Below are 63,649 nucleotides of genomic sequence, written 5' to 3' on the forward strand. Positions count from 1 at the left end.
GTGGTCACGTGACCTCGGGGGGGGGGGGGGGGGGGTCACGTGACCTCGGGGGTGTCACGTGACTTGCGAAGGTCACGTGACTCTGGAAAGGGGTCACGTGACCTCTGGGGTGACCTTGGGATGACCTTGGGGGTCGCGTGACCTTGGGGTGACCTTGGGGGTCATGTGACCTTGGGGTTACCTTGGTTACGCCGACGGCGACGCCAACGGCGACGCCGACGGCGACGGCGACGGCGACGCCGACGGCGATGGCGACGGCGACGGCGCTCAAGCCGGGAACGGGCCCCTAAGAGCTGCGCTCTAAAACGAGCAGCGTTCATCCCCTCAACTCGCAGCCAGAACAAACGGCCACGTGATCTGGAGCCGATTATAGGCCGCCACTGTTGATCATAGCCACGCGCTGGGGTTGGGAAAGCACAGGACACGCGCTGAGTTCCACACATTGTTATGGCTCGGCTGTTGTCGTCGTTGCAGCGATTGGACACGGGCCACTGCCCGAATGCATGTCGAGCTAGTAATTATCACGAGCCCAAATCGAGTGCCCAAGCAAAGCTCGGGTCCAAGCTATGAACCAGACTCAAATATCGTCATTGGGGTGTACTGCGATCCCCACGGTACGTCATCAAACTTTGCAAAAGAGAGATTGAATGAAAATCATCGCTTTTCTCCTTGAAATTACACCGCAACAAAGGAGTTTCTTGGCCAGTGGGGTGACGTGCGAGTATCCTTGAGCCCCACTCGTGCCAGTAAGCTCGTGTAAAGTGAAAAAAACAAAACAAAAAAACATTCCAAATGAATATCGTTGCACCGCTCCTTTAAAATAGAATAATAAATATCTGCGGAACAACTTTACAGGCCATGACGTAACAACAAAAGTGTGACGTCGTTATCAGAGAGAAATTTGTGTAAACATTTCTCACATCTTCGGCGGTCCACTCTCTTAGGGATATATATGATATATCAGAGAGCTAAATTCAGCTGGTGCAATTAAGTGACCATTTGAGGTTGTTAGTAAATGACCCAAGATAACAAAACTAGGACGACAATATTTTCCCATTACGAAGGGACGAAAGTGACCGCTGCGAGAGCTTGCTGAGAGAAATTAAGAGGCTATCTGCAGCGGCGAAGTATCTCTCTGTAACGTGCTTGCATTAACATTACGTCTTCGAACCATGACGTCTCTTTGAAGGCAAGTCTTTTCGCACTCATTTGGGTTATCTGCGTTTCGGTCAATAGACCTTGAAGTGACGCAGCACGTCCGGAAAGCGACGTACACACTAAAAGTTTTTACACCCTTAAGGGTGTACACCAGTTTGTCCCAGGGCTAACACCCTTAGGGTGTTCAGGCAAACACCCTTTATAATGGGTGCTTGCCAAACACCCCTGGTAGAGGGTGCTTGCCGTAAAATGGGCGCCCCCTGGGGTGGCCCAGTGGATGCTGGGCCACCCCAGCCAATCCAGTGCCGGGAGAGTATCATGCAACGTTTTGGTTATGTGGAGTTCAAGCTCACATGACACTCTGCCGATGCTGGATTGGCCGGTAGCGTCTGCCGCACTCGGACGAAAGCTGAAATGAAGCATAGGCCCTAGTAAAAATTTTATAGGCATGTGTCCAATACACATATCAGAAATTCTAAATTGTACGAAAATCATATAAAGTATTGGATATTCTTATCATGATTCTCAGCTTATCATGTTTACTAAACACATTTACTTTTTTTCACCTGGGGGGTATTGCCAAATCACATACAAGGCACATGATAAAGAAAGAACGAGTCACATTGAACGCAACTCACTTCATGAAGTAATACAAAAGAGCTACTTGCAAGCCACATCATAAGCCTGAGGGCAACTGGTAGTGCTTCCGGTGCCGCCCTTTCTCGAACTTCAAGTGAGCAAGCAGTGGCCCCAAGCATCGTACTGCACGGCTAAACCATAGTTATAAACATAATGGGCTTTTACAAATGAAGCATGTGGAGCTTTCCTGTTTGGAGATCAAGTGCCAAGTTTTGTCTCAGAGGATTGCAGGAAACACGCTTCACTCATCTCCTTAAGCATATCTATTTACTAATTGGAAGCATGGCGGTCTAGCCCTTGACTGAACCACAGCAGTATTTCAGTAAGTGAAGCTCATTATGACATCAATTAGAATGTGTAAAATTGAACATTTATTGTGCCCTAAAAGACAAACGAAAAAAAAAAATACAATGTATGCCATTCCTTGACATAAACAATGCTATCTGCCAACATGTAATGAAAAATATCACAGAAATCTCAAGTACAAAGAAAATTATAAAGTTTTGGAAAGTGACTAGGAATGAGGAACCCCCGTACAGATAAATTATACCTCACCTACAGGAGGTCGGCATAAGTTATACATTTAAAGACAGAAAAAGAAAACATGCCTCCATAAAACATTCTATCATTTGTTCTGTAAGCAAAATAAAAATTAACCTGATAATACTGTCGCGAAAAGTGCAATATCCACATAGAGGGTGTTTCACGAAAAGTGGACAAATTCGATATTGCGAAAACTATGGGTCGCAACAAAAAAAAGGCTTGTGTCATTCTGGTCCTGGACGAGGAGCCTAGTTAGGAAAATGATTAAAGTCCGGGATAATTAGATTGTTAATTATTTTTGAGTAACTAACTTTTTAATATTGTGTTTTAGGTTATGGTTTTAATTAGAAAATTGCTCAGCATCATTGAAAAACACTAGATCAACATATTGCACAACAACAGAAGGCGTGCACAGCATTTTACAGCTTTCTGAAAAACAGTACAAATTCGACGGGTTTTTAAGTTTCGTTTTGCAATTGGAGCACATCTCGGCCCCGATTGCACCGCGCCCCATGGAGAAATGGCGCAAGCAACCTCTGCTGCGATGTCCTTGCGCAACGCAGCAGAGGCTGGTTGCACCATTTCTCCACGGGGCATGGTGCCGTCGAGGTCGAGATGCGCTCCAATAGCAAACCGAAACTTAAAAACCTATCCCATTTGTGAGGTTTTTCAGAAAGTCGTAAGATGCTGCACGTGCCTTCTATTGTTGTGTAATATGTTGATCTAGTGTTTTTCAATGATGCTGAGCAATTTTCTAATTGAAACCATAACCTAAAACACAATACTAAAAAGTCAGTTACTCAAAAATAATTAACAATCTAATTATCCCGGACTTCAAAAGTTTTCCTAAATAGGCCTCGAGCCCAGGGCCAAAACGACACAAGCCTTCGAGCAGTTTTTGCAATATTGAATTTGTCCACCTTTCGTGAAACACCCTGTATAACCTCCTGAGACCCTGCGTCCACCAGTGTAAACATTGGGTTTTGAATTGTAAGAAGAAGAAAAAAAAAAAAAACTTCGTTGCACACAGAAAAGGACGCCTGTCCACCGTCATGGACGTAGTCTGTGCTGCCATCTGGAGGAGTGTTGAGCAAACAGCACTGAAAACTTGTTGCTTGCTGTTAAAAATGGCGACCTGCAGCACTCGCATGTTCTACGGGCGACGCCAAGGTATGTAATCAGTTTATGTGATTTACACAAACGGAGGCTGTGTTAATTTATATTTCTAGAGTTCTTGAAAGTTCACAGATGGTCACTAATGCTTAATATTTTCAACAGTATTAGCAAGGGTTATAGTAGTCCCTTGTCAAACTGTCTACGTGGGTGGACGCTGGGACCCAAAACTTATGACACGAATTTCGCGATGATCATGTTTTGCTCGCACCAATCTGAAACACTCGCGAAGTGAAAACAATTGGTTTGATTGATTGTGCTCGATTTTCAGGACTAACAAGTCAGGCTGATGCCATTTTAGAAAGTTTGTGCGGTGCCACAGGTTCCGCGCAAGAGAGTCAAGCCACTGCCGAACTCGCCAGTCCAGACGGCGCAGGCACTTCACGTGCCAAAGAAAGAAGACGTCAAGAATGCTACACAGTGCAGGAACCCTGGCTCCTCAAAGAAAACTCAGCACCATTGCACGTCCTGTGAAATCTACCTCTGCACTGAAACTGACTGGCACTGCTTCTTTGATTTTCGTACCAATAAATGAGCCTCATTTCTCTGCCGGTATCACTCCAGTTTTGCTATTCTTCCCAAAACCTATTTTGTAAAAATTAACTTATAAAATGTTGAATAAAATATGTGTTCATTTTCCTTACTTGAACTGTAAAGCCCCACTGTCCCGTGGGTGGACATCCATTTTTACAGAGCCTGCAAACTAACACCGTAAAAAAAAAAAAAAAAAAAAGAAAAAGCTCAAACTGAACCGTAACGAAGCAGTTAATGCGCGTGTGGTTGAAGCACAAATCATTGCTTCAACCATGCACGTGCCTGCAAACTTTGTTTAAAAATTTAATTACCACTGCCCTTGGAGTTGTGTGGCTCATGCCGAGAAAAAGCCTCTCCAGAGTGACGAGCATGTTGAAGGCCTTCCGTTCATATTGTATACTGAACAACCAATAGGCTGCCAACAACATACACAGCCCCTCCTCAGCATTTGGAACGGAGAACAACCTCTCACGATCAACAACCAGGTGAAAGAAGTCTGCATCCTCTAAGTCTTGCCCGCTGTACAGGACACACGGTGTCGGTGGGATGTTTTCATCCTGCGTTAGGTAAAAGGAAAAGGCACAACATATTTTAATGTAGAAGGCCAAAACATGTTTGCTCTTGTCAACTGCTATTATTCACTCCAGTTCAGGCCATGAGCATTGCTTATGTTTAAATAAGTAACCGGCATCTGCAACAATGTAAAATGAATGAGGAATTACAATTGGGGAAACATCACGACATGAAAATATTGCGATATAAGCTTAGAGATATATTTTAGTATCTCTATTTCAGTATGAAGATGCATTTGTGAAACCTATTTGCATTTCAATAGTGAGATACTTTTCCGATGCATTATGATACGCTGCTAGACTTATTTATTGTTGGAAATGAGTACAGGTCTGGAGATAAAAAAAATAAAAGTCACGCCAAAAATCTGACGCATCACTGGTTCGTTTTCACCATGAGAGTGATTTTTCGCTTTGCTATCACATCTCACTTTTACAGTGGCCTGGTTTCTTTATGCGGACAGCAGCCTTCCTGTGTACATTTGAGGTTATTGTTTGGATAAGAGGACACCAACAAATGCACAGATGAGAAACAATACGTGCAGAAGGAAGAGAAGACAAAAAGCAGGGATGTTTGCGCAGACGCGCTTTGTCAGGCAGTGTCATCGGTCGTCAGCGCTCATTGGGTGCAATAATGGGTTCTTATCGGTATCAGCGAACATAGCCAAGGGCAGACAAGTTTCAAGGAGAAAAAAGGGGGCAAACACCGACAGAAGGCAGGCAGCTCAGGTGCTACAATCTATGTCTGCCACGGACGCACCCTGCTTACCTCGCCACCCCGCATTTATGAACCGTACAGGGCTACCGACTGACCATAACGGTACATGCTATTATTTGTTCGTTGGCCAATGTTAATTTTTTTGCTTCCTCCTCTACACTAAAAAAACCCAAAGATGAAGGTTCCAGAAAACAGCAAACATAACAATGTCTCGTATGTAGTTGTATAAATTAATTTTCACGAGCTACATTTACATTTTATGTGCAGTCGCTGGCCATATCTCTCCCGTCCGAACACCAACCGGAGCAGTGAAAATCCAGCATGAGGCACGTTGAGCATGGCTGTGTTTTGGAAGCCAGACTATTAGGTTTTTGGCGTTTCAGCCATTGTACCCGAAACTTGGTTCGCCTCAAATTTTTACTTTATATCTCTGTAATTTAGGTGGCCATTATCTCTTGAGCGTTACAGAAGTATTTGGGGCCTGGTGGGCCTAATGTTTGGGACACCCCATTAACAAAAGGGGCCAGGTGAACAAGCTGCTATTGAACTGTTGGAAGCCAGTTAACACGCTACACTGTCTCTGTATTGAAAACCCGAGAAAGATCAGCATGCCTGCCGCCTTCCAGCCTTCATTGGTTTTTCAGGACTTGTATTCATGTGCATTTCACATGTTTGTTTCCTTTGACATCAACATGGTCACTAATATGTATTCAGAAGGCTCCAATTCTAGCCCCTGCGGGCACTATGAAAAAACATACCGTGAAAACAAAAAAAAAACGAACACTCTACCCACAAAAAACAACAAAAAAACCTCTTTAGTTAGCATTTATTTAACCCTGCTACATTGAAGGTAGGCTGGAACTTTGTTCTTGCTAGCATCAACTTTCGCAAAAATATAGTGAAATAACTTACATCTTCTTGCACGAACATTAGGGGCAGTGATGTTGACTCCTTGACGTTCAGTGCCAAAATGCGCAGAGTTGCAACAGTCAGGATGTCTGAAAAACACCAACAACATTTGTGTAAGATATCAAATACATTTTTGTACTCTTCGTTGCACGTGTCCTGGACGGTTTCAGAAAAAAAATGTATGCATTGTTCTGCTTATCTTCCAGTAGGATCAGTGACAATGAGGGAACTTCAGACAAATACTAAGATGTTCACTTGGCCAAGCCTGTCCCCACTAAAAGAAAAGAAGGCAACACACCAGAACGACCTAAATGGGTGCAACATAATATTATAGATAAGCCATTGGACATGTCACCAAATGGTATGAAACAATTCAAATCACCACGGGGAAATAACCTTGGGAGTATGATACAAACTCCCAAAGTTATTCCCCATACACTGGTGTGCAGCCCAAATGTCTGTCCTCTACGGCCCTCCACCACGCTGCCTGCACCTTGGCAGAGGGTTCTCCTCTGCCAAGGCGCTGCGCATGTACAGCTGCAGCAGAAAAAGATTAGCACGAGCGACCAACGACCAGAGCGGCAAAATTGCAGCACGTAGCACTATTGTTTCCGAGCGCGCTGATAGCGAGAGTGCCAGTCACGTTCCATCTTTCAATACAGGGGAGGCCAGCACAAAGCAGCCCACCCTAAAGGCCGCATTTTGAAAGCTATAGTTTCGCTTACTTCTCAGCCGAGCAATGCGCCAACGTGGTTGCACACATAAACTCGGTTATTTTTTTTACAGTGGAGCTGTTAGCGGCTAGTTTCCCCAGGGTCGTGTCAGTCCTCAAATAACCCGATGACACAGAACTCTGGACAGCTACCGCCATATATAGGAGACGGCAGCAACCATCATAGATGGCCGCAACCTTTCCACTCTGGCTTGCCGACTAGCGATCGTCCATTACTTCATTCCCACCATAGTGCAGCTCCGCTAGTCTTCCTTCCTCAACAAAAGAGAAAGACTGAAAGTTTTTTGTTTGTTTTTTTACTATCTTTTCCCATGCATGCATTGAATGGTGGTATTTTATCGCTTGGTCGAAAAGCCTCCCTTGCGCAGCGGTTTTCTTACTGTACTCACGCCGTGTCCTGAGCCTCCCCAGATCCATGTGCGGTGCTGCTTGCAGTGTAAGTAGGACATGCTCCTGGCAGTCGATCGCCTTCTTTGTGGCCAACAGAACGATCTTGTCAATCCCTTTTGCGACTTTGTCGGCCAGGTTCATCTTCGTGAGCCTCTCGAAATCTTTAGCGAACTTCACAAAAGAAAATATAAAAATTGAAAGTTCAGGAAATATGCCACGGCATTTCTTTAATAAAATTTACAAAGAAATTGGCACTTGTTCATTAATTTAAATAAGGGAAACAAGAAACAACGCCTAAATTCAGATTTTACTGGCACTACCATTTACCGAGTCTAGGCCAACTCACCGAAAGCCAACTCATCGACGGTAAACTCGTCAGCAGCCCATTTGTCGAATAGGCCGAATCGTCATAAGGCAAATCGTCGAAGAAAAATTAGTCGAAGACGCCAACTGGTCGCCGCTGTTTCAAAGCCATAATATATAATTTTGTCCTGAAATGTTAAAGCAAATCCTGCCCTATAGTAATGCGTAATATCGCCGTATCGTAATAAACATCCAGTGTGCTCTTTCTTGTCGAAGATAACAACTTGCAGCTTTCTCCACTTTCACGGTGCAGTGGGGGACAGTTACTACGTCGCGTGTGCATCACTGTGGCACGTGTGAGTTTGCTTGGCCTACCCGTCCACGCTGCTTCGCGGCAACAGTCCGCAGCGGCTCATTACAAAAAGTAATAAAGAAAACTAGCAAAAGGACAATCCCGAAATTTACATTTCTAAACTTGTCTCAAGGTACTGTCCTAAAACCTAAAAAGACCGCTGTCCCTAGTCCAAACACAAATAAAAATTTAGATCAAAAGATAACAAGGAACCATGAACTTTTACCTGGGACCGTCATTTAACTCATTCGAGGAATCGGCCTCGAATGGGTTAAATGACAGTCCCAGGTTGCCTTTCGACAAGTTGCCTTTTGATGAATTGTCCTACAACAAATTGGCCTATATTACGAATTGACTGTCGATGAGTCGGCTTTCAGCGAGTTGGCCGAATCCCCCATTTACCACAACTTGAAGGTGTGGGAAGGGCTTTAGGAACAAACATACGAACACACAATACGCAAGTTTCTTTTTTTAGTAACATTATTTTTTTTAACTTCCCTTTGCTCTGAAGTTCTTAATATGTCTATTGACTTGCCAAGCAAGTCTTGCAAGAGTGCAGAGAAATAATTGGTACTACAGACATCACGCTGATGAAATATCAAACCTTCTTCTTCGCATGCAATCTCTTACTCTTTTCTTTCGGACCCTCGAGTCCTTTTCATGCAGTATGGCATAGAGTTGATAGGATCTCCAAACCTGGCCTGTGAACCATAGCTTCCAACTAAGTCGTTGGTCGCTGCATTAGCTAGGATGTTGCTAACACTCAACAGGCTCCCTTGCTTGGCTGCTCTGCCTTGAAATCGCATTGCCTTGTCGCCTGTCTCCTCTTAATCCGGTTTTTCATTTCCATTACCTATTTTTATCTGTACCACTGTATTTTTTATTGCTTATAAATGTTTCTATTTTCTTCTGCACACGCCGCTTCGCGTGTCGTTCCGCGGGTGAGTACTACCATTGCTACTGATTCCTATCGTGCTGTTAGCTGTTCATTTTTGGTTCATTTGACCCAGGTGTAGTCGAGAGGAGCCGTTTATGAACACCCGCACCCATGTCATAGGGGTAGGCAGAGCTCTGAATCAACAATCACGACGCGAGAGCCGAGTGCGGTGCGAGTCAACAAAGCGAGTGCAGGTGGCTCAATCGCACTCGGCTCTCGCGTCGCTTAGTTGACTGGCACTGTAGCATGTGCCTTCAATACCGCTTACTTGAGTAAGATACAGCCCGCCGCTTTGCTGTCACGAATCATTTGTCTGAATGCCTGCGAAACCGTAACACTGTTCGGCATGTCCAACTTTGCAGCGCCTCACAACTGCACGCAGTTGTCTTCACCCAAACGCTTCGCAGGACGCTGTCTTTTGGGAAGCAGTGCCAGGAAACATGCCGTCCGCCGGCAGTACTGTTTGTACAGCCTGGCACACAGCAAACTGTACTATGAGGGCATGTTACTGCTGAAGGTGACCTAAAGAAATAAAATACCTTGAGCTGACATCTTGACTAGAGAAATAAAATTATCGAAGGAACTACGAGTTTCAAGATGACTGCCTGGGAGACAGCACACCTCTGCACTTGAAAAGGGGTGCTTTTAACTGACAACCGCTTAGCAAGTAGTTTAAGAAGGCATACTATAAGCGCACACAAGCCGCGATGTTGGGCCGCCCGGCGCTTGCGAAGGGCTCGCGCCGCTGAGCGCAGTTTGTCAGGCACCGCAGCGTTGGATATGACAAACGGTGCTACGGCTTTGCAGGCATTCGGACAAATGATTCGCGGCAACTTATCTCTGCACTTGAAAAAGGGCGTTGGCAAATGACAACCGCTTAAAAGAAAGATTATGAAGGCATGCCATAGGCACATTCAAGCCGCGACATTGAGCCGTCGGCATTTGCAAAGGGATCGCACCGCAGCGCGCAGTTGTCAAATGCCACAGCGTTGCATATGCCTCAGCTTTGCAAACATTCGGACAAATGGTTCGCAGCGACAAAGCAGCTTGCTGTATCTTGGTCAAGCAAGCGGCACCCGAAGGCATACGCTGCACTGCGAGTCAACGGAGCAGGCGCGGGCGGCTAAATCACAGCGCACTCTGCTCTCGCGTCGCAATTCTTGATTTAGAGTCTGCCTACCCCTATGACATCTGCGTGGGTGTTCATAAACGGCTCCTCACGACTGCACGCGGGTCAAGTGAACCAAAATGAACAGCTAACAGCACGACAGGAACCAGTAGCAACGATAACACTCACCCGGAGAACGACACGCGAAGCGGCCTGTTGTTCGTCAGCACTCCCGTCGAAAAAGGCATAATAAAGACAAAAACTATATATATGCAAAAAATACTGCGCACAGAAGAAAATAGAAACACTTAGAACCAATAAATATACACTTGAACATATAAAAATAGGTAATGAAATCAAAAAACAAGATTATGAGGAGACGAGCGACGAGGCAATGCGATCTCAAGGCAGAGTGGCCAGGCCAGGGACAGTCTCTCCCACAATTCCTCGCGCGCGGGCCAGGGCGCTTGGGGGATTTCGCAAAAGGGCTATTGAACGAGGAAATGCACAGAATGCGTCTGGTTCTCTGTGCAACTTTTTTTTTCCTCAATAATCTTATTAACAGCTTTTTAGAAGTCACAAAAAAAGGGTTTCATCTTTTTGCTATTTTTAATATTGACTGTGTGCCTTCAATGACCCACGACTTTGATTAAATTTGGTGGTTGTGTCTAAACCTTAGAAAACAGCCCGTGATCACAAAGAGAGAGAGCGCAACTCGAACCGGCCAGTTCTCGTGGCGGTCCTCGGGCGGAAAGAAACTGAATTTTGAGCCTCAAATTCTGTTCTGGGCAGTTGGGTTCTCATAAGCCATGTACAACTAAAAACATCGGCGAGCATAAACACCCTGTCAGTGTCCCTTCAATAAGAGTTTCTGTATTCAAACAAGAGTACAAAAAAAAAGTCAACAACACCTTCGTATTCAATAAAGCGGAAGAGTAGCAGCAATGACTCACTCGCTGAGAGTCCATCAGGTATGGGTACCTTGTCCTAACAGCATCAATGCCCATTTGTGCCATGTCAGAGAGCCTCTTCCTCGCAGTGAGAGTCATCCTTTCATGGATTCCTTTTTCATCAGGAGCTGCCTTTCGTCCTTCTCGTATAAGCCATTCCTCATGGGCGATCAGGCTGGCTTCGTCCTCTCCAGCCAAAGCCGAAGCAGTGATGTTCTTGAGAGGCATGATCGAAAGGGCGCGATTTAGACATGAATATTCATTAACAGAAGGACAACAACTGACTACCTTTTTAGTGCTTGATGCTCTTAGCATGCCAAAATTTCTGATAAGGTAAAATTGAATTCAATCATTTGACCTAACATTGCCCAAGGCATTACCCTACGGGAGCACAAACAGTAGAAAACACACAATATAAAAAAGGAAACAGTCCAGATAAAAATATATAACATATTTCCTTGCACCTTGCTCAATAAATGCACCCCCAACTTTGTATCACGAGGTGGGAACGTTCAAATTTTTTTATGCGCCACTTTGAGCGATAAACAGCTAGACGATCATGGGAAGGAACGACCTCCATCTCCAGGTGGCCAAGCCAAGCCGGGGTCGTGGGAAGAAATGAACCTTCCGCCATTTTGCAATAAGCTTTTTTCCGAATCGGGGCGGCCCCTGGTGAGGAGATGCCAAGAAATGAATTCCGGGTACTAGCGGGCCATTTAGTTCCGGCTTCAGATATTTGCCATGATTATTGTGTCATAATGGAACTCGCTACTTCATTTTCACAACTGAGACATCCCACAAGTGTAAAATACCATAAATGTCGCCAAGCAATTAAAAAAACACTGGCCACTATTTTATTGGTTTCGAGCATGCCAGGTTTTAAGCAAAAAAATTGCAGGTGCCTTGGTTGATGTTTTACGCGAGAGAAACTTCAGCATACTTGCGATTGCACATGTTTCGTCGCGCAAGCAGAGACAACGCCTGTTCGACTGAAACCATGTCACTCAGCTTCGCAGCCAACTGTTCCGAGCGTGCAACGCATGCAATGTTGCATGGCAGGATTTTTGAAAGTTGCCTATAGACCTTTCAAGCGGCAGTCTCGAACGAAGCGATTTACAGCAGGCATCCCTGGTTTTGAGAGGATAAGTCAGTGTTGCCAGACTGCGCTGAGCTGTGGAGTTTCTCGTCAGTGGGCTGTGGCAGCCTGCGTGGGCACACTTTCGGACGCTGGTGGAGGCTAAATTGCCGTGTTCTATTTTTCTTTTGTATTCTATGGCAAATAGAATTTCTCGGGGTTTTTAAGAATGCTCTGTACTATTTTTGAGAACAAAAACAAAGCAACGAAAGCTGTTTTGGTGAGTCCGTGAGCGACAGAACGAATGCAACTGGGATGTTTGTTTTATTTTATGTTGGTCTTTTTACGGCACCATACACTCCGCCTTGTCAATCTACAAAGATCTTAACCGTCAAAAATATTTGACCGCACAGGATATTCAAACTGCATAGATTTACTCGCCCACAAAATGAAATTCAACGAGTCTCATCAATCGAACAACATATATTGTACGTACCCCACAATGCCGCGTTATCCGAACAGGATTTGAGAAAGGTCTCAAATAACACAGCATATCCAATAAACAGTGTCGACGATAGTAACTTCACGACGATCAGACGGAATCCGGCGTGTTTTGGGCACATGTAGAAGAGAGCTGCTTTTTTGCACAGCTTCAAAGCAAACACTCCGGACCCGACCCTATCAGCTATTTTTCGCGAAGACTCGGAACACAAGTCGGGAAGGCTTTCTGGAGATTATCTCAACGGAAATAATCCTTCAAGAATGTCGAACTGCCTCCGTCACGACTCGCGAGTTGCTTGACGTTCACTCTCTTCGTTTGTTTCCTGCGAAGGCCGAGCAGGCTATGAGCCCTGGTATTCCCTGGTTCTCACAGTGCATGATAGCACACAAAGGGTAAGCATCCTAAACAGGCAAATAAAGTAAAAATTTCCAAGAAAAGTTGGCGAACTCTGAATGCACAATGCAGCTGGGGAGTCATGCTGACCGGGTTTCCACAGCTCAGGCAGGTGGCAGAAATTTATGGCTGGTAGGGGCCGCTTGGTTCGCAAAATGGCGGCGGCCAGAGAGCTTTTTCTGCAAATGTCTATAGCTTATGGTTGCCCCAACAGCACGATCGTGGGGTTTCCACGATGGTTTCATACATTAGCTAACATGCGGTTTGAAGATTAAGGTTTTCAAGTATGCTACTGAACATGGCCGTCGCACAACAGGTAGAAATTGTAGTGTTAACGAAGTCTTGAAGATTGCTCATGTGCAAAGCTCTTTGGCGATGTGCAAGGAGCTTTACGTGCCAGTGATCTCGAAAACCATAGTGCGACAAGGGTAGTACTCTTTCTGCTCATTAGAGTGCTGCATGTTCTCAGATCTTATGGACATTGCGAGACAAGGACCCAAGAAGAAGGACGATTGCAGGAGGCTCCACTGGTTCCAAATCACTGATTGACACTTAATGGAAGCTCGCCTGGGATCTTGAGAGCTTCCAGGTGAGCTCCAATCTCAGGTGAGCTTCCAGTGAGTGCCAACCATCGAATCGGAATGAATCGAGCTCCCTGCCATCATCATCTTTCCGAATCCTTCCCACTCGAAAGCATTTCATGCTTCCACCTACTCGCGGAGACGGGATAAACCATTGTAGTTTTCCCGATTCGCGTTATCTGATTGATGGAAGCGTTTCGTTGATTTCTAAGGCAGACACTGATGAGTAGAAAGAAAACCATGCGTAGATAACAATTTGATCATCCACTATGCAGACACGATATCCGCATCCGAACCACATCAGCAATTTTTGATCTTCCAAGTTTATCCCGGAAAGTTTAAACATTGCCCCTCACCAGCTTAATCTTTTTTTGCCGCTTCAGCTGTGTGGCTGCACCTCCATCATTTGGTCTTTTTGATCCAAATTTTGCACGGTTTTCAGCAACCCGGACGTCGTCTGAAAGGCGACGTCTTTCATTTTTGAACTTGTACCGCAGTGCTACTCTCCACGAGTCCTGTAAAATAAAGAAATACCACAGCTTGAACAACTATCTAAATTTAAATTTAGGTCCAGCCATAGCATTTTTGCTGCGATATCAGTTATTGGGAGCCTACCAAGGGAATCGTTCCTGCGCCAAGGAGTGAAATTATGGCGTCCAGCTATACTCTTTTCACCTTTGAGCTGGGGAGAGCTTTCTTTTTCACTAAAGCACCAAGGTAAAGGAACAAACGCGACTGACCCGTTTCCCACCCCAACCCAGACAACTATTTTTGGAGATGACCGAGGATTCTATGCGGATTATCTCTGGGAGGGGGGAGAAGAATGTTTGCAAAATCGCGTTGAGGGCAGTTCGACGTCCATCACTTCCTTCGTTTCCCATGAATGTCGAGCAGAAAAGCTTGAATGGCAGGCACTTACCAGTCTTATATATCACAATGGAAGATAACACAGAAAGGGTATGCAGCACTCATAAAAAAAATTAAGTGGGAACTTTCAAGAGGGGCGAGAAAACGTTGAATGCAAAACCGCCAAAACAGGTAGAGAACCGCACTGAGCGGGTGTTCACAGTCCAAGAGGGTGGCAGAAAATTTCTAGCTGATAGAGGGCCAGCTGCATCAGCATCAGCAACATGGCGGCGGCCTAGGAGCGTTTTTTGGAAAGATGTATAGAAGCACCAATGCTAAGAATTGATCGCAGCTATTATTATAAACGTGCAAAAGAAATGTGCTTACTGATCCAGTTCCTATAACATCTTGGAGCTGAGGGTACTTGTCAGTTAGTAGCTGAGTGACCTTGGAGTAAAAGTGCTGAGATGGGATCCTGCAGAAAAGTCGTGCCCATTCTTATGGCTCAACAATCTCTAATATTATAACCCACATTGTGAATCAATAGGTCCCGTATGCAGACTGAGCCTACGCGAGGAAGATGCAAGGTATTGTTCAGATGGTACACAGTGCATCAATGTTTTAAACATGCCAATGACCCCCAATCGATTATAACTAGTCGCACCAAATTTTCAGATATTTAAAAAAAAAAAAGGAATATCTACACATTTTCCGCTTAGCAAATTCTTGTAATATGAATTTCGACAAAGAGACATGTTGTCCTATTGAAGGAAAACGAGCAAGTTACTTAAAGCTTCCATTAATTTTACACACCAGCAACACATACACCTGTAAATACAGCGAGGGCATGGATTGCTTCTAGCAAATGACAAGAAGTGACCTAACTAACCAAACATTTCTCTAGCCTGAACTGACTAATTTCATTTTTGGCGCAGCGGTCTCGACCAAGAAGCCTAAAATTCAGCACAAAGATGCACTTGTGAAACAACGCAAATAAGCCATCAATCTACTATGTTTACCACTGCACAAAATTTGGCAAGATAAGGACCAGAAAGAAGCAACCTAGCTTTTTTTCCGAATTACTTTTTTTTTTTTTGTATACAAGGAGGGTTAGAGGGATTAAACCCACTTCAAATATATTGCAAAAATCAGTTTCACCTGCTTCGATACTGTGATTTAAGACATAGGTTTAGCTGGATACAGAAAGATACAGCAAGACAAAGGTTGACCGGTGCCCACAAAGAAGTCACCCATGAAAGGAACTGGAAATGATGAAGCTAGGAATAAGTCCGAATTTTGAGACCACCTTACTTACACTGTTATGTTCACCATTGCGCGAAAGAGGAGCTCCACAATCTTTCGGAATGATGAAGATGTCAGAGGTTTGCCAGAGATGATCGTATCATGGAGAGCTCCAAGCTTGGGGAAAATGAAGGTGTTCCCATCGTCGTCTGAACACGAAGGCCTAAAAATAGTGCAATTATTTTATAAGAAAATGATTATTAAAAAAAAAAGAAAAAAAATGTTGCTATGTAGAAGCATATAAAAAAAAACAAAAAAACAGAAATACAATAAATATGTTATAGGCGTCTCACATGCTTTTTCTCAACCTCATTTTAAAGCGATAGCTGTTATGGGCTCTTCACCCCCCGTTGAAATGATGGTGTAGAGAAACCGTCGTCGATATTGATGAATGCTCTAAAACATTTGTTACACTTTGCCGCTGCCAGGGATCGAACTATGGGCCTACTGTGTGTGAGCCAAGTGCTTTACCACCTGAGCTATCAGCTCTGTGTTCCCTGAATAAACTGCATGTGGTGAGGACACATGCGTGTATCAGTCTTGTGAAGCGCCCGTGTTCCTCCCAGGCACTTAGCCAGGGTCTTGTTTCGGAAGAGGGAGGGAGGGAGGGAGGGGGGGGGGGGGCAGAGGCCAAATGCTGTATGAGGGGGAGGAGGGAGAGGAGGCCCCAGCAAAATGGAAGATATTGGGGGGGGGGGGGGAGGGGGCCGGGCCCCATGGGCCCCCCTGGATACGTGCCTGGTTCCTCCATTGCCCAGGGAACGCAGCAGAACACAATGGTCCATGTACGTGAGATGCGTCAAAGAAGTAGATGAAACAAAACGGCACCGCGCAGGTAAAGCTACTAGCCGACATGTGATCCAAGCAAACAATAAATAAAAAGACGCGAACCAAAATGGCTAGATGTCACCACCCTAAGCAAAGCGCACATGTACGGTAGGCACCCGGTGAGACGCTAGTGCAGCTGGTATGAGCGTTTCCATTGATGCCACTTTGTCCGCCGTTCTATAGTGACAGCGGAATAGAAGCATTTCGAGGCTGCCTTGTATCACAACATAGCCTCTATAGTCGCAACCATTAAAACACACTTACAGCTCAAAGGGCTCGATGCCTACCAATGGTACATCTGGAGAGGAGTCATCTGGAGAAGTTTCATCTGGCAAGCTCTCTCTTTGGGCGGTTTCACAGTTTTCAGTGCGCACCGTCTCCAATGAAGCCTCCTCCTAAAACGAAAGGAAATCCCTGCAGTGTAAAGTTACTGGATTTGTGTTAAGGACCCCAGCAGGCTGTTTTAATGATATAACGGTTTGTACTTTACATGCTATAAGTAAGGTTTGGTGTATTTATTACTAATAAATGCCGCTAGATGCTCGCCGTTTCAGGAATTCAGTATAAATCGTAATGTACAAAATTTTCATATGCACACATGAAAGAATAAAAAACGCAGTGGACAAGAACAAACCAAGATATCTTTCCAGAGGTCCTATTTCGGCCCTGTCCACCTTCCGTTTCTTATCCTTTCGTGTGTGGATATGAACCTTCACCAATACGCTCGTGTTCAATAATACAGAAATTCGGCACCTTATTCTTGGTTCGTGGCTCATAATCTGAGCCCGAATTTGAAGCTTAAGCTCTTCGGTAGATGCAAACATGCACAGCATGCAATTTCACATAGTGTCAAACAGAGATGCTGTTGAGTGCTAAGAATAATATGCGGAGTACAGTGCAACACCGTCCAGTAGAGCATGCAAGCCATATCACTTTGAAAAAGACATGGCCCTGACTGGCCCCCTCCTTCTAATGCAACACTCAAACTGCTCTGGTATCCAGTACTAACACGAAACAAAGTTTATCTAACGAGGACCTCGATACATACATTAGCAAGCGATATAAGCAGGAAAGCATGAGTGACGACCAGGCTGTGGCCAGTCACTTGCTGCGGCTATGTGGTCTGCGCAGCCCGGTCACCGCTTGCATATTCCAGCTCACACCACCAGCAACTGTACTTGCATATACAATACGAGCACATAGCCCCAAATCCTCAGTTTTGCTGGGACCTCCTCTCCCTGCCCGCTCCCCCTCCCCCATCTATGCCATTTTGACATGGGCGGTCCCCCCCCTCGACAAAACCCTATGTGCCCGATACAATACTCTATATATAGGGTGGTCCAAGTCACCAGGATCGATCTAAAATGGACCATAAAAACAGGCGCCTGCACGTAGCAATCTAAACCTTTCGTCAAAGATCTATTTCACGGGTCAATTTTTTTTTGTAAAATTACAAAAAATAGGACCAAGAAAATTGCCAGGGTTAACGGCAGGCAACGACCCAGACGACCAAGCCCAGTAGCAGGGCGTGTTTGGCGATCGTATTCATAGATGGCATCGGGAGCAGCGTCCGACGGTGCAGCCGACCAGCTAAAGCTAGCAGACGACACGTTGGCAGCAAAAGCGCTGTCGTTATGCAGACACATTTTTTTTTTTACTTTAAGTTCTGCTTTTATTGCCCGCATTTATTTTTTAACCGAAGGTACATTTGAAAAAGATTATCTTCATTTTATAAAACCTTGGTCGCAAGCCGTCGCAGTAAGGAGGTAGCCCATCAATCTATACGAACGCCAAACACACCTTGCTACTAGACCCCTGTCGTCTGCGTCACTGTCCGCCGTAGACCCTGGCAAGTTTCTTGGCCTTATTTTTTACAGAAAGAGAGCTACGCTTTCTAATTTTACAAAAGGAAAGCGACATGTGAAATACACCTCTGACAAAAAGTCTAGATTGCTACGTGCAGGTGTCGATTTCTATGATCCATTTTATATCGATCCTGGTGACTTGGACCACCCTATACTTTGGTCTACGTGCTTGAGTGCAGGCGAACAATCACACTGAACTTCTCATCAGTTCCCTTATCTCTCAAGGTGCTTCTTTACAAAACGCTCGTGCGCTCTAAGCTGGAATATGCCTCTTGAATTGGGAACCCTGGCATTAACGTGTTGATATTGGCTTTTGAAGCAATTCAGAACAGATCTGTTTGTTTCATCCTTGCTAATTATCACTGCACTGCCAGTGTAACATCAATGAAAATAAGTTTGAACCTACCTAACCTTGCATTACGTGGAAATCTTAACAGTGTGTCTGTTCCACAAAATTTATTACTATAATCCTCTGCTATGTGACAAGTTACTGACACCTCTTTACATATCATAATTTCTTGACCATCCACAGATGGGCATTCCTCAATGTAACACTACAACTTTTTATAATTTATTTATACCTCAGACGACGGTCTTATGGAATCACCTTCCAGCATCTGTGGCATCCATATCCGATTCCATCGCTTCTAAACGATGCCTTAACAGTGTTAACTTTTAGCATTTCATTATTATGTATTTTTTTCATTCTTAAGATTGTCGTTTGTTTGCTTTTGATTGTTGTTTGTTTGCTTTTGATGTCTCCTTGTAACACACTCCCCTCTGCAATGTCCTCAGGCCCTGAGTAGGGTGACCATATTCCTCAAGGTAGAAAACGGGACATCCCAGCGGTAAAGGGGGGGGGGGGGGGGGTACTAAAGTTTGAGAAAAAATGTAATTAAATTCTACATGCGTGCTATTCCTACATGATTCTACATCCGTGCTATATCCAGTAACTAAAAAAAAAATATTTCTACCGTCCTCGCGAAAGAAAAAGTGTTTGTGGGCAAGAACAGTCCTAAATTTTACTCTCTGGGTAAATATTGTAAAGTACCTACGGTTAGTTTTGTAAAATATACTTGCAACGAATAGGCATAGTTGCAGTTTGCTTCTACTCGCTTGGTGCCAATTTTGAAACTATGTACTTCTGCGAAAACGGGACATGATTCTATATTGGGATAAAAAGACGGGACGGCAGAAATGGACCTGAAAAACGGGACTGTCCCGGCCAAAACGGGACGTCTGGTCACCCTAGCCCTGAGGGTCTGAAGATGAAGATGCTCAGGAGCATCTTCAACTTCCTTCATCAGTAAACAGAAGTCCGCCATTAGTGTAGCACATATGGCGTTTTCAGATGATGATGATAGTGATCAAAGTGGCCAGACTGAATTCCGGAAAGGGTCTATTGTAGTTTTAAAGGTGGCCATTAATAAAAGCCAACCCAATTGACACGGTTCCCGAAAAAGCAACAGGCTTTGAGATATTCATCTGTTAATTTTTCCTTTTTTTGCTTAACTCAAAACCACACGCTGAAAGGTGCACCTGATTATGATGCAAAAAAAAAAGTGACGCCCGTGTTTCATGCCCTTCGCCACTATCTCGACAGACAGCGTGTCTGCTGGAGGCGCCGGCGTCACACTTGCTGGATAGTGACGGACGTACAGAAGTGACAGGACGCTTTTCTACCAATCATAATCAGGCACCAAGCTCCACAAACATACAGTGAAGGCGGCATTAACATAGCTATCACCATTAAAAAATTTTTAAAGAATAAAAAATTTAAAAAACGCTCGTATAGACACAGCCTATCACAGTTGTGATTATATTCCTAGTAATAAACCGTTTCTTTTTTCTTTTTTTCATTAATCTGGCCCACCCTCTGGGACAGTTACAATGGGCAGGAGAGTGATTTTAGCCATGTCATGTATTTCGTCGTCCGCAGCAAGGTCAGTGTATTCTTCAAATACCAAATCCAGCATCTGTAAAATGTATGCGCATGGACTAGCTTCACATATATCTAACCCAAAAATATTTTTATATAGTTAGTAAATCAGCTCCAGAGGCACTTAGCTTCTTTTCAGTTCTCATATGTGCTGGCTCAAATCAGTCCTATTCAATGAAGAGTAAAGGCTATAGGCACGAGCTCGTGCACGTTGACCGGAAATGGCCATACGCACGACGTGGAGAGCTTACTGTAAATATTGTCAAATGCCCTACAAAAAAAAAGTAAAAAAAAAAGAGGTGTCTAGCGTTACGTCCAACGCTGTGGCTAGCGTTACGTCCAGACAGAGCACTGAAATGGATATGCCTAACCTTCTCCCCCACCCTCCTCTCTCGCCCCTGTGAACCTAGGGAAGGCGGCGATTTGGACGTACGGTGTGGCTAGCGTTCCAGACGGAACGATAGCTGCTACTAGAGTTCCGTCTGGAACGCGGAGCTAGAGCTCGTGCCATTTGGGTCACCCTTTTCCGACGGCGCGTGTATCATTGGGGGGCTCGTTAACACCCCCCCCCCCTCCCCTGCATTCACGCCGCTTCGCGGCGACAGTATGCGGCTGCTAATTACAAAACTAAGAGGGAGTTTTCGTAGACCATGTTTCGTTCACCGCTAAGCCCTCTGCAACGAAGAAGCCGCTACTGCGCCTGTGCGCCCATGCCCTTGACTGTAGAGTTCCGACATCATAGCAAGCTGCGTAGGGCATTGAGGGACGGCGAAAACGGTCTATGAAAACTCCCTATTAACCCACTTAGCCCTCCGTACACGCCGCCCAGCCAGCAACCCAAACCCGCTATGCCCTATTGCACCTCCGGCCATTTAGTTCAGCGAAGTTTCGTCGACAACATGCCTTCATGTCTTTCAGAGATAATTGTAAAAGAGAAATGTGAATACCGACAAAAAAAAATCGAGAAGAAAAAAAAAGAAGTAAACCCACACTGCGGTTCGAACCCGGGCCCGCTGCGTGTAAGGCAGACACCTTTCCACTACACTACACCACCACTTCAGAAAGGATAAAGCCTACGGACTCCGGAGTGCACTTCAAACGGAAATGGCTATACGCACTCCGCTAGTCTCATATAAAAGGAATAGTCACAACAACTCATTCTTTTAAGCGGTGGCATAGCGTAGTGGTTAAGGTGTCAGCTTCGTACGCTAGTGGACGTGGGTTCGATCCGCGGTGGTCCCACTTTCTTTTTGTTTCGTTTTCTCAAACATTTTGTTTTGTCGAAGCATTTGGCAATATTTACCTTTTTTTTTTTTTTTTTTTTTTTTTTTTTTTTCCCTTCCGGTGAACACTAAAAGATTCGTTGCCGACGAAACTTCGCAAAACTAAATGGTACGGGACTCCCTTTCCTGATGCGATCGGGGACAGCGGGGCTTGGGTTGCCGGCTGGACGCCGCGAAGCGGCGTGTACTGGTTACGTTTTGTAATTAGCAGCCTCACACTGTCGCCGCGAAGCGGGGGGAACGCAGGCGGGCTCCCCAGCGATACACGTGCCATTCGAAAAGGGTGACCCGAGCGGCATGAGCTCTCCGCAGAGTGCGTGTAGCCATTTCCGTCCGAAGCGCACTCCGGAGTGCGTATAGCTTTACTCCTTCAGAAACTAGCCTTCAACATTTGCTTTATACGAGACCCAACTTGGACGTTACTTTAGTGGCGACCATCGTTCCGCCTGGACGGAACTCTAGACACTTCCTTTTGGATTACAATGTCGCTTGCTCCCGTTGCTTTCATGCGGATTGCCTCGTCGCGCGAGTGACCGAGCGACAGCGAAGCGGGTTCACCGACGCTTGCCTCGTCACTCGCCAGATCGCTTTCATGCGGTCTATACTTTACTCTTCGCGCTAAAACGTCATTTCCTCATATAACATGTACCCTTTCCAAGATAGATTCGAAGATGACGGTGGTTTAGGCGGTTAAAATCTTATCACTTCGATATTTTTTTCTGGATTAGGTGGTTCACAGCTTCGCAGTTCGGTGTCTTCTCTATCCTTCGTTTACTTAGCTTACTGTGACCTGCTACAGTTCGAGCACGGGGAAAATGTCAACAGAAACGAGGCACTTGCCTGAAACCTGACAGAAGACAGTTTGATGGAGTTCCCAAGAACGGGGCACGTAGCCACCGCATGTTTCAAAGAGTTTACCGATCCATCCTCGAGCTTGAAAGACCTGGCAGCCTTTAGGTGAGGCACGGTGACCAGACACCGCACGGGCGGCATTGTCGAACGCTGCTAAAGCCACGCGAGCAGCTAGGCGCGAAAATACTGACATTCGTTTGGCTCGTCAACTCGGTAAACTCGCCAACCGTCATTCGTCACCACCGCAAGTAACGCGCCAAACAGAACAAAGGAACGATAAGTGGGTGAAGGCTGTGGGTGGATAGATGGCTGAACCGATGGTTAATGGTGTATATGTGGCAGCTTGCGCCACCTAGTGTAGCTTAAGCACACAATATATTCCGGAAAATACTTGAGGAACAAACCGCGCCAAAACTAAGAATTTAAACAAAAACACTTTACTATTCGTAAAGACAGGGGACGGGAGAACACCATCTTTCAATTTTCAACAAACAAATGATTTATTGCCGGACGCTTCTCCTTCGGAGTTCCACTACAGGAGAGGGAAAGTTAAAAGGAGGGGGAAGGGGAAGGGGGCGGACAAGACAAGGCCCCGGGAGAAAACTCGGGGAAAGTAAAGCGCAGAGACAGCGGGAAGGAGGGGGAGGAAGGAGGCATCCCGATTTCCCTCTCAGGAGTAGGGACCACTCGCCCGGCCCGCCAAGGACGGCAACTCCGGTCTAAGGAATATCACCTCTCTCTCCGACAGCGACAGCGAGGCCGAGGAAATGTTCTTCGGCGCCTCTTTTATGGGGTACGCCTCCACGATCTCGCGCCCGTAGCGGTTCTTGTTGGCCCCCAGAACACGCGCGGACGGGAACTCGGGGGCACATGGAGCGCAAACCTTGAGGTGATGGACCATGGGGTGTTGGGAGTCCCCCTCGTTTTTTTCTATTTCTCTCTCATGTTCGCGCAGGCGGTCGTTGAGGCAGCGGCCCGTCTGTACGATGTACTCTGCCCCGCACGAGAAGGGCACGGAATACACCCGTCCGACCGCGCAGGGAACGAAAGGGGCCGCGTGCCTCTTGGCGCGGCCTCAACTGCCACCTGCGCGAACATAGGAGAGAAATAGAAAAAAAAACGACGAGGACTCCCAACCAGGGGCGGATGCAGGAATTTCCTGAGGGGGGGGTCAGGTGTTGGTCAGCGCACCACATGTTTAGGACCCCCCCCCCCCCTCTCCCTCGTTTCACGCCCTAAATTTTACACATGCAGAATTCAAGAGGGGGGTCAGGACATCCGGACCCCCCCTCTAAATCCGCCCCTGCTCCCAAGGGGGCCATCAAGAACCGCTACGGGCGCGAGATCGTGGAGGCGTACGCCATAAAAGAGGCGCCGAAGAACATTTCCATTGACTTAAAACGAAAGAAACACACAAGAGGACGAAACAGACGACACAGCTTTCGACTTGCAGCTACAGATTTACTGGGGCGGCTAGCCGCTCAGAGCTCGACTTGGGGAGGCGATGGGGAAAGAGGGGAGGGCGATGAGGGGAGGTGTAAGAACACAGGGAGACCGTTGCGGGGGCGAACACAGCGGGCTGTCGAGGGAGGTGACATTCCTTAGACCGGAGTTGACGTCCTTGACGGGCCGGGCGAGTGGTCCCTGCTCCTGAGAGGGAAATTGGGATGCCTCCTTCCTTCCTCTCCTTCCCGCTGTCTCTGCGCTTTACTTTCCCGCAGTTTCCTCCCGGGGCCTTGTCTTGCCCCCTCTTTCCCTTCTCCCTCCTTTTAACTTTCCCTCTCCTGTAGTGGAGCTCCGAAGGAGAAGCGTCCGGCAATAAATCATTTGTTTGTTGAAAGTTGAAAGATATGTTGTCCCGTCCCCTGTCTTTACGTATATAACTCTTTCTGAAACCTATATCATTACCAACGCGCTCACTAACAAGTTTACTACTCGACAGCTCTCAAAATTGAGGATACGTAAACGGCGTAAACAGGCAACGTCCAGAAAGTAATGGCGGCACCTTGCACCGCATAGAGCGCCGAGCTCATGGTCGAGCTGCTTTGCCGGCTTTGCCACACTCCGCCATTGATCTCTATATTGCTCTCCGCCACCCCGCCAAAGTTGAGTGGAGTGTCGGAGAGCTCTTTTCAACAGAATGAAAAAACATTTCAAGGGCACAGCAATGCACAATTTTGAAGGGCTGTTCTCATGTTAGCCATCAAACGCATGTGAAATTATTAGGAACGAAACTATACATATGCATCTACGTATCCTTCCATTCATCTACCCAAAGCCGTATGCAGCCAACGCCACTGATCTCAATGGCCAACGCAGGCGCGTACGCGCGTACTTTCGGAACGGATACGTCTTTGGCTTTGCTTGGTTTCGTCCACAATTGTCATAGAGATCAGTGTCGTCCACGTACTATGAGAAGCGGCAACTCTTCAGATAGCGGCCATTTTACACCTCCGGCCCCCTCCAAAAAGAAAAAAAGTATATACAAGCTCGTTGAATACAGCATGGGAATGTACCTACATCGTTGGAAAGTACTAAGGGTAATCATTTTGCTTTCTGGAAAAAAATGTGTTTTACACCTGGCCGCTGGAAATTGGAATTAAAAAAAAAATGCTGCAAGCAAAAAACGCAACTAATTTCTACGTGTGTTTCTTAGTATATTATTTATGATGTTATGTTATGTATTAAGACCAATGAGAAATACACAAAGGTCTTTTTTTTACTTTCTTTTTAGTATCTACTGGTTGTTTGGTGATCTACTGATATGTATGGGGCCCATCTACTGACTTCGATTTTTTTTTCCATCTGGTAACGCTGGTCCAGCATTTGCTGGCACTGCTCGCAGCGCGTGGAGGGCTGTCACGGCTTCACTTTACGTTGGCTGCGCTCATGTGGAGTGGCCGCGTGGGCACCTGCTTCGGTTCCCCGTCCTGACCACGTTGTCCCCACTCACGTGGTGTGGCCGTGTGGACACTTGCTTCGGTTTCCCGTCCTGACTAACGAAACAGCCACTGCAGAGCATCACATCCGAGCGACGTCGTACGCATCCAAAGGTATATATGACCCAGGACGCGTTGATTTCGGTCTCTGCCTGCTCCTGTCAATTTGACGCACGCTGCGTTCCGCGTTATCTTCCACCCGCCACAAAATCTCGCCGTGGAAGAAGCGCCGGGGAGAGAGAAAGTCAGCTTTTTCCTCAGAGCAGAGCCACCGAAAATTGGCAGCCTTGGCGGAGCGGGCGAATGAACATGCTGGTGGGAAAGAAATCGGGATGCCGCCTTTCCTTCCGTTCTTTCCCGCTATTTCGGCAAGTTTCGTTTTCGCACCGTTCCCTTCACGCGGCTTTCTCTGGAGCCACTCTCTATAGCACTGATGTGATTGCTGCCCCAAACTGCGCCAAGGGGCTAACCCCGCTACGTCCTGCTACGGTAGCCTGCGCCAAAGGACGAATATTGGTCGCCTTTGAAAACCGAAACTAAACCGGGTACCGTAATTGAGCACACATGAGCTAGGTGGTTCAAGCAGCCGTCCGACACAGTACCCTGCATCAATCGTTCATCTGGTCTTGCATGGTTTTTCCTGCCGTCTCTAGTCTCGCGTCTTTTAAAAAAAATTTAATCATAGACATGGGCATGTGCGGACGCTACGACGCTAGCGTGCTGGTTACCAGCCATGCCGTCATGCTGTGAAACGAAACCATGTTTTTGCGCGGCGGGAGTGATTTTATGGGCTGAAGCACTCGCTCCTAAAAGCAACGGCCATGGCCAACCATATTTGGTCCCTGCCTTCCAGTCACTGTGGTCGCACGACATCGGGTGTTGCCGTCCCCACGTCACTGCAGTAATGGCACTTTCTGAACTGAAACGTAAGGACAATCCTGTTCTTGTTTAATGCGCTACTACAAACATACCTTAAGCTCAAAGACTGCAGTGTCGAAGTATTGATTACCTAGGTTAATCTCGGTAGGCTTTCTTTCGAGACGTACCCGGGTACGTGAAAAATGAGCCGCGAAAGGAAGTTGGTGAAGAGAAGTGAGCTAAAGCAAAGAACGCAATGTCCGCATGCTGAACCCGCACAGCGTGCTTATTTGTCTCGAGTTCAGTCGTTGCACAAACCGATCCAAGAACTTTTTGATCCTGGCTCGCGATGTCTTGCATCGATGCGCTCAGGTTTTTTTTTTTTTTTTTTTTTCCTCTTTCTTTTTTTTTTTTCTTTCTTTCTTTCTGTGTTTAGCTTGTACCTCGTTTGCCGCCTTGGCAAGAACGTGCCGCTGGACTTTTTTTTTTTTTTCTCGTATGTTGGACAGTTACATTTTGCATACAATTTTGGGAATTAGTTGAGGCGGAGCGGAGTGGCATGGTTTCGATCGAACAGCCATCTCCGCTCGCGCGACAATTTTGCATTACAAGGCAGTAGTTACGTGCTTCATCAGTCGGAGATTGCTTCCATTTATTGTATTACTAATAAACCTAATAATGTGATATCTACTACTAAGCTGGTCATTTTCAAATAAATTTAAACATGTGGTCCGATATATTTGTATCACGTCCGGGTCACCAAATGTAGAAAAAGACAGACGAAAAGCGGCTACGTCTGACAAATTCCAAAATCGAGCTGATGTGGCACTTTTATTCCACGCGATCTTCTTTTTTCAATGGCTATCGCCACAAACTGAAGCATTACAAAATGTGTCATGTCATTGGCATTTCAGTTACATGTTGAAAGACTCCCAGGTGGTCTATGTTAACAATAATTGGTTGATTGCGGCGAGCAATGTGTCCTTCGTTTGTCCACTACTTGAAATGAATATATATTTTTCTCTACGGATATCTGCTCCAAAAGCCAGATTTGCTGTTCCACAACTCTGTTTTGGCTGCTCCAGAGGGTGCTCCAAAACGGCTTAGGCCAATCACATCACTGCAGTAAAGCGAGGTTACCCCTGCTCTAACTCGACAATACTTTGTGTGTTGAAAGTTGAAAATATGTGTTTTCTTGTACCCTGTCATCGTGTTTAGTGGCCGTGCTCTATGTTTTACAAATATTTCCAAATAAAAGTTATGCTTTGTCGTTTAGAGTCATGTTCGCAAGCGATGACTCAGTACGGCAAAAAGAAGCGAGTAACTTTATATATGATACTGACTAATGGCATATGATATAATTTATCTTCTCTAAACTTACTTCCAACTTAGTTTATCTTGACGCAGAAATTAATTTATTGCAATTACATACTTCACGCCACATTGTAATGTTTAATGTCGGAAGAGATTGTGCTCTTTATGTTTCCTCGGTCCTTTGAAATGAAAACATGGACAGAAAAGACACAAAGGAAAAGGATGGACAAGGCACGACTTTGTCCTTTCTGTCTCTTCTCGATTTTTATTTCTTCGATACCTGCATGTCAGTGCAACTGAAGGAAGAGTAAAGGCACAGGCAAGAAGGTAAATTTAAAACGTTGGTAAACTTTAAACACAAGAGGACAGAAATGAGACACGGAAAAGGACCACACACCCACCGTCTCGAAGAGTTCACAGCTGTGTTAGAGACTGCGTGTATTTTTTTTTTTTTTTTTCGTTTGTGTGTGCATCTCCTTTTTCGGTGTTTCTCGGGTTTAGAAACGTTACATTGCACTTTTCCTCTTGTTGATTGCGTGTAGTGTGAGCATCAAACTTACGTAACGAAGGTCATATCAATGAAAAGAGGGCTTCTTTCTTTTCAGATGCCAGGTGTCCGATACTTCCGGTGCCCAAGGTGTGCGTCCCACATTTTTTCGTTGAGGGCACTATTCAGGCACTTTCACTCAGTTCATGGGTACGAAAGCAACTGGGTGTGCGGCCTAAGTGGCTGCATGCGGACATTTAAACTCTTCGCTTCCTATAAAAAACATGTGTACAGAAATCACCCTGGATCAGTCGAAAGAGAAAGAGCCGTGGGAGCGAATGAACTGGTGGATGCAGCACCGAGTGTTGGGGATGCCTTTCAAAGTGATGACGTTGGTGTACAGAGTAATCCGGACGCAGAAGAAAGGCAAGAGGAGCTGCGTACAGAGACTTCACAAGTGTGCGAATCCACCCAGGGTCCAAGCGGCTGTGTAAAGCAGCTGGCTCTCCTTCTTCTCAAGTGGAAAGAGGGAAGGCGACTTCCAGAATCAACCTTAGATGAAATCACAAATGATGTGATTTCTTTCGTAAAATCCATTTTGGAACATAAACAACTCCAGCTCAACAACGAGGTGGCCGCCAACGTGAGGGAGCTATTCTGTGTTGACGAACTGGACCGGCTACTGACGACAGCTGGCCGGAACGCGTTCTGGAGGACACATCTTCCACTTGTTGAGCCCCGTACAGTAGTGCTAGGAACCAACAGCAATGGAAAAGACGACACCATGGAGTATGTGCCGCTCTGTGATCTCCTCACGTGTATCCTTGAACATCCAACCTTATCGGGTGACTTTAATGCTTACACAAAGGTTCACAACCATATGTGTTCTGTGTTTGATGGCAGTGCATTTCGCGACCATGCCTACTTTGAAGGTGACCATCACAAAATCTGCCTGCAGTTATATACTGATGAATTTGAGGTGTGCAACCCTTTGGGCAGCAAAAGAGGAAAGCATAAGATGACCGCCGTGTATTTCTCAGTGCTGAATTTTCCTGCAAGGTTCCGCTCTGCGCTATCAGGAATGCACCTAGCACTTTTAGTGAATGACCACCATGTGGACTCCTATGGTCTGCCTAAGATTCTTGCACCTTTGCTTGAGGATGTGAGCAGATTAGAAACTGAAGGCATAGTTGCAAACGGAAAAGTGATGAGAGGGTCAGTCTTTGTTTTGACTGGGGATAATCTGTCCAGCCATAGAATGGGAGGCTTTAAACGTAGTTTCAACAAAGGTAGGATTTGCAGGTTCTGCATGGCCGTGCACTGTGAAATCAACTACAAGCACCTGGAGACCGATTTCGTGCTGCGCACACCGGAAGGTCACGAGCATCATATGAACATGTTGAAGGCTGGACTGCCAACTGCATCATTGTATGGGGTTACTGCAGCTTGTGCTCTTACATGCCAGGGGTTCAATGCCACACAGCATTTTCCGCCTGACGTTATGCACGACTTGCACGAGGGTGTTATACCATTTGCACTAAGACACATCATTTCTTCCTTAATATCACAAGGACTTTTTACTCTTGCACAGTTAAACAAGGAAATTAGTGAGTGGAATTATGACCCTTGTGATGCGCGAAATAAGCCAGAGCCTATTTCTAGTGAATTTCTTAAAGGAAAGGCAACCATGAAAGGATCAGCCACGCAGGTCTTTTGCCTATTTCGTCATCTAACCTTTTTCGTTGGCGAATGTGTTCCAACAGAACACGAAGTATGGCAACTTTACTTGCTTTTTCGCGAAATCATGGATATCATCATGAGCCGGAAAATCCCAGTCTCGCACATTGGCTACCTGCAAAGGAAGATTCATTTTTTTTGTCTCGACTTCAAGACATTGTTCCCATCTGTTAAAGTTCCTTGCAAAATGCACTACCTTATTCACTATCCGTCGTGCATGGAAAGGTTTGGACCATTAGTTGAACTTTGGGCGATGCGCTTCGAGGGAAAGCACCAATATTTCAAAGACATGGCTCGTAAAATCCGCAACTTTAAGAGTCTTTCGCACAGTCTAGCAGTGAGGCATCAGTTTTTGCAGTGTTTCTCTTTTGCAGCTGTTGGTGAGAAGAGCGTTCCCATCACAACAGGTTGTCGCCCCATACTTTGTGAACATCTTCCTGAATGCGTCAAGGAGTTTATCTCTCAGCATGATCTTGAAACTGTTGATTCATTCGTAGCGAACTCTGTGAGCATAGAAGGCAGGGTCTACAAAACAGGATGTGTTCTTGTCCAAAGTGTTCCTGACGATGCTCTGCCCGAATTTCTGCATATATGTCAAATTTTTTATGTTAACAAAGTGCTTTTATCTTTGGGGAATGTGCTTGAGACAGTCCGGTTCGACGAGCACTTTCACGTCTATGTTGTCCGTGCGACGCAAGAATTCAAAGTTGTAACATCACTTACAGACTGTACAACAGAACCATTATACATGCGGGAGCACAAAGGACAGACTGTTATAAGCGCACGTCACTCATTGCTATGAGATTTCATGGATCATTGAATGGTAGCCCACTCAGTTCTGGTGCTCTCTGCAGAAACTAGCTAAACAACGATGAGAGACAGTCGAAAAACAGGCAGTGAAAACAACTGTCACCTTTTCTCAGTTGACTCTTGCTGCGATAACTGGTTGGACAACACACACTGAGTAGAATTAGCTTTTTGATTGTTTAAAATGGTTGGACAAGACAGCTTATTTTTCTTGGTTTTTTTCTTTTGATAAATGTAAAAATAGAATGATGTCACTGTCGACAGTAAAGTCAAATGTCTCCTTTTTTCTCCTGGTTCTCCAGATTTTGTGTGATCTACACCAGGATACTGCATTAGCCCATATTTTAGGAAGTCTTATGTCTCGGACTGGTTTTTTATGGGTTCTGCTTCTTTATGTGTGTGAGTTCTTGTGCATGTCGTCATATTTTCAAATCAATATTTTTCATAGGTTGACATGGTAATGTGACAGGTTCTGGCAGCATGTCATGAATATTTGTCAAACATATTATATTTTGATTTCATGTTGTGTTGTCAGAAGTAAACTGGAGACTGATTTTCTTACTGCTACACTTCGATCAATAAATATTTGTAAAAAATGATAGCATTCAGAATTTCTCCCTGGTTTCCAATTTTTTGTGGATGGAGTAATTTTTAAGAAAATTGAATATGAACTCGTATAAACTTTTGTGAACACAAAAAATTGCACGCAGGAGAGGCACTTGATTATCAACTATTTGCATGAATTACAACTAACATTATAAAAAACGACTGCTAACAACCGATGTTTTTAAGCATAAATTTAACCTATACATTTATGGGGAGGTCCACATATAAGGTTTCAGAAATCCTTTCATATTATTATTTAGCACCCTCTTCTACACCCTTCTCACACCCTCCACTAAATGGAGGGTGTAACACGAAACAACACCCCTCTCGGTACAATAATGTGGGTGCAGTAGCTGATTTAAGGGTGCTAAAAGGGTGTAGTCAAGGGTGTAAATTGCCAAAACACCCCTTTTACACCCTTAAAGGTGTAAAAACTTTTAGTGTGTAGAAAATCCGTCACTGTAGCCTCCTTACCTAGGAGCTGTTGCACGGCTCTTTTCATTTACCCGTGGCTCCTGCGGTGTATTCTGTTGTTTCGGGAGCGATTGAATGCGTGTACGCTAGACAAATGTTTAAAAAAGAAAAACACTTTTCCCCTTCCGGTAAGCCTCGTTGCGCGATGTTGATAGACCGTGTCCGCCACTTTGTGCATTAGCTGGTATGCAGGCGCTTGGTTATTGGCGTCGGTTCCTGGAGTTGGTGAAATGCACGAGCATGACGAGTGACTCTGTCAACGACAGAACTCGGCAAGTATGAACAGGCACATATTTGGGGCCGGAAATTCCAACGCTTAATTTGTCTTTTCCCGTTCCGCTGCGTTCCTTTTGGCGGCCGATTGGTCGAATTCTCAATCCCTGGCTCGCCTGAAGTTGGAATAAAGGCCGGTTTGTATATATTCAATCGAGTATCATCCGTGCTCATTTTTGTTTCTGACCACTCTGGCTGGCGCAGTTGATCACGGCGCAAAATAACTTGAGCGAGATTTAAAACGCTGCCTCTCCGTATAAAAAGACGTAGGGCGAAAGTTTTTCAAAATTGCGCCTGAAAAATGTTGAGCCAGAAGTACGTAGCGTAAAACAGCCCTATAGGACTCCAACCCGATTGAGACGTCTCGATGTTGTCTTTAAGTATTTCTTTATACTTGATTTGTCGTTTTTATTAACACTGAGGTAGGACAATTGACTAAAATGCTGGTCCTAATACAGCTTTTATCTTGTTATAATGAGGAGTACAGACAAACATGCTTGCAGGCACTAAGAAGTTACGGATCTTGAGCTTATCACATATTACAGGAAAATATAAGTTCGGTGTCTAAATTTTCGGCTGTCCATTCTTTTTGTCTCGATTTCTACAGATGTCTCGGAATTTCAGTACCGAAAGTTCGTTTGAACTCGGTGGCACACTCAATTTTTTGTTTATTACTAAAGAAACTAATATAGCTGTATAAACTGGATATGATAAATGCCCTCAGAACTAACTCCTCTCGATGATTGCGCACTCCGATATAATCGAGAACGCTAGCTGATTCGTCGAATGTTTACAGAAACTCATTAGGAAGTTCTTTAATATGTTCGTGTGACTGGTGTTTCATACAGTCGTTTCGCTGCTGGCAACAACACCTGCAAGGTAACTTTTGACTATATTATAAGAAAAACTGGTATATATTAAGTACCTTCTTCACAGACGGTTTCGTAACACCGTACCGGAACAATGACAGCTTCCTAAAGTGGCCATCAGTATGGCTGTCCAGAAATGCCGTTGTGTCACTGCGATCTTTATTTCCAGGTGTCGTAATACCACAAAGGGAGTAAACGTTAAGTATACGAAACCTCCATTCACTTAATTTCTTCTCTAATGCACTTACATCAGAGGGTTACTCTATTTCGCCGTAGGCGTCCACGCTTGCAACACCATGATCGAGCATTACGCTCGGCTTCTTAACGTCTCGAGTGATTGCGCCTGTCCTTTGGACCACCAGCCTCATATATCCGTCGAAATGAGCCTCCAGCTGCGACGAAACTAATGAAGGCATGGAGGACCCCCTTCATTAGATACCGCTTTCAGGGACCCTGAAATGTGCATTTTAATATGTTTCAACTCTCATTGCCCTTTCAAACAAAGTAGTGGGCGGAACCGCCGAAACAAAATAAAATAAAATAATACAATATATTTGAGGCATATAGCGTATAATAAGGAAAAGTATTCCGAATTACTCTTTTGTTTTTCGTCTTTTCTAGTGACGCGACTGGAATGTACCAACGGAGAAGTAAGCACCTGCAGCTGCCCCAAGTCATTCCGGGGATCGTGAATTCAATTCATATATTCGACCAATACAAGTAAGTAAGAATATGCGAACAATTCCTAGATTAATGGAGCATGTAATGAATTCATCCGTGAAAATCACGGGCTCCACAACATCTAAATGTGCCACTGACCATTTATCATCTATGCTCATCGGCAGAATGCAAACGTTAGGGCTTGTTTTTCGCACGCCGGGGTTGCAGCATGCGCTCCATGCCTTCTGCTGTGCGTAGGCTGCACGCACTAGCTCGGGGCGCACGACACGCCGAAGCCTTGTCCAATTTAGAAAGCTCGCACTGGAGGCGCGACAACTAAAGCTCCTCCCTGCCATTCTCGCCATTGGCTACAGTTCCGTCTCTTGATGACATCGCAGTCAAGCTTTGCTGTGTGCCACTGCCATCGTTACTTGATTACCTCAGTTGTGGAACTCCCGCGGAAGAGGGTACCCCTCTCACTCATTTCAGTCCGCCTCCCATCGTTCGAAACGCCATCTAGATATTTGTTCATGAACTGTGTGTTTTATACAGTACGGCGGAACGCAATCTAGACGTTGCGCTTCGAAACGTACGCATTCCAAAGAATACATTGCAGTTACCATAGCATCCGTCCGGCGCGTCGAGCAGCGGGACTCGAGTCGTGGTGAGTGCGGTGTGCGTGTGTGCGTGTGTGTGGGAGGGGGGGGGGGGAGGGGGGCTGCACTGCTCGTGCATGTAGCGTCTATGAGTAGTTCCGTAACACAGCTAATCTAATAACGTTGGACGCTGCTTAGCGTGATGGAGCGCTTACATTCTCCAATATTATATATACATATATATATATGCACCAATGCCGCCCGACAACGACACTTATCCCAAACAGTGTGTATATATATATATATGCATATATAGTGAACGAAGAAGGGAGAAGGTGATTTAATGCAGTAAATTCAATAACCACCTCCTCCCCTCTTCGTTCACTCATTCCCATTATATATACGGTGCAGCCTGTCCCTATGGGGAGGAGTGGTTCCCTAGATAACTTCGAAGACGGGCCCTTTCCGACATTTGCAAGCTGAGATGACGTGCCACGTCACTGCCGCATGTCGGAAATAGCGAGGGCCTTAAATCAGGAACGGTCGTCGCCTACCAAGTTAAGCGAAATCAAAACTAAACAGTACACAGAGAGCTGGTCAGAAATTGAGTCCGCCGAAACCAGTCTCCGGGATGGTCGAATCGGTTAAGGCGTCACCCCGGACGGGCGAAGGTTGCGGGTTCGATGCCCGCTCCTGGCATTGAACCCGCTCCTATATATATATATATATATATGTGTGTGTGCGTGCGTGTGCGTGCGTGTGTGAGGAAGAGTAGTTTGAGAACAACGGAAGGGGAAAATGTAATAAGTCAAAGATCTGCACTTTCGGAGTTGCTACGCTAGGAGTTTATTGTATGTATTACGACAGTTTCGCCGAGAGGCTCGGCTTTGTCAAGAGATGGCTTCGCAAAACGTGGCTCTTGATTCTCGCAGATGATGATGATTCCGTTTCTCTAAAGCACACAAACAAAAGTAATGCATGTACACGTGACGAGACAAAGTGTGAGAGGATTTCTGGAGCACAACGAGCAAGGCCCCATACCAGCAAGCATTGGACCGCGTTCCACGGGACGGCGTCTGTTTCCAGATCACCTCTAATTGGATACATTTTGTTTCTTGTGCATTAATAAAACAGATAGTAAACGTTTCAAGGTGAAGTGGTGTAGTGGATAGCACACCTGACCGGTGGAGGACGAGAGTTTAAATCTAGGCTCCGCCGTTTATTTTCGCTTTCGGGGGTTTTGTAAAACATTTATTTATTCGATTAAGCACGATTCAATCGTGCGTAGACTTGCGGTTATATATATATATATATATTTCGCTAATTATTGGCATAATTAGCGAAATCGTTTTGTTTATATATAAATAAATATATATATATATATATAAACAAAACGTTTTCGCTAATTATGCCAGAAAGGTCCTCGGGACGAATGAAACTAGGTGGTCATGCTTGACACTTGAATAAGCGATTTTAGAATTGTTCTTCCGTGTCCATAACAGTGTGTTAGCTTATGTCAAATAACATTTAACAACATGTTCAGGAAGCCACACCAACGACAGGAACGGTTCATGCATCCACATGCAGTTTCGTCGTTCCCTGCATTACGAACTTGGGCAAGCGTATTTCGAGGTATTCTTCAATTACTGCAAGGAAGTCCTAGTTTGTGACCAAAAAAATTAACAGGTTCAAGACATACTTTCTACATAATACGCCATCATTGGCTACAAAATGGTATGGCATTTTCGTCCGGTGTGTTGCTCGGTATAATACAAAACGCCTATGTGGACTCCATGGTAAACGCTGACACCTTTACCGTTCGTTTAGTCCATCCGCTCCAAAATAAAACCTTAGCGGCTCCCACGTCCCACTTCAGCTGTCGCAGTGACGTGGCACGTCACTGCGACAGCTGAAGGTAGCGTAACTGTGTCTTACCTATCTGACATTGCGTAACTGTGTCTTACCTATCTGACATTGCGACAGAGTTTGAAATGAAACATGCTGCATTTGAATTGCTGAATTTAAATTTTAGTTCGGTGTACTCTTGGAGAAGTTAACAAGATTGATTGTTTTCCGTCGCGCTGATACATTTACAGTGTACTTTTTAAATATATCTAAAGGAATACCGAAGTGCATCTAGCTTAATATTGTGCAAGCATAAAGTAGGTACCGCGGCATGCCTAGTTAACAAAGTAAGGGCTACTGGTCCAGCGGCAGCCTGGTACCTACCCCTTTGGCAGCGAAAAAAGATAACTGATGGTTGAGATTTTGTTGGTCTAGCCTCGAAATACTGCAGGTAGGCTGCCTGGCTGCTTCCAAGTGTATACCAATCCAAATAAACCTTCGCTGCTCCACAGCTCCCATTAGTGTTGTTAGACAAGCCGAGTAATCTAGCTTTAAACAAAAAAAGTTTTCAGTCTGAACTGAGATATTTATTGTAATATTGCTCACTATGCGTATTCGAGTTTACAGTTTTAGGGACGATTAGAGTACCTTTAAAGTTGGTTAAAATACGTTTGACATCTTCCACTTCGATTTGTAGGAAAGCTTTAGCTGGCGGAAAAACCAAACGCACCGAAACGTTTGGACGCGTGCTTCCGTGACTTAAACTGTGAGTGAATTCTGCAGCATCAAGCAAGACAGTAAATCACGCACTGGCCGAGTGCAAAAAAAGAAAAAAAAAATATCAGGCCTCTCCCCCACATATTCAAATCCGAATCTGACGACCCGAGACCAATGTTGCCTGACGCAACCGAAGTTTCGGTTTCGGTATCTACTGATGTTTAAATTAGGATTACACAAATAATATTCCACATTTCACGAATCCGAAGACGTAGAGTTGTTTAGTAGTGCTTTGTAAATTTGAATCACATGTAAGCCTAAACTTTTCGGAATTAAGCGGAGTTGCCCTTTAAGACTGCATGCACGACCTGAAAGTCTGTACCATGTGTGGCGTCACATCATTGAAGAGCGCACACAAATTTGAATGCTGGTTTCGGCATCATCTTCATTTACGGTTTTCTCAATTGCTACTTTGAATTTCGAGAAAATAAATAGCATACCATGACGACTGAAGTCCGGGTAGTCAGAAAATGCAATTTGTCTAGGTAGCTCAAAAAACGGCCGGAGTACCCCTTTAGAGCGCGCGTTCGAAAGCACAATGGACAAAAAATGGCAGCGAATAGAAAGGGGATCTTGAAATGGTCTGCTTTTCAAGCACGATCGAAGCCGACGCTGACACCAATACAGCCAATCAGGCAGCAAAACATTGTATGCCCACGGAGCTCAGAGTATCTGTGTCGATGCTATCACCAAGTAAACGAATCACTCAGTGAAGGCCACCCTGATCATATGCTTTTTTTGCTGTGTCTGACTCGTTTAACCGGTGATGGAAAGCCCACAAAAGCAAGGAGCCTCGTGACGATGGACTTTTGGCGGTGCTGAATTTGCTCTATCGAATTGAATTTCGAAAGCCAGAATTCGAAAACCCTAAGCAAGATAGTTGTTTGGGTACTGTCAACATTAAATTTGAGGGTTTTACGTGCCAAACCAACGAATGTAAACTGGCACGCGCCAGCGATGGACTGATGATTAATTTCGAACACCTGGGGGTCTTTTGACGTGCGAATGCAATCTCGTTTGCATGTCCCTTTTCTTCGCAATAATCTTTCCGCAGATTGTTCACATGTCGGCCGGGATTTGAACTCGCCAGCGGGCAGTCTGTAGGCCCGCACCTTCTCTGGGAGTCGCACAAGCGGCTGCAGTGGGAACGTGCAAAATAATAGGAGGTCTTTTTCGGACAGACTTCATTAAAAACTGCATGAATAATGATAACCAGAAACTCGAAATAACTTAAAATGTACTTTGCGCCCTCAAGCACGGAGATTGAAAACAAACAAGCATCATGACAGGTTGTTGAATGGTTTTGCCTAGGTTAACAAAAAGAAGAAAAAAAAATGCCGACTTCAGTGAATTTATTTTTCTCTCCTTTACTGCCAGCATACCAATCTCAAGGCGTTGCCACGAAAACAAACTCCACCTGCGTTCCTTTCCTCTGTACGTAGAATCTAATTTTCCAGCACTTCCATACAAATACAGAAACGCCGTTAGCGTGGCTTCGTCTATACGAGAGGTTCAAACATGGAGTGTAACCTTCTTTGTCAGGTGTCGCTTTGCTTTTGCGTATTCGACGCATATTGTTTCAAGACAAAACACGTCCGGCGACTGGAAAGTTTATCGAATGAGCGGTCCTGTCTTCTTCGCTCATGTCGCTAAAAGCAAAGGGTCGCAAGAGACGGGCGTTCATTGTGGTGTTCCACTTCTTGTATGCCCAACATGAGGTAGTCCTTCAGGCATGGTTTGGTAAAAAGGTTTTATATATCAGCCGGGCATTTTAAGTAAATCCGAGACTAAACACGTCGACCGGAAACAAATGAGACGTCTAAAAACGTAACATTGTTTCTGGGTTGTACTGACAAGCCTTGCATGTAGAGAAAAAACAAGCGAAAAAAAAAAAAAACAACAGATCTGTTGAAATGTAGAGAACAGTCTGGGGTAACTTACTTTTAAAAAGTAAATAGTTACAGTTAAAAGAATTTTGCCAAAAGTGTATTTAAGTCACAATCACAGTTACTTAAAATTAAAAGTAACGCGTTACAGTTTAGAGTTATTGCGTCACAGAAACTTAGTTTTTTTGGAGACTTTTTTTAAAATTTAATTATGAAGACATTAATGCCAACACAGCATAACTACGACTTAAATTTATTTGAAACTCTCAAAACACTTTAATTTTACTGTTTGAAATATATATTATTACCATCGCACGACTTTATTGAATCGAAGCGTTTGCTGCTTCAATACAAGATGTACTAAACAATAAATTATTGAGTTAATGTTGTAACGCAGCGGCAACTGCTTCTCATTGGTACAGTATCATGACTTAACTTTTCCCTTTTCATGTTCTTCCCTTTGCTAAAGAGGCGTGGAACGTAATTAAGCTGTCTAATAGTTTTTACTGGTATTGGGCTGAAAACCAGGGGGAGGGGGTGGGGTGGCACCGCCTCTTGAACTTCCTGCGGACTTTCATACCTAGCGGTATTGTCCAGAAAGGAAGGTCGAAACTCACCCCGAGGTGCTTGCGAAAGTTGGAGGGAGAGGACCTCCTTGCTGCGTATACTTTTTTTGCGGTGTTCGCAGCGAGCAGTTTTATCGCCACTATATTCGACAGGGTCGAAGTGCAATTCATAGCCAGGCCACGGTAACACCTGTCGGTCGACAGATATGACAGCTTATCATTTGAACGGTAACGGTTAATTACCATCACCCTAGTTTCACTCTTTCTTGTGGCGTTCTCACTGCCTTCCTCTTGTTTTTAAGAACTCTCTTATTTACCTTTATCAGTTGACAGGAAAGAGAAATAGAGATAGACAGTCGGGTCCATTGCAATAATAGGGGGGGGGGAGCCGAAGGCAAAACTATTGTGAACTGAATCAAGTGGAACAGACCGTATTATCAAACACGCCATAAAAAGGAGTAAAAAAAAAAAAACAACGCAAAGTCGTCCCCGAATGCGTTACGCTTTTTTTTTTAATATATTCTGTGCAACGCAGAACAAAAGACGACCGTGAATCACGGGCTGACTGCCTCTGGGGAAGGGGAAGTCCACCGGAAGAAACATCGTTTGTGCTATAGTGATGCAAAACAATCGATAAATTGACTCTCGATAGTATAGATAATGTTTCCTAAACCATCGAGAGTGTCGCAGAAGTATTGATAGTTTTTCGATAGGCGACTATCGATGGTGCTATCGATAGTTTCTCGATGGTCGACTATCGATACTACTATCGATAGTTTTGCACCACTAGAGCGAACACAGTTGCCGCACTGCCGCCTCGCCTCCCTTTCTCCTCTCTCCGTCCAAACTCCCGCCCTCGTTATCACTGAAAGCTGAACCGAATTTGGATGGTAAGCGCTTGGGCTAGTTAGTGTTCTATTTGAAAAAAAAAATAGAAGCGAGAAAAAAAGAAAAGGTAGCGACGCAAACTACAAGTGTCGCAAAACCATCGATAGTGAACCGTCGACAGTGCTATTGTAGGCTTACGATAGTCGACTATCGATAGTTTTTCGATAGCCGATTAACGATAATTTTCAGATAGTCGACTATCGATAGCACTATCCATAGCTTTTCGATAGTCGACTATCGATAGTACTATCGGTTGTTTTTCGATAGTCGACTATCGATAGTACTATCGATAGTCATATTTCAGACGACTGTCGATATTATAGATAGTACTATCGATAGTTTTGCACCACTACTGTGCTACCCGTCAGAAAGTGTCTACTGGCGGAGACTCGCTTTCGGCGTCGTTAACCAGTTCACCGTTAGGTGTCTACGCGTCGCGTGTATCCGCGAGTTGGCTCTGTTACTTGGCTGAACAAGCTGAAGTGTTCGATGAGACTGCAAAGGGCGAAGACAGGGCGAAGACAGGGCGAGAGAGTTACGCACGAAAAGGTTTCAATAAACTTAATGCTAAATGCGCATTTAAGCGCGAAATAATAATAAAAAAAAAGTGGTGAAACATTTTTATTTTGTTGCGTTTAATATGGGGTCCAACCTCCACACATGGTCGAAACCGCTGTAGTGTTTACAAAATGGAGTCATTGGTTCGCGAAAAGTATCTGTAACTTTGCAGATACTTTGATTTACTTAAAAAAAATTTTCAAGTTACAGTTTCAGTTACTTAAACATATATCGAGTTACAGTTAAAAGTTACCAAAAAGTAACAAGTTACAGTATCACGATACAAGTATTGCGATGCTATCCAAGAGTGGTAGAAAATACTGAAAAATCACCCGGAAGTAATTTTTAAAACGGTGTCTTATATGAACGAAAAGGAATAAAATAAAACAAAATATCTCGCTTTACTTACAGCCTGAAACAGACTGTGCCCCCCCCCCCCCCCTTCCCACCTTTGTCGTAATGAATTTCGAGAGTTGACCCCCCCCCCCCCCCCCCCCTGTTCCTTTCTTTACTACTACTTTCCAACGTGCGCCTGTGTTTTGGTAAGGAACGGCCAACAATAGACTGATTTTCGGAGTATTTCTGCTGCATATATTCTAGACTATGTTTCCTCAGAGCGAAAAAGCACTTATTAATATCCCTGGTTATTTATTTTTATATAAACTTTTTTTTTTTGGGGGGGGGGGGGGGAATGTAAAACGTCAAGTTCAGATTCCCAGTTCATATGTTTATGATATTTGTTTCCTGTTTTTTTCCCCATCATGCTGTTCGCAGGACTCATTTCATAGATTGACGTAACTACTCCCCTTGTGCTCCTGAGGTAAAAGTGAACTATCGGGCTGTGCTCGAAAGCACGAGTAAAAGCGAACTCCCGAGTTGTGCTCGAAAATACTTCGACAACGTTTTTAATCTTGCAGTTTGAGAATGATTTAAAAGCGCCACCGTCGTAGCCAGTTCAATCAAAAATAAAAAAGCGCACATATTTGAACCGTTATTTGATATTTTAATGGCAGTCAAGCCAATTTTCCCGTATTCAAAATTACTGAAAAACGAGATGTAGGAAGTACACCAGAGGTAAGGGGAAACTTTGACTGAGCTGGTTCAAAACAGCCAGAAAATACATTTCAAACGGCACGTCACTGCTAAACCAATAATATTCTGAACACCAATCGCTTTCGCCAGGTTGTTATTTTCTAGCCCGTGATAGACAAAAAGATGATGTTTGTAAAAAGACGGGTGGAAGATCATTCTGGTCACATTAGTGACACTTTGAATCATGCGTACTAAGGAGACAACGAATTCCACAACTTAGCATTTGTTGAATAGTACTTATATTTTCAGTAATATCTATGTTTATGTATTTTCTAGAGCTGTTTTAGTTTTTCACAGTGTAAATTTTGATTATTTTGCACCGAGTGATTGTACCATTTTTTGTTCCTTCAATTTGTTTTCTTTATTTCGCTTTTTTGCCAGTTCTTAATGATAAACAAATATATGTTACGTGCTTCTGTGTGTTTATGTCTTCATTCATCTGTAATGTACTGACCTGCCATGCATTAACCGGTTCACAACGCGAAGTTTCTCATAAAAAAAAAAATATTTCGAAGAGATCTAAGCACTTGTTTTGAGTTGGGAATGCGAAAGCATGATCGTCGTTCTTCCGCTCCCATAGCTGGTCTGCGGAGTACTGTCGTGGACGGCCACGCTTCGCTACCGCCGAGGTTGCGACCATCGACGATATAGATGCCTCAGGCGTCGCCATGTCCCTCGGCGCCGAGAGGAGCAGAAGCGGCCGCAGCCCCGCAGCCCCCGACGCCCCTCCAGCAACGCCCGACACGAAAGTGCCGGACGAGCGCACGCTCTCTTAAAGCGGCCGCAGCACCCCCCCTCCCTCCTCCTCCGGTACCGTCTAAACACGAGAGCGGCGGCCGCCAATGGCTATCTAGGAGCCGTTCCGCTCAGTGAATGGGAAAATGGGCATTTATTTGGCGTTTTCTTTTTGCGTTTACAGACGCAGCTGGCTCCGCTCCTTGGGTTAGATAATGCATTCGCAATAAAAATAAAAGGATTAATACATCAGAACGCTGCATTACCAAATCGCTCCCTCGACATTCCAATCATTACGGTTCTAAGGGCTTAGATCCCGTATGATTTTTTTTTCGTAACCTCTTACAACTCAGGAACCTGGGGAGGGGGAGGGTATGAAACATTTCATCTCTCCGCGGCCGAGGAGGTTACGACATTTGTCGATAAAAAAGCCTTAAAAGAAATCACGACACGTGAATATAATAAAAAGTTCCCGCGCTGCGGCGAAATTTCGGAAGTGAGTAATTTGCATACAGATTGAACGCGTGTAGTAATGATCAAAGGTGAAGAAGCAAAACCAATTTACAAGTCCAACATTTTTGTGTTAACAAAGTTATTTCAGATTTGAATTGGGTCTGAAAGGCCGAGAGCCTCTACTGGCTACAGTCAAGACGTCACTGCTGACGTAATAGTGTCACGAATCAAAATAGGAGATGATTGTGAAACTGAAAATAAACGTTTAATAAGAGAAACCTGTGCCAACGGACTTAAAGAGAAATGTGCCACCCATCATGCGTCGGCAACGGAAGGGCGACTGCCTCGGAACAGCCCGCAAACACTACATTTCTTCATGCGGTAAGTCCACGAACGTTCCGAACCAGAACGCACGATGACAGCCGTTAATGAACTGGAACTTTCTGAAATACTTAATTATGAAATAAAGAACAGGGTCGAGCGTAGTTCGAACCCCATTCCTCGGCGAGGCAGACGCGTGTGTCTTACCAACTCTGACACGCACGACGCAGTACGAGGGCAGTACAGCTCGTTCTTGACTTGTTACAACAAATGAAACAATCAATTAATGCTGGCTAAAATTGCACCAGAAATATGAGAAAGAAAAAAGATACGTGCTAAATAATCGATATTTAGATTGCCCTCTGGGCATGCTGGTTAAAGAGCATCACCCGCAAGCTCACTGGAAAGCGAAGAAAATACATTCTTTATTCAATATTTACCACGCAGCGCCCGAGGGCGTTACAGCAGAGGGGTCTACGAGGATGACTAGAACATATCTTCATTCAAACAGCACTGCTGCTCTTCAGACGGCCCATTCAACTGTAAAATCGTTCTAACAAAAAAGGAGTTCGCAAACATCCTTGTCCTAGCGCGGTACACTTTCATTTTAAGACTAAGATCATTACGACTAGAGACATAATATGGTTATTTCAAGAAAGTCCGGCTATTTATTCCTGCTTTGTTTTTAGCTATTAAGAATAAAAATTTTAGTCGCAGTTTTTCCCGGCGCACGGAAAGTTGTTCCCAGTTTAACACTTTTTTTTTTTTTCATTTCCGTACAGCTTTCTTTCCTCCCGTATCGTCCGAGAACGAACCTAGCAGCCCTGTTTTGTACTTTCTCCAGCTTATCAATCAACGTTTCCTAGGCTGTGTCCCAGACCTAATACGCATGCTCTAAAATGGGTCTATTACATGTTAAATAAGCAGTTGTCGTTAGGTTAAGTTGTAAGCATATTAAGTTGCGTTGAATGAAATTCATTTCCCTGCCAGCTTTTAGAACTATTTCTTCTATGTGGTCGTTTCACGGGCAGTCAGATGGCAATATGACACCTAAATATTTGTACGTAATCTCCTTTATTATAGGGTTATTATTTATAAAATACCAAGGTTATTTTTTTCTTTCTTTGTAAAACAAAAATTCACACAATTTTTTTTTTAAATTCCTTTTCCACAAAGAGTACCAACTATGAATACGATCAAGGTCTACTTGCAGCTGGGCGGCATCATATAAACTTTTAATCTTTCTATACACTACACAATCATCGGCAAACAACCGAATCCGAGAGTAAATTCAAAATAAATATCATTATTATAAATTAAAAACAAAAGTGGACCCAGGAGGGCACACTGTGCAACTCCTGATGTTACAAGAACATAATCGGATTTTTCGCCGTTCTGTACTACACATTCACGACGCTGGAACATGTAATGTTCTATCCATCTAAGCACAGCCGAGTCTAGGTTTAACATTCTCAGTTTATTAAGAAGGAGTGAGCGTGAAACCGTGCCGAACGCCTTTCGAAAATCCAAGAATGCACAAACTATTTGCCCTCCCTCGTCAAGATCAGATTCAAGGTCATTATAAAATTCAACAGATTGCGTAGTACAAGGGAACCCCTTACGAAAACCATGATTTTTTTAAATCAGTAAGTTGTTTATTACCATATGACCGATTACCACTGAATATAAAATATGTTTGATGACTTTGCATATGACCGAAGTTAATAAAATGGGTCTATCATTTAGGACATCTTTTTTTTACCCGCGTTTATGGATAGGGACGACATGAGCTACCTTCCAGTCATCAGGCAAAAGTCCTGTGTCCAGCGACTTAGAAGAAATTAAACAAAGGTAGACCGAAATTATGTAAGCACTCCGCTTTAGTACACGCGGAGAAATGCCGTCCGGTCAGGTTGCTTTTGTCTCATCTGTGTTTTTTTAAACGCTGTCTCAATACCTCTCACGCCAAGTTCAACTGGTTTCATTAACTCCACCGTGCTAACAGTAGGTGGATCAACATAGTAGTGCTTGGGCAAAAATACAGACTGAAAGTAAGTATTTAGGCACGTTGCCGTTTCTGTATCATCCGAAACTCTCTGTTAATTATATGTAATTTCACTTATTCCAACTGTGTCTGCCCCACATCCTTTTGAATACTTCCAGAAAAGCTTGGGGTAGGTTTTTATCCTGTCGTTGAGTGCATGAAAGCATTGTTCCTTTACACTCTTTATGCTCAGTTTATATTCACGCGTAAGCTCAGCCACTTTTTCAAGGTGATTATTACTTTTGGTCTTCTTAAATCTATTTAATGTTCTTCTTCACTTTTTAATTATCCTAAGAGCACTTAAAGCTACCCATGGTTTCCTTCGCATTTTTAGCTTTCCAGAATCTATGCGATTAACATATTTGTCCGTTAATTGAAGCAACCTTTTCTTGAAAGCACCCCCTAAATTATGGACATCATATTCCTCAGAAAGGCACTCAAATACAGGAAGGCGGTCAAGAAGTTCTTCAAAAATACCAGAGTAATTGCCCTTCTCAAACAAAAATACTTTTCTCGATTCGTGCGAGTTTACTCGGTTGACTTTAGTTTTTATAATTGCTACAACAGCATAATGGCCACTAATAACAGGGATAATATTAACGGTGCTAATGAGGTAGGGAGAGCTACAAAACATAAGGTCTAAAGTGTTATTATTCCTTTTGGGTCACTCACATACTGCTGAAGTCGAAACTTATCCATTGTGTTTTTTTATTTCAAGGTTAATTCGGCTACCAATCGTGCATACGCAAGTACCATCGCTCCACTCTAAGTCAGGCAAATTAAAGTCTCCCGCAAGGAGAATATTTTGGCTTGAGACTTCGGAAAGGAAACGATGTTGTATAGCGGTCGGATCATACTAAAATCTGAATTTGGTGGTCGGTAATGCGATCCGAGATGATAGGAAGAGCTATCAGGAAATGTGACCGTGCACCAGATTGATTCACTAGCGTCATGACCAAGAATGAGTATAGATGATCTCAGAGATGAATGAACCAACGAGAAAACGCTTCCGCCGAGGCGTGACCTATTCTTTCAATAACCAACAAACACTTTCGGAAAGACTTCACTATCACTTATGGGAGCGTATAGCAATGATACAGTTCCAAATAAAATATCACCTGTTACTGAGCCGATTAAGCCTGCCAATTCGTCAACTTTGTCTACAATGCTTCTACAGTTTTTTAAAACAGCAACTAGGTCGTGACGAAGGCGTTTCTCTTTCTTTTTTTCTTCTTTTTCCGTGGGGCGTCAGTTTTTTGTTACGGGAACAACTTGTTCTATTTTTGTATCTTATGTAAACACTTTACCATTTATGGAGAGCTTATCAAAGTTTAGCCTTACACTGTTGCCACTATCCGCCTTTTTAGTTTTGTCCCAAAGTTTCGTTTGAATTTCACGGGTTTTTGGTGAATAATCTTGGTCTACGCTCTACTTTGATCCCTTAAACTCTTTGGCGAATTACAGAACATTCTGTTTTTCCTTGTACGCGGCAAAGTTAACAATGATTGCTCTTTTAAACTTTTCCTTATAATGACCTACATGGTGCGCCTTTTGCACAGTTTTTAGGTCTATACCGAGACTATCTTTGCAGATACTTTTTATGAGATTTTTATATTCATTCCACTTCTCTGAGCTATTCGTGTCATGCACACCATAGAAAAATTTCGGTCGCTTAGCTCGGCTACGCCAGGATATACGTAGCGTGAGCTTATATGCACAAAATGAGAGGCGCTATCAAGCGGCTCCGGTGCAGCGTCAGACTTGGCTACTGCGCAACGGAGGCGCAGAGCTGGGCACGCGGCGGCACCAGTGCCTCTGACGCGGCTATGACGTCACTCCTCTGGAATGCGCAGACCGGCGAGGCGCGCGCGGTGGCTGCGGAGGACGCGGCGGCGGCGGCTCCTGCGCGCCAGCTGTGCGCCGTGCGACGTCGCTGCTCCTCGCACTTGCGCAGCACGGAGCACGGCTCATTATGCGAGCCACGCGAAACAACTCAACCTCGGCCAGTGTGGCTCGCGCTACAAAACAATGTTTTGCCTCTTTTTTTATGGAGTCAGATTCGAATTACGTCAATCAGTGATGACTGCCAGATCCTCTGGTGATGCTTGCTGGCACGTGCAGTGCGCTAGCAGCCGTCGTGGAAAGTTCGGGTAAGTACGGAAAAACATGTCCTTTACTGACCGCTCCGAGCGGAGCACTTGTTCCGAGGGATGTAAGAACCTGCGTGATCAATAGTAGTGTTAGCTGCATGTCGCCAAACATGCCGGCTCCAAATCCAATATATTGGTTTTCGCATGCTCTTCAAGTACGTTGAATTCAGAAATAATAGTACCGTGGCGGGAAAAATAAATGCTTGGTATTCCGCCCAACTGTTAGGTTTGGTTTGGGTAGCTCAAAAAACCGCCGGATATTAAGTGTAGTCTATTCGTTGCACTCTCCCGTCCGTTAAGTGCATATACTACGCTCTCCAAACGTGCAGCAGACTTGTACGGTACTCAATACTAGTTCTCCAATCACGTGTAATATATACATTTTTTTAATCATATAATCTGCATACATTTATTAGAAAGACATCACATGGTTAATCATAATACTTTTTAGAAGTCTTAAATTATATGTAATCGTAACTAGTTTTCCTTCCAATTTCTAATGACGCCATTTTTTGATGCTCGCTACCAAGGAATCCTTGAACCAAGTGTCCAACAGGAGAACGGTTTGCCGAACGTCGTGAATAAGAAAGATAAGCAGTTTATATATAATTCAGTGATTTTAAGCGTTAATAGAGAATTTTTGGGGTCCGTTCTTGTCCGATACCATACGATGCGCCCTCCGGTATGAACTGCGCACGCGCTACCATAGAAGACTCTCATATGCGGAGTTAGTACCGGAGGGCCCATCCTATACCGCATCAGATGTGCAAGTACGGTTTCCTAAAACTCCCTGATGGACAGAACGAAGGACCCGTTTTTAATCCTGCAGAGGAATATGTCGGTTTAAAAATCTAAAGCAATCGGAAAAGTAAGAGTCACGTTTCGAAGTAACAATCAATTACTTTTTTTTTTAAGTAATCAAGTAATATAGTTGAAGTAACGGTGAGGGCGCGAGCTAGCTGGTGGAAACTAAGCATTTTGGTAAATTCGGGACTGGAGAACAAAGGAGAAGGACGGAAACACAACTGACACGGAGAAAATTGAAAACGCAGCTAAAACACTTGTTTCAGACGTCTCGGGTTTACTCAAATTCTCATATATTTGAGTACGTTTGAACCTTAAGCAAGTGCAATTTTAATCGCTTTTTTTAGTAATGTGTGCAAGATTAAGCACCAGCAACGTTTACCCGGGCATTATATACCCAACCCAGCCAATGCGCGGCACTTTGATTTTGGGGAAATGACATAACGCACTAAGAACTTATATCGATAAAGAAAATGCAGCGTTTATTTTGATCATCGTGATTAGCCAGTCCTTGTGCATAAAACATTTTCCAGTATGGATTCTTTTTAGCCTACAACCTGTTTCATTGATGGGATCGGCATTAGCCTAAAACAAGCCTCATATTTTACATATAGTTTTTCTTCTCTTGCTTTTTATATATCCTTATGTACTTACACATATTTGTGTTGTACCATGTTGCGTCTACTCTCGCGGCAGAAATACTCTATCAATGCGTGTTTCTGCGTCGGGTAATGCGATTAAAGAGGGAGAGCACTTCGTGTCTGGAAAAGATTGCTGCAACCGTTCCGCATGGCGTGTTTTGTCTGCCCCGCTTATCTATACTACATTATTTCCCTAGAATCTGGAATGCTGGGTGAACGGTGCCTACCTGGATGCCAGACTGTGGTGTTCTAACAATCAATACAGCAAGTAGGGGAGATAACACATGCCTCAAAGGTAAACATCAAATAAATAAATTAGCCCTTTCTGCTATCCCTATTGGAAAAACGTACAAGAAACAAACCTGCCGCTTTTACAATTCTGGTATGACACCAACATAATTTCTTGGTATTATGTATGCAGCTAGTTTGGTTTGGCGTTCTGCATAACTGGAGATACCGGCACCGCTATGGCTCCGGGTCTGCCTATACTGGCAGCCAGTTTGCTTGCCGATATTATTCCGTGTGGCTGGTATGATTTTGCGTCCGATGACGTAGGCGACCACTTCTTTCCAACAAAAACGCTTACACCACAGGACCACCGTTATAACTAAATCATACATGCAGAAAGACGACCGCCATCTTCCAACAAAAACGTCCATCGTTCGCCACCGGTATCGTACATACACCATGTATGTCGAAAAAGAACATATGCCGCGTTTACATGAATGCGACTTAGTCGCATTGAATCCAGTTGCCACATTCAATATATGGTCATGTAAACGGCATAATGCGCAAAGCGCATCGCATTTTGGAACGGGAAGGATAATCGCAAGGCGCTCGCTGCGGGAGCGAGTGAACAGCTGAGAACATGGCGGCGGCCAACCTCGTCGGCGGCGCGAAGAGCGGTCCCGCAATTTTTTTTCCCGAGAACAAACGCAAGCTTTTGTTGCGATCATAAGTAAGCGGAATATAGCGGAGCTGCTCGGTGAGGGCGGCCCCGTCCAAACCTTTGCGAAGTACGACTTGCGCTTCCGAAGGGGTCACAATGATTTCAGTGCACGCACGAATGACACCGAGAGCTCCGAGCACTGTAGAGCACTGCATGGTAGCGCAGAACGAGCAGCTCCTACTTCGGTGCCGTTCCTGGCTGCGCAAGAGCCTCTCGGACTCGGGGTCCGGTTGGTCCGGTCGCGATCGGCGAGGTCTGGCGCGGCGAAACGCGGAGGCTTCCTCAAAGCGTGCGCACACACGTCGCCTCTCGTTCAGAGTGAACCGGCGACCCGACCTGGAGTCCTAAACGCCTTGGTTTTGATGCTTCTTCCGTCTCGCAACTTCTTCCACAGCACCGAAGACAGCGGACACGATCTTTACTTTCACTGAATGCGTCGAAAGGACTCCACGTGCGATGCACCGGAAAACGTGGTGCGGCTGGTGCCGGAACGGAACTGCGGAACTTCGAGCTTTGAGTTAACGTGCACGGCAAGAAACCGATCGTAACACCAAGCCGCGGATACCGCATCGCCGGTCGACAGCGGCAAACGGCCCGTTGCTCGTACTCGGCAAACTCGGCGTCTTTTCGTGGCCCCTCGCGTCCTCGCAACCAGCCACAAACTCACCAGCCCGCAACCGTAGCGACCGTAGCCGGCGTTGGAGAAAACCGAAACCGAAACTCAAGGCTTCCGCCCAGTGGCTTCGGTGCTTCCGCTGCCGCGGCTTTTCTAACTTCGCGGCTTCCTCTTCCGGTCGTCGCGGAGATGGCGAACAATGGCGAAGATAGCGCGATGTGGTTCGTTGGCTGGTTTACGGTTACGGGACAGATGTTTTGCGGTCCGTTTCTACTGCGTCTCTGGTTCTAAACTCGACGGCGCCTCTCATAGTTCAACCAGGTGTGGTCGGCCTGGGTCAGCGCGGTCGGCTCGCCTCGTCCGATCTCCGGACCGCCGGCGACTTCCGAGTTCTTTAGGCCTGGGATCCGAAGGCGTCTGTCTCCGTGAAACGGTAAGCGAATCTCGTCCCGTTTTCGTTCTACTTTTAAATTACGTTTGGTGCGCTACAGTGTAAGCATGCGTGCTAAGTGTTCGTGACAATTTTGAACTAGAATAATTGTGCTTCATTGCGGTTTGTCATTTACCGCAAATGTAAATCGAGCAATGAACGAGGAGTAAATCGAGCAATGAACGAGGAGCCATGCTTGAAAACGATGTATGTACGATGTTAACTTCTACCTGTGCGGCTTTAAAGAAAGTCGACTGGTTACGGTTGGATGCGAGGCTGGTCCCAATGCAATGTTAAGCACTTAGAGCGCCTTTCTGAACGGCATATAAGCAATATAGCGATCAACGAGACGAGCGACGGCGAGAAGCTACGAGTGCCGGCGCCGAGCGACGAAGATTTCTCACTCCCGCTGCTTGCGCCGCTCGGTTCTTGGGCTTCTAGAAAACGTCGCTCATCGCCTTGGTCGCTCGCACCAATCGCTTTCATAATGTGTGTATCGTCGCGCGGCCGTGTTTATTCGAATATAAGTCGACCTTTTTTTTTTCTTTTTTTCGGAAATTGTGACTAAAGAATTTCGACACCTGCATTCGCGACCAAATTTTGCAACCCTACCGGAAGCATGAAGCTATCGAGTCACCGAGCCGGCGTTGCCGTAGAGCCGCGCCGCTTCTTGTTTCAAAAAGCTTTTGGTAACCGCAATGGCTCGCCGCCCGCGGTGGCCCGTGCCGCTCCTCGGGCGTCGGATTTCGACATCGCGCCTCTAGCGTTCCCCTTGCTGGGCAACGGGGAAGGAGAGGAACGCGATGCGCCACGCACTTTACCCTCCATCCTTGCAAACGCGCAAAAAAAAAAAAAAAAAAAAAAAAAAAAAGTTACTTTTGTTAGTTGCTTGAGGCGGCTCGGCTCGCGTGTTGCTCATGGCGACACGGCGGCTTTGCTTGCGTCTTTGTAGTTTGTCTTCCGTCGCTTCGCACCTTCTTTCGTTTCCTGTCGTCATTTTACAACGGTGTCAGTGAAGTATTGCTGCGAATATGCGAGGATGTCTACCCAGCTGAAGAAGCTTCGGACGACGATGACATGTCCAGAAGTTCTGACGGTGATGAAGTTTTTTGGCATCGCCCCGTGATTTAGCTGAGAGTGATGTAAATAAAGGTTTGTTTCTTTCTTTTGCCCAAAATTTCCCCTGTTCTTAAAACTAAAAAAAAAAAAGGTCGACCTGTATTTGAATTTTTTTTTTTTTTTATTCTCGGTGGATTCAATAAATAGGGTTCGACCTATTTTCGAGTAAATACGGTAACTTTAATTTTTATTTTGGGTTCCGTCGGACGCAACTCGAATGCTTGACAGTTACGTTGGGCGTAACTTTAATTTTTATTTCGGGTTCCGTCGGACGTAACGTTAGACACTCCGTTACACTTAAGGAAAATAGGGGCTGCTGGTTCATCATATAAACCAACCATTTGTGTTTAATTAAAATGCATCACTGACCTCAAAAAAAAAAAGATACTGCTATCCTAGAGTTTATGCTATAGGAATGTAGCGCTTCAGATAAATTTGTTAATTTTTACTTTTAGTCCCTGCCCCCTCCAGATACCACATCTGGCCTAAAGCAGTGTTCCGGATCTCCTTCCAAGACCTCAGGCGGGTCGTCATTCAATCCATGAGGCGGCGGCGTCTCATGGGCGTGTTGCTGTTGCTTACTGGATGGTGCTACCGAGGGAAAAGTGGTCATGCTTGGGAAAGGCAAGTATGGCCGCCGTAAGTAAAAATATTGTCTTTACCTTTGCTCGAATCCACTTTTAAGAAATGCACAGTTCGCATGTGTGCATCTCTCAATGTTTCCACAGTCGGCTGTGTTTTTTTTTTTTTTTTGAGTGCTCTAACTCTGCTAGCGCTAGTTTCTCTAGATCATGCAAATGGGATGCAACACTCAACCACATATGCTCTCACAACAAACAGTGCTGTGCAGAAGCACAGTGGAATTTACTCTAGCTTTATAATGCAGCACAAAATAGTTGACTCCAAGTATAGCTACTTTTGTGACTCCGTTTAACCAAAAGCTCTGCCGAAACAAACTTGCCGCCTTATAGGTAGTGCAAAAGAACCTCCCATGCCTAACCTGGAGAAGGGCATTTTTTTTATAGGTCAATTTTTTCTTAAACCAATACCTTCAGCCTCCTTGAAATGTTAACATCATGTGACACACGGAAGAACAGTAAACTCTTTAATGTTGGCGAACCTTTAATTTTCGCGGCCTTTAATTTTGCAGAATTCAGTGGCTGCGATTATGTGCTCTGTGACCGATTCGAGAAGAAATAGGGGCCACGAAGATAAGGGGGTTTTACTGTACATCGGAGGAAAGAGGAAGTCACTTTTGTTTGTATGCAAGAGTAAAACCAACAACAACAATCATGGTGTCGACACTTTGTGAGCCTATCTGTGTCTATTGAATGATATCAATTTTGTTTTAGTTCGTTAAACATTGTTGCCTGTACACTGTGGGATGTCGTCTTCAACACGAGCAGTGGTTTTCCCTGAAGCAGGCAGCATGGACGCGTGCCGCAGCGCAACATAGTTCATTTGCAGGTGGTACCGCAGGTTGAAGGATGGTTGGCACAATATCGGGGAATCACAATTCAATGTTCTACCTCGGGCGTAGACAAGATTTGCTCATTCTAAATCATTTTGTCTAAAAATCGGGGATTTGCGATGAATGTACCCGCATGGTTGGAAGGGCCAGACAAGCCTTGTGAGCGCTTCGTTTTCTAGCGTCTCAGTCCTGAAACCACTCACGCACCACATGTGTAGATGTTCCAATACATGGGACCACTTATTTGGGAAATGGTGAATGGCAACTGTTATCTTTATCAGACTTCTGTATTATGGTCAAAGTTGGACTGCATATTTGCAATACTTTTTCTCACTTAAAAATATGTCATACTAAAATATGTAGAATAGCCGATGACAAAAAGAGAATGGCTGGGCGTCCTCCAACACGTGCTTGTGCTTTTCACCCCACTTTGGACAGATGTGCTCGCTCCAGGCTCATGAGGCGCTGAAACGTCATTGAAGGTAGCAGACGGGCTGGTGGTGGAACAACGGAGACTTCTCCCTGCCTTTCTCATGCTGTCAGTGAGCGTGTACCTCTATACTCTAACTTAGCTTAACCTGCACAGAGCTGAGGAGAATAGGCTTGGCGAGTGCCCTTACTGCATATGCTGAGGTAGAATAGCCGAGGTACAGCTGGGGCACTTTCTGAATCAAGAACATTGTGTATCTTACCTTCAAAAACACATCATTTTGGGGGTGCAAAAGGAATTGTAAGGCATATCTTTGTTCGTATTGTCCTATTACGCATCGCAGGCACGTAGCCAGGGGGAGGCTTATGAGGCCCGGCCCCCCCCCCCCCCCCCACCGATATCTTCCATTTTGCATGGGTCCTCCTCTCCCCCCTCCCCCTCATACAGCATTTTGTTATGAGTGGGCCCCCCCCCTGAAACGAAATCCTGGCTACGTGCCTGACGCATCGACTCCAACTTAATGCGGAGTCGACCCACCTTGTTGATAAATTTAATGCCTGCCAGGTAATTTGTTTTGCATTCAGTTAATATATCAGTATTCAGTTAGGTATCCCAAGTAATTAGTCGTTGAGATGCAGTCTCTCTGTAAGTCAGTCATGTTTAACATTCATAAAACTGCTTGTTAAATAATGGCACTGTCGAGGACATGTACTCGGCTCGAGCAATCGCTGTCCACAAGCTGGTTGTGTGGATACGGGCAGCAAACATCCCGGTTGAAACGTCCTTCCTCGCAATGTAGCTCAAGACTAGGTCAGGGCCCCACTCACAAACGTCTATACTTTGCATCTCTTTAAGCTGGGCCACTTTTGACACTACAAGCCATTGCAGCAAAAACAGTGTGACACATGATTATAAGCTCGACGTACCATGGCGTCCAACTTGAAGGTCACATGGCTTGCAGCTTCTGCGGTGGTTAACTTTAAACTGAGATAGTTTGGAATAATGCTCTCGGTTTTTAGTGTTGCCCGGCACGGTTAACAATTTGGTGATATAGTGCTGCATTGAAAAATCTGCATTCGTGACTGTATCACCTTATGAATGCATACTAGCTATTAAACTCTCCATTCTGCAGAGAAATGAAATGCACTTTGCTTCCAATTGCAGCTACTTCTGGAACTTCATGGTATGAAGCACCTTATGGCTGCAAGCTCTGACCGATCTTGTTCTCTGGTCTGCGCAGGCCCATTGCAGGGAGTCACTCGGAGAGCCTCACCAGAGGTTCCTGCCCGTGGTCGTTCTAAATTTTTTTTCTTGTAGGTATGCATCCTTTCTGTCTTTCCCTAATGTACTCGGGCATTTTCTTTTCATTGTCGCAGATTTGCCTCAAAATTGGTTCAGCACAGAAATGGATGCTGTACAACTGTATCCCGCATATTTTGTTCAAGATGACTTTTCTTTGCGAAAGTTAGATTTTTTTTATAAAGGTTAGTCTTTTTTGTTTTTATTTACAAATTTATTTGAGTTTCCATGGGCAACACTAAGACGTTATGCCAAGGGCAAGGACAAGTTCACTGCTCTAACTTGTTCTCAACTGATTGCAAGAAATTTTGTTAATGTCGTGAAACCTCTTTCCAGCACTTGCTTTGCAGCATGGAAACAAATTATACATGGGACATACTCTTTTTTAGACTGCTTGCTCATTCTGCAGGTCTGCCTTCTATAGATGTCGTGCTACTGGAGAGCAGGCGAATTCGATTGTTGGTTTTGCCATTGCTTTTTTTTAGCCGTTGTCTTAATAGTTCTTGTAAATTTAAAAATTTTCCTAAAAAGCAAGTCGCCAAGAATATCTAGTTTGACTAGTTAGCTGAAAATAATGATCTAGTACCCTTTAGTCAGTAAAATAGATAGTGTATGCCGCTGTTAGTGTCAAGTAGAGGTGCACGCTTTTTAGGCATTTTGCGCAGAGTGGTACCCATTTTTATTGGTTAGCCTCTTGGTGCACCAACTAAACTCTTTCCATCCAGACACCTGCCCTTTGCTTTTATTTGGCAGGCTCTGGCAATAAAATAATATAGTGTTATTCCTCGGTGGCTTAAAAACCTAAAGAAAGAAGTTTCTCCATGTTTAAACTCAAAGTTTTATAACGGCAAAAATGAATTAAGCCAGTAGCAGACGACACATAGCCTCAGCAGTGCTCCGCGCCAACAGCGTTGCGTCAAAATAGCGGTCGTCTCCTTTTTGTGGCCTTCTCTCTCCCTCCTTCGGCGCTCTCCTCCATTTCCTTCTTTCCGCCTCCTTTGTCACCACACCCACTGGCTAAACTCTCCCACTATACGGCTCTGCATTGCAATAGTAGTTTTTTTTTATAGTCTTTAGAGTTAAATGTGAATATTTGACAGAAATCTCCCAGGTTGGGGTGAAAGAGGGTTAAATGAATGCATTTGATCATTCGCCTTAATTCAGTACCCATCATTTCAATGCCTGTGTGGCCTTGTCCTGGGGTGTGTCTATGACTGTGGCTGTGAAGGAGCAGTTTTTTAATAGGTACAAGTACAAAGTATAAAAGCAAAAGGATCTATGTGTTGATCACGAAAGAATATGCTAGCCATTCTAATGTAGCTCTGCCAAGTACTTGATTGTGATTTGTTTTTATTTCCAGCTACTTGGTTGCCTCAAGATCTGGGGATCCTAGTGGCCACAAGCTTGGACTCAATCTTCTTCTGTGGTCCGGCCAGGACCATGGGGGAGGTAATCCCAGCAACAAGAGCATCACAGTATCTCCCTGCTTGTGACTTTCGATTAGCATCACGACAAGGGAGTCCTCATGCCACCAAGTGTTAGGTATGCTACTCGAAATAAGCATTCTTACCTATTCTTGAAGTGAAACAGCAAAAGCACTGCTAAGCCTAAAATGCAAAAAACATTGAAATCTCGGGTTGGATGGAGTTCCAATTACAAAAAGGCGTCTGCAGACATGATTCACATGTGAACTTAAAGCCCACGGATGTAGGTTCGACGGAGTCACAGAAATAACTTCCGGCAGATGGCTTCGCTAGTGCTATACCCAAACAAATTCTTAAAATAATCATTGTGTTACGTTGGTGTCATCAATCTTATGTACCTACCCCACCCAGCAGTCGGGAGATTTGAAATATAAAAAAATGGGAACTTGTACATTGTCAGCTCTGCAAAGATAATATATTGAACCGAGCATAGCACGTTCAACTTAAGAAAGCAATTCAGTGCAGGCCTAGTTTTAAGGTTCACATATTTGTTACTGCCCTTCATAATGAAGTAAAAACTGCTGAAGTTGTGGCCCACTACAGGCTTTCTATTAGTGTTAAAAAGTGTTATGGCAGTTTAAACAGCTCGCTCCAAATATTTTCTTGAAATGCATAGGTTTATGGAAATTATTGTGTGGATGTTTGCAGACAGTCATTGTGAGACCAATCTTTAGTGCCAAGTGTTCAACTTATTCAGAGTTGGTTGAGTCTGTAAATATTGTAGGTCGCAAATTAAATTTTTATGGTATGCAATGGGCACAATCATCCGTAATGACTAGCTCTACCTAGGGGAACTTTATACGTTTACTACGGCAAGATGGTTTCGCAAAACTAAGTATTTAGTTTATTCAACTCCTGCACTAACCTTCTCTCTAGAAACTTTTTATATTCTTTACGATGCTGAGTTAGGATTCTGGAAGTAGTTTTTCTAGAACTACGCTAGACATTTCCAGTTCATAATTTTTCTCGCCAAGCATTCGAGAGAGCCAAACCCTGTAATATACGGATGGAACTCGCAGAATGATGCGACTGGCAGTTTGAAACATTCGGCACTGTAACAGTAATAATGCCATGTCACTTGCCAATGTAATGCTCATTTTCGCAGATCAAACTGCTTTTTCCGTCTGCACTCATTTTCAGTGGACTCATTCAGCGAACTCGCACCCGAGACTGCAGCGCTGGGTTCTGCGAAGTAATTTGAATGAATATAGATGCAACAGGTTTCTTTAAATGTGCGTCTAACACGTATTCTTCACATTGAATCTGCTACTGTATTTATGACCGTGTCCTTAAATGTATCCACATTCCAGCTTATTTTTATTTTGACGTTTGAGTTTTCTTCAGTACTTTTCTCAACATCTGTGCTTGTTGAGCCGTACTCAAGACCATACATCTTGTCTTTCCCTATTACATTAATATATAAAACTGTTGATGCCGAGTGAGAATTCAAGGTACCGAATCTGTCATGCGAGTTAAATAAGAACCAATAGAAAGCTCTACAAAGGAAATTTTGTTAAAGAAGGCTGTATAAGCATTAGAATAGCACATGCCATGCTAAAAAAAAATACAAATTCTTGTTAGGTAGGCAAGGATGACACTGCTGTGCTGTTTCTGATGTGTCGCAAAAAAAATCAGTGCCATACAGTGTTCCTTATGGAAGTACAAACTGTCGAATTCAAAGCCCAGAAGTTTTATTCAAGAATGTTTCTCAATACAAATGTATTTAGAGATCTGAGCCACTGACTCATACATGACTATGTGGCGAACATTCATTTTCATGTGCATTATAGTTTACAAGGTCTAGTCTGCATTGATTTATTGCATTCATGCTGAAACTGGGAGGGGTTCTTTGGGTATGAATAAAGATATAAACATTTCTTGAAATCAAAACATTTGAGAACGGACAAAAGGAAGGATCTGAGAACCTGATCTTAGATTCTCTTTTCTTTTTCTTATCTCTAATTTTCACTTTATTTCACCTGATGCATTTAGTTTTTTTAGCGCAGCTCTTAGCACCCGTTTCCGCACTTTGCGGCGTTGCTGTCGGCATAACCGCCCAACTAAACTTGGCAGGAAATTGAATTTATGTTGCGGTCATGTGACGTTAATATTTCCGCTAAGTCTAGCTGAGAAACTGAATTTTTTATGGATTACATGACACGGTCGTGCGACGTCATTTTCCCCGCTACTTTTAGCAGGAAAACTGCATTTGTGTTGAGGTCATGTGACATCAATTTTCGCGCTAAATTTAATGGAAAACTTAACCCGCTAAATTTAGTGGGCAAATTTTCCCGCTAAAATCAGGGAAATTTCCCGCTAAATGGGAGGGAGCAGAAGAGTAGGAGGGTTAGGGGGTGGGGGGTCATACCCTCCCATCCTCCTGTTCAAGATCTGTGCTCTAATTTCACATTACAGAGAATTGTAAACGTCTCATATTTCATCTCATGTTTATTCAACTTTTATATTGCAGGTGCGCTTGCAGCACAAATCTGGGTTGTGCTGATCCTCTACGCACAAGTTAGGAACTCCTGAGTGGCAAGAGTGGGAGTTTGGCCTGACAGCTCAAGGGACACCATTGTTCAGTATTGAATTTTTAATTATCTTCTTTTGAGCAAAGTTAAGCTTTGCTGCATGCAGGTCTTCTAAAAATAAATAGCTGCAACCAATTTTACCACGTCACGACATTTTGCCTCTGCTCTTAGTGCTTCTGGTGAGCCTCGGATAAGAGCTTTCTGGTGTGCAAACATCATGCTTGTTTGAGACCACTCACTGATGTAGAGACTCGCTGACATCCAGCATTCCAATGAAACGCTGGATGTCCACAAGTCTTTCTTGAACAATGCAAGCGGGAAAGGAACCATACAATCGTATCGAATTCGGGGACATTCTAGAGAGTGTTTATTTGTATGTTTTTCAGATATTTTTAAAAATGCCGTAAAAGCTACATTTATGCGGTCTGTGCACGTGAGTTGCGTGTCTAAGGGGGAACAGGACCTTGGGCGCAGAGATGAGCTCTGATAAGGAACTGAAACCTAGAAACTCGTCCAAATAAAGCGTTTTTACAGAACGCGTAAAAGGCTACCCCTGCATTATATCCTTCTAAAATGAGTTGATTTTGTGGTTTTCAATGACTCGGCAAGTTTCTAATTGAAACCATATTTTCATTTTCACTAATTAAAAAGTTAATTAACAAATTGTATTTAATTATCTGACTGATCGTTACGATTAGGTCCCTACACTACGTACGCCTGGCCGTATAACTCGCCTGGACAAACCCCATTGATTTAGCTTTCACGACCTTTCTAAACATATATGTAAAGCTTAAAACTAAATCGCCCTGTACAACAGTGACAAGGCGAAACCAGCATGTTGGAGCCATATGGCTCCACCATGCTGGTATCGCCTTTTCGCTGGTATAGGATGTCCCATATTACGTCATGCATGTATGGTTCCGTCCGCCTACATGGTTCCGCCATAATCCACTACTCTGGTATAGGATGTCCCATAATACGACACGCTTGTATGGTTCCGCCTACCTGTATCGTTCCGACGTATTCCACTATACTGGAGCCGAGGTTTCGCTTGTATAGGATGTCCCATATTACGGTTACGCTTGTATGAGCCTTTTCCATCATCTTTCCAACATCGAAATTTTCCAACAGCGATGCCATAAATGTTCCAAGTTGTGAAGGTTTTGTATTCCGTCGAAAAGGGTTGTGTAATCCGTCTGCTGGATATATTCGCAGTGATTTCGATTACCTATTTTTATATATTTTAATTTATTTTATTGGCCGACAAAGGACCACCGCGTATGCATATTTGTCGCGCATTTGCAAGGAGTAATCTCGACCATTGTTCTCTTTTTCGGTTAAGAGTTTGATTTCACTATTCATTTTTGTATTTGCTTAAAAACAGTAATTCGCAATTTATTTTATTTGTGAGAATAGACATATCAGACTTTTTATTGCAGGTCCTTAAAGTTGAATATTTTAGGAGTTAGAGTTTTGATTTTGACTTCTGACTATGTTCGGAAACCGACAGCTTAAGTTGCATGTTATGGTCTCGTATCTGGCGTCGTTATTTGTTCCTGAATGACGCATTCATCAAATACTGCAGATTTATGGGCAGTGGAGTGATACGCGGCTGCTCTGGACTCGACGAACCCTACATTTCTCAAAACTTTCAATGGTTATAGTTGTCGGCAGTAGTGATATATGTGTTCCCTGGTGGCTCTTGAACGACACCAACACTAGCTGAAAGCTTACTTCGCGGTTTCAATACCAGCTCAATAGTTTAGTTTTTTTTTTACGTACAAACGATCTGCGCGGGGTCAGAAAACCATGAACACCCGAACCCGACCGTACACGAGTGCCCGGTGATGCTCGTGTCGATATCTGAACATCCTGTTTGGGCTCGAGTCGAGATCTCGGGACTTCTGTTTTCTTCAGGTTCGTCGGCCTCGGGTATGGCCGGGAGTGAGTGCAAGGATCCTCCGTAACATCTTAAAATAAACGCGGAAAAAGTAACGCAACAGATTACAAGCAAAAAAACAGAAAATTCCATCATAGGAGACCAGACAATAATGAGTCAAAAGGTTTTAGTAGACCGAATTCCTGTCGCGTTGATCACGATACCTACTAAACAAAATGCTCGCGCCAAGGCTCTTGGTATCTTGTGTCGCTATTCGGTCGAATAAAATCATTAGCCGTAATTCCTAAAAACAAAAAGCAAAAAAAAAAGAAAAAATACTCAGTGTGCGGAGTATTGTGTTCGCGATTCTGGTTTCGTAATTCATACCTCGGCTTTCTTATAGGCCAAGCGTTCACCCTGATTTGTTGCTCAGCGACAGGGAGATGTACGGTACTCGTCGCTCTATGTGTTTTTTAGGTTGTTGGTGACTTTAAAACTCTCAGATATGGTTAGCTCGCTCGCTCGAAGGACGCGTTTAGGTTCACTTTCCTACGGAACACCCGGGCAGCCAATCACTGCGAAATAAGGAAGGACTGGGCGATTGACGATGCTCGAAATTAAAGCTCACTTACAGGCAAACCCTTCGCACCAAAGCGCACGCAGGTGCTATTGGTCACGGATATTGAGAATACGTGCTCGGTATCAGAACTAATTGGGGGGCTAGTTGGTTGAACATCAAGACGGTGGATTTAAAAGCGCAAAGGACTAAGAAGAGAAGGAGGGGACAGGACAGAGCTCTGTCCTGTCCCCTCCTTCTCTTCTTAGTCCTTTGCGCTTTTAAAACCACCGTCTAGACGTGCTCCGTGATCCGAAAAATAACCGCACGTTGTGGGGTACGGAACATTCAATTCGGTAAATTCCAAAGGCATTCGATAAGACCTGATTTTTTACACACTGCTCAAGGAGCACCGAAGCAACTTTTATTGCTAGATTTTTCCCCGACGTTGCAGTTTTTACTTGCAATCCTGGACTGATCGAAGTCATTTTTTTTTTGGTTGTTTTTTTTACACTTCGTACAGAACGCGAATGGGAGTCGCGCACGCTGAGAGCGCAGATGATAATCTGATCGTTCACGAGTTCGCATCCTCAGCCTTGCTGTTGTTGAACATTTGGTAAGTTTAGCGCTTTCCACGTGCTGAAGTCTTTCTAACATTTACGTATTTTGAAGTTTTTGGTGACCCGCCCTGTTGGAAAATCTCGATGATGGAAAGATGACGGAAAAGGCTCATACAAGCGTAACCGTAATATGGGACATCCTATACAAGCGAAAAAGGCGGCTCCAGTATAGTGGAAAAAGGCGGAACGATACAGGTGGGCGGAACCATACAAGCGTGTCGTATTATGGGACATCCTATACCAGCGTAGTGGATATAGGCGGAACCATGTAGGCGGACGGAACCATACATGCATAACGTAATATGGGACATCCTATACCAGCAAAAAGGCGATACCAGCATGGTGGAGCCATATGGCTCCAGCGTGTTGGTTTCGCCTTTTCACTGTTGTACAGGGCGATTTAGTTTTAAGCTTTACATATATGTTTAGAAAGGTCGTGAAAGCTATATTAATGCGGTTTGTGCAGGCGAGTTATACGGCCAGGCGTACGTAGTATAGGGACCTAGTCGTAACGATCAGTCAGATAATTAAATACAATTTGTTAATCAACTTTTTAATTAGTGAAAATGAAAATATGGTTTCAATTAGAAACTTGCCGAGTCATTGAAAACCACAAAATCAAGTTTTTTTTAGAAGGATATAATTCAGGGGTAGCGTTTTATGCATTCTGTAAAAAGCTTTATTTGGACGAGTTTCTAGGTTTCAGTTTCTTATCAGAGCTCATCTCTGCGCCCACGGTCCTGTTCCCCAGGGGCATAGACACGCAACACACATGCGCCTTGCTTCCCTTCATCCTACGAGGGAGGCGAGGGGGCGGCTTCGCACTGCGGTCACCGGGCAGCTGGACCGCAGGTGCAAAGATGCGCTCTGGTAAGAAACCGAAGTCTGGAAATGCATCCAAATTGACCATTTTTTTATAACGCCATAAAATGCTACTCGTCTTATATCTTTACAAAGAAAATTGATTTAGTGTGTTTTGATGATGCTTAACAGGTTTCTAATTGGAACCATGGGTCTATTTTCACTGATTAAAAATTTCACGAACATACTATACTTAGAGAGAGGCTGAAGCAGTTTTGTATTTGAGAAAACACTTTTAAATCTTCTTCATTCGACCTCCAGAATCTCAAATATCAAAATTATTTGCTAATTTAATTAATCAAGGCTGCATAGTCATTTTTAAAGCGCTGTGAAAGCACCTCCCTAGAGAGCGACGTCACAACAGCAGCTTTCAAAATCTTTGTTCACGCATCTTCAGCGCCTATCAAAGCTATGCACGCACATGCTATTTTTTAAAAGGGCAGAAAAATGTGTCACGACTGGTGCCAGTGCCGGAGAATATACCTAGAAAACTTGCGATTGGACGCGCGGCCCTTAAGCGACACACGCTTGGCGGCCGAAAG

At 44.4% G+C, this 63,649-nt stretch overlaps 3 protein-coding genes across 5 annotated transcripts; 2 read left to right on the forward strand and 1 right to left on the reverse strand.

The window, feature by feature from the left end:
- Positions 1–3,392: 3,392 nt before the first annotated feature.
- On the forward strand, positions 3,393–4,068 carry LOC115320945. Its single transcript, XM_040212548.2, has 2 exons — positions 3,393–3,510; positions 3,785–4,068. The coding sequence occupies exons 1-2, from the start codon at positions 3,393–3,395 to the stop codon at positions 3,985–3,987; spliced, it is 321 nt and encodes a 106-aa protein (XP_040068482.1). The 3' UTR covers positions 3,988–4,068.
- Positions 4,069–4,072: 4 nt separating this feature from the next.
- On the reverse strand, positions 4,073–17,247 carry LOC120841621 (sterile alpha motif domain-containing protein 3-like). Of its 3 annotated transcripts, none has more exons than XM_040212546.3 (8): positions 16,831–17,246; positions 15,729–15,878; positions 14,801–14,888; positions 13,924–14,082; positions 11,020–11,232; positions 7,366–7,537; positions 6,247–6,332; positions 4,073–4,604 (listed from the first exon to the last, which is right to left on the reverse strand). In XM_040212546.3, the coding sequence occupies exons 1-8, from the start codon at positions 16,869–16,871 to the stop codon at positions 4,314–4,316; spliced, it is 1,200 nt and encodes a 399-aa protein (XP_040068480.1). In that variant the 5' UTR covers positions 16,872–17,246; the 3' UTR covers positions 4,073–4,313. The 3 variants fall into 3 exon arrangements, with proteins under 3 accessions (XP_040068480.1, XP_042144307.1, XP_042144306.1); XM_042288373.1 differs by having other exon boundaries at positions 16,808–17,242; XM_042288372.1 differs by lacking the exon at positions 13,924–14,082 and having other exon boundaries at positions 16,831–17,247.
- A 7,513-nt stretch (positions 17,248–24,760) lies between these two features.
- LOC115322996 lies at positions 24,761–30,201 on the forward strand. Its single transcript, XM_040212559.1, has 4 exons — positions 24,761–25,535; positions 28,199–29,687; positions 29,844–30,042; positions 30,192–30,201. The coding sequence occupies exons 2-4, from the start codon at positions 28,199–28,201 to the stop codon at positions 30,199–30,201; spliced, it is 1,698 nt and encodes a 565-aa protein (XP_040068493.1). The 5' UTR covers positions 24,761–25,535.
- The last annotated feature ends 33,448 nt before the right edge of the window (positions 30,202–63,649 follow it).

The sequence above is a fragment of the Ixodes scapularis genome, unplaced genomic scaffold (genome assembly GCF_016920785.2).
Source record: "Ixodes scapularis isolate PalLabHiFi unplaced genomic scaffold, ASM1692078v2 ptg002451l_1__unscaffolded, whole genome shotgun sequence".
NCBI lineage: Eukaryota > Metazoa > Arthropoda > Arachnida > Ixodida > Ixodidae > Ixodes > Ixodes scapularis.

What these genes read in the sequence shown, in the direction of transcription:
- LOC115320945 (XM_040212548.2), top strand. Translation starts at nt 3,393, where the DNA reads ATGGACGTAGTCTGTGCTGCCATCTGGAGGAGTGTTGAGCAAACAGCA. An exon ending in GTTCTACGGGCGACGCCAAG is followed by an intron (nt 3,511 to 3,784) that starts GTATGTAATCAG and finishes CTCGATTTTCAG; the next exon opens with GACTAACAAGTCAGGCTGAT.
- LOC120841621 (XM_040212546.3), bottom strand. Translation starts at nt 16,871, where the DNA reads ATGAAACTTCTCCAGATGACTCCTCTCCAGATGTACCATTG. An exon ending in GCAATGGTGAACATAACAGT is followed by an intron (nt 14,889 to 15,728) that starts GTAAGTAAGGTG and finishes ACTTTTCTGCAG; the next exon opens with GATCCCATCTCAGCACTTTT. An exon ending in TAATGTTCGTGCAAGAAGAT is followed by an intron (nt 4,605 to 6,246) that starts GTAAGTTATTTC and finishes TACCTAACGCAG; the next exon opens with GATGAAAACATCCCACCGAC.
- LOC115322996 (XM_040212559.1), top strand. Translation starts at nt 28,199, where the DNA reads ATGCCAGGTGTCCGATACTTCCGGTGCCCAAGGTGTGCGTCCCACATT. An exon ending in ACAGTTAAACAAGGAAATTA is followed by an intron (nt 29,688 to 29,843) that starts GTGAGTGGAATT and finishes GTGTTCCAACAG; the next exon opens with AACACGAAGTATGGCAACTT.